This window comes from Meriones unguiculatus, chromosome 8, assembly GCF_030254825.1.
Source record: "Meriones unguiculatus strain TT.TT164.6M chromosome 8, Bangor_MerUng_6.1, whole genome shotgun sequence".
Classification (NCBI taxonomy): Eukaryota; Metazoa; Chordata; class Mammalia; order Rodentia; family Muridae; genus Meriones; species Meriones unguiculatus.
Window position 1 is genome coordinate 48,148,514 of NC_083356.1, and position 72,089 is coordinate 48,220,602.

Below are 72,089 nucleotides of genomic sequence, written 5' to 3' on the forward strand. Positions count from 1 at the left end.
TGATCACATTTCATCCACACACAAGAAGCAGAGAGAGTGCCAGGAAATGGGATGAAGCTAACCCCACCCTTAAGGCCCATCCTTCCTAACTCTATGATTCCTAACTCTAACACTTCCTTCAGCAAGGTTGTACTTTTTAAAAGTTCCAAACCTCCTCAAACAGTACCATAAAATGGAGACCAAGAGTACAAATACATGTACCTATGTGAGACATTCCTCCTTTTTATTATTACTTTATTTATTTGCATCTTGATATGAGCTTCCTCTCCTGTCCCTTCCTCCAATTGCCTCCCTTTCTCCTTAGAGAAGTGAAGGCCTCCTACGGATATCAACCCACATTGACTTATCAAATTGCAATAGAACTAGGAACATCTTTTCTTCCTGAGGCTAGATAAGAAGGCCAGTTATGGGAAATGGATCCAAAGGCCAGCGACAGAGTCAGAGATAGCTCCTGCTTCAATTGTTAGGGAGCTCACATGGTGACCAAGCTGCACGTCTGTTACATATGTGTAGGGAACATGCATCTGTCCCATGCATGTTCATTGGTTGGAGGTTCAGTCTCTATGAGCCCCTATGGGCCACCGTTAGTAGATTCTGTAGGTTTTCTTGTGGTGTCCTTGACACTTTTGGCTCCTTCAATTCTTCCTCTCCTTCTTCTACAAGATTCTCCTGGGGTGGGAGGTGAGAAGGCTGGGAGAGAAAAGGGAAACCAAATGGGGTGGTCATCTCTGAGACAATCTGGAGATCTGTGACTGTAGGCTCCTGGGAGGATATGGGGGTGACTGTAGCTGAGACTCCTAGCAGTGGGGGACATGGAGATGAAAGTGGTCGCCTCCTAGCCAGGCAGGACTTCCAATGGAGGGAGGACACCAACCCATCCACAAAACCCTGGACACAAAATTTACCCTGCCTACGAGATACAGATAAAGATATAGCAGAAAGTGACGGAATGGCCAACCAATGACTGGCCCAACTTGAGATCCACAGACTGGGAGAGTACCAAGTCCTGATTAATGATACTCTGCTTTGCTTGCACACAGGAGCCTACTTCTGACACCACCAGCAGCGATCGAAAGGGATGCTGAGACCCACAGGCAAACATTAGGCAGAGCTTGGGGAGTGTTGTAGAAGAGTGGGAGGAAGGAAAGAGCAACCTGGAGGGAACAGGAACTCCATAAGAAGATCAACAGAGTCAAGTAACCTAAGCACACGAGGGCTTACAGAGACTGAAGCACCAACCAAAAAGCAGGTATGGACTGTACCTATGCTCCCTACACATGTGTAGCTGGTGGGCAGTTTGGTCTTCATATGGGATTCCTAGCAAGTGGAGCACGGGCTGTGTAAGACATGGGCTCTGTTGCCTGCTTTCAGATCCCTTTTCTCTAACTGGGCTGCCTTGTCTGGCCTCACTAGAAGAGTATGCTCTTAGTCCTAACATGACTTGATCTGCTAGGGTGGGTTGGTGCAATGTGTGGGGACTGTTTTTCTGAGAAGAGGAGGGAGAAAGGGGGAAGAGGGTGGGAGAGTGGGACCAGAAGGTGAGGAGGGAGGGGTCTTTGAATGAGATATAAAGTGAATAAATAAATTAATTAAAAAGAAATAAGATTCCCCAAGCTCTACCTAATGCTTGGCTGTGGGTCTCTGCATCTGTTCTGCTGGGTAAAGCCTCTCAGATGACAGTTATGCTAATCTCCTGTCTGTCAGTATAGCAGAATATTATTAGTAGTGTCAGGGGTAGGCTCTCTCTAATAGCATGGGACTCATGTCGACTGGGTTGAAAGTTTTGTGGATGGGTTGGTGTCCCCCTCCCTCCACTGGAAGTCCCACCTGGCTACATGAGGTGGCCACTTCAGACTCTGTATACCTTCCCTACCCCCACTGCTAGCCCACCCAGTTCCCTCCCTCCATCTGCCTCAGATGAAGTTGACTTATTTTGATTTAAAATGTACTATTCCTTGAGAGATCATCCAAAAGACTTACACAAAGAATACTTCATATGTGAATTCATTGATGTGTATTTCCCCTTTTAAAATGACCCTTCTTACCAATATGTTTTCAATAAAATATAACTCATTAAGTGGTCAGTGTTCACATGTGATCCCATGGTGGGCTGTTACCTTACAGGATGATAAGAATTTTAAATGATGTTTTTCATTATTTGAATATTTCTGTAGGCTGTAGTTTTTGTAAGCATTACTAAATGAAATGTATTTCATTCTTCAAACAGGAAGTTTAGCTATTCAAATAATAGAGTATGAAGATCATTAGAACTATTCTAAGAATATTCAGAATTTTGAAATTTCTGAAAATTCCAGAGAATATTTATTGTCCTTGAATATCAAAAAGTAACATGCCAAGAACTTGAACGCAAGGAGAAACATGCTATTTTTCACTGTGTTGCTACAATTCTAAAATGCATCATTGTTGCTGAATATATGTGCCTTTTATTTTAAAATAAAGAAGAAGGCACCTGCATAATAGACTGATGACACAAATTGTCAGGTCCGGCTAGCACCTTGGAGGCAGGATGTTATCTGTTCGGCTGGTAGAATGACCTGAGATCCCAGCGAGCTGTCTGGAGGGCTGACAATCCCCTGCTCTGACTGTAGAAGTTGAAAGATGCTGAAACTGGATGTCTGTGTGCACTGTGTGCGTATGCCCACATGATTGCTACAGTGAAGACAGATTTGTTATCTTCTTAGGTCTGGCTTAGGTTGGACTGCTCAGAGTCCATTAGTCAATCAAGTGTGGAGGAGTGAAGCATATTCTACATGTTGTGAAAGCTTACACAAACTGATGTCATTCTTGCCATGGCATCAGTTTAGTCCTGGGTGAGCCATGAAAAAAGTGCTCAGGTAATTCATGCCCATCAAGGAAATATTTCACAGAATCAATCCAGTGAAATAGGTTGCCATATTTTTTAAATTATTTTTTAACTAGCAAATAATGAAGGTACATTTGGCTACAGCATTTAAGACTGACTTTACTTTGGACCTGCTGCCACTGGCCAATCAGAGCTTGCTAGTTCCCTCGATTGATTTTCCTACCAACAAACTTTCATTCAAATTAACCTGTGCAGATTTCCTTGTATTATACTGTCTCCCTGCACTGTCAATTCTGGTCTCTCTATCAGAAGCTACCTACTTCATGCATGCACATTTTGAATTGCAATTCTTTTTCATTTTCTCAAGCAAGATTTTCTATATTGGACAGGTGTCTATGTGTCTTTGTGTTTTTCATAGCCCCAGCAATCACACCGATGGCTCACTTGGGAAGTGTGGACTGGGGGTCTGTACCACCATTACTGGGCTATGTAAAATAAATGCCTGCCTCTGCTAGAACTAGTGCTTCAAAATGGCCCCTAAGCACTCTATAAACTCACAGCTTATTCTGTGGTAGATAGTCTATGTTAAAAATATGCTTCATTGCATCAATAGATACCTTCAACCTTCAGAAACTAATATAAAAATCTTCCTGAATATACTCTGAAGAGATACTTTCGAAGTTCATAAGTGAGAGGAAGGCTTTGCTACTTGGGATTATTTCATAACATTTCTCTCCTTCTGAACTAATCATTCAGAGAGCAAAGACCCCTCTAGCTGACTCCTCCTTCTCCCCATGGCTGACTGATTTCCTCAGCCACAAGCTGTCAAATGTATTTTTTTTTGTTTGTCATCTCTGAGGCTAATCTTGATTGAGTTGATCAATCAATTTTCTACCGTGCTGACTGTCTGATGTCCCACTAAAGGCGCATAATTAAATTCTCTGTGAAGTGTAAACTGCCCCATGGTGTTGAAATTCGCAGTCTAGTTCTCAAGGTCCTTAAGTCTGTCAAGGTCTGGATTTTCGGAAAGCTTCAAAAGTCAATAATAAACAAATCTACTTTCAAATGTTGGGAGGTTGCTAGGATGCAGACAATATGCTAAACATCTTGATGTTTTAGGCACAGTATTTTTACCAGTAACTGAGAATATAAGGCTATCAACTCATTTCTAGAGATAGGGAAATTCATATATTCAGATAATTCAGATTATTTACCCAAAATGAAAAAGATTAAAATTTAAATAAAATGCACTTTAAAATTGTAAACTTTTCAGATCATTGAGTGTGTGGGAATATATAAATAAAGAAACAAAGGCAGACTTGTAGAAAGCAAGGAACATAAAACACAGTAATGGAAACATTTACAATGTCACAAGAGTACAAGTAAGTGCAAGTTAATCAGTAACTGGTATTTAGCCCTATATATTCTTCTTTGAGGGAGGCAAACAATTTTTAAATAGACTTGAAAAAATACATATGAAGCTGATATGTTTCTAGTAGTGTCAAAGGACCTAGTGAAACAAACAAACAAACAAACAAACAAAACCCACAATACTAGTGATAAAGAACATTGTAACAATTAACGTACCAGCTCAGCACAAACGAATGCCAGTGTTGAACTGGGGGGAGACTTAACAAAATAACTGAAAACACACTGAACAAAATTTGAGAAAATAACAAGAAGGGGTATACCATTAATCCAGAATGATAATAAAAGAATTTTTAACAGACATTTTTATAATATGCAGATGAAGCAATCAAAAACTAGTGAGAATATAAAATTAAAACAAAAATAAGTAAGATGAATGTTTTATAATAGCAAAATAAAACATCATTAAATTTACTACAATAATAAATTAGATATATCTTAAACAAAGTTTTCCTTAAAAGTATAGGAAATACATATAAACAGCATTTGCCACAACAGTAAAATATACTGGATATAGATGGAGCTGGTTTCCGCCTTCCACCTTCCCGATGGTGAGTGCTCTCTGTCACGAACAACTCCACATTTGGCTAAGGCTGAGGATCTGGCTTGCTTCCATGTATGTGGACCTATCTGCATTGCCCACGTGGCACGCCTGGGTTAGCTACCCAGAGGCTATTTAAGCTGTGGGCTGGCTTTCCCCGGGGTCCGAGGATTGTTCAATGTTCCTGAATAAACTGCATTAAAAAAAAAAAATTCTAAAACTGAATGTAATAAAAATCATTGGACATTTGCTCAACCATGTTCATAACAACTTTATTTGTGATAGCCAGAAGCTGGAAACAGCCCAGATGCCCCTCAGTTGAGGAATGAATACAGAAATTGTGGTATATCTACACAATGGAATATTACTCGGCAATAAAAAACAAGGAAATCATGAAATTTGCAGGCAAATGGTGGGAACTGGAAAAGATCATCCTAAATGAGGTATTGTAGAAGCAGAAAGACACACAGGGTATATACTCACTTGTAAGTAGATATTAGATATATAATATAGAATAAACACACTAAAATCTGAAACTAATCAAGGAGGACTCTGGCTAAGTTGCTCAGACCCCATTCAGACAGGCAAAGACAATGGGCATCAGAAGAGGGAGAAAAGAGGGAACAGGACAGGAGTCTGCCACAGAGAGCCTCTGAAAGACTCTACCCTGCAGGGTATCAAAGCAGATGCTGAGACTTATGGCCAACTTTTGGTAGAGTGCAGAGAATCTTATGAAAGAAGGAGGAGACAGTAAGACCTGGAGAGGACAGGAGTTCCACAAGGAGAGCAACAGAACCAAAAATCTGAGCACAGGAGTCTTTTCTGAGACTGATACTCCAACCAAGGACCATGCATGGAGATAACCTAGAACCCCTACACAGATGTAGCCCATGGCAGATCAGTGTCCAAGTGGGTTCCATAGTAATGGGAACAGGGACTGTCTCTGACATGAACTGATTGGCCTGCTCTTCTCTCTTTAAGAGAACAGCAACTTACATATACTGAAAAAGATGCGACTAATTTCATTTGAGACATTGAAAAGAGTCATCTGTTTTAATGTACCTTAAAAGCAGTAATTTTTTAGAGAAAGAGGGAATGGAGAGACAGAGAGTAAACTGGATGGTATAGATTGTGAAGAAGCGCCTAAAGCTCCAGTATGGATGATGGAAGGGCTCATAGCTCTCACTCCTCGGAGCTGTTGGCAGTTAATGGCTAGTGAAGGAGGAGAGTCATGTTTTGAGGGTCTGGTCACTGACAGGCTTCCAATGCTACAGGGGATGCTCTCACACAATGAGCATATGTGTAGTCCTAACTGGCCAAAAAAAAAAAAAAGTTTAGAGAAAGAAATGTTGGAGAGTCTGGAGAAAGTTCGATGAGAAAGAAATGGGGGAATGAATATGATCAAATTCTCAAAGAATAAATAAAACACATTGTTTAAAGAGAAAAGGAGACAGTCACATGACCACAGAGATGGCGATCTACTAATGTGGACACAAACCAAAGAATGTCTGCAGCTTCCGGAGGGTGGAAGCTGTGAGAGGGAGACTCCGCAAGTCTCCGGAAGGTGGAAGCTGTGAGAGGGAGACTCCGCAAGTCTCCGGAAGGTGGAAGCTGTGAGAGGGAGACTCCGCAAGTCTTCTGAGAGCCTGCGGCTGCCGCCCTGATTACCTACAGAGCTACAAGGGACTAAAACTCTGGGCCTTTGTTTTAAGCCAACAATTTTTAAGGGATTTGCTACAGAAAAACAGAAAACTAATGCTTCTCCAACCCCAGTCAAAAAGTCTAGTAAAACTTGATTGCTAAATAAAATATAGCTACGATGAAAAAGAAAACTTTTTAACAAAAAAAAAGTCAACTTCAAAACATTACAAAGATCCAAAGAGGAGGTTTATACATATGAATTAGGTGAAATATGTGAGTATCTGTATGCAAAATGTTCATCCAGTTGCAAACTTAATTGATTTTACTTCTTTCCTCTTCTTTAGTGTGTGTTAGGAAGCTTTGTAGAGTTTTATACATATATACATACATACATATATATGCATGTATGTGTGTGTTTGTGGATATGTGTGTATATACATATGTATATATATATGTAATATATATATGTATCTTCATAAGCATGCATATGGAAATTTATAAAGTACTCCAAGAGAGAGCAGAGAAAATAGTTTTATAAGTTCTACAATATATTTCTACATATAATAGTTTTTATAACTTCTACAATAATGTCTAAAATAGGTCACTCTTTCAGATAGTTTAAATTGTCAACTTGACACACTCTAGAGATGTTGAAGGTAAAGGCTCAATTGAGGAGTTGTCTAGATCAGATTTGGCATGTGGGCATGTCTGTAGGGGATTTTCTTGATTGCTGACTGATGTGGAGGTCTGCCCATTGCGGGAGGTACAATCCCTAAGCAGATGGTATGGACTATAATAAGAAAGCTATACAAGTTACATACATATAAAATTAATTTAAAAATCATCACACTAAAGTATATGACAGAAACTTCAGAACACAAAGAGCATCCTAATTAACTTCCTGGACGAGCTAAAAGCTTAGTCAAATGATTTTATCCAAAGAAGACTGGTAGCCATAGGCAACAACGAAGTGCCTTCAAAAATGTGAAGAGGAGTTATTTTCAGAAATCTTACTTGATGCAAAGCCAAAAATTAAGCATCAGAATAGAACAAAGATAATTTTAGATGTTCAAGATGTCAATAAATATATTCCTCATCCAGCATTGGTCTCATAATTCCTGGAGACTGTGCTTTATGGGAGCTACAAAAGAGATCTGAGAAAGAAACCAAACATACAACAGCCAGAGTAAACCACAGGGAAAGTGCAGGAGAGGAACAAAGGATTTCCCTGGGAAAATAGTTAGGTAAAATCTAGCATTACCATTGTACAGAGACGGTAACTGGTCCAAAAATGAGAAAGATGCCGAGGGATCTATCACAGTGAACAGCTTACGTAGGCGGGATTGGTTGGACACTGGCTACAATACAAATTCTACAGTGCCAATTCTATGGCCCTATTTCAAAAACTGAGGCTGAGGCAGGACTGGTAACCTATGTTGATGAATCTAGCAAGGGATTTGGAGTCTCTAAACTTTGAGAGGCACAGGGCTATTGAAACTGGGCTATTTGATGCTATTACAGTTTGACTGTGAATTATTCCCCCCATATGTTTCATCACCTGTCCCGGGCCAGTGATGCTGCTTTGGAAGGCTGTAGAAGCTTTAGAAGATGGAGTTTTGCCGAAGGAAGTGAGTCACTAGGAATAAGCCTTGAGGTTTGGTAGCTCAGCGTCACCTTTTGTCCATTCTGTCTTCTCACTGAGGATGCAAGATGACGATCCACCTGTTGCCACTGTTACGGATGGCATAGCCTTCAAACGCCATTCAAAATAAACCCTCCCTCCTTTCTTAAGTAGCTTCTTGTCAGGTATTTGGCTATATTATTCAAAAAGTAACTCATGCAGATGTGTAATTTGTAGGTGGATGGAAACAGGGTAGTATTTAATATCTGGTATGAGCAATTAGACAAAAAGAAGAAGAAAAAGTCAAGATAAACAACGTGCAAACGTTTTGTTAAGTTGTGTTTTTTTTTTTTTTTTTTTTTCACAGCCTACTGGTTCATAGGCAGGGAACCAGTTGATTCCCAACCAAGTGGTTGGGAAAACCAAAGGAGGACTTTGCAGCCAGTCCAGAAAATACCTGACAAAACGGAGTCATATGAAAGGGGAGGAGGTCCTCCCCTATCAGTGGACTTGGAAAGGGGCAGGGAGGAGATGAGGGAGGGAATGAGGGATACAGCTGGGATACAGAATTAACAAAATGTAACTAATGAGAAAAATAAAATTACAAAAATGGAAAAATTGTAAATAAAAAGATCAATGACTGTCAAAAAAAAATAAAATGTTACAGTGAAAAAAAATAAACCTACTGGTTCAAGCATGTAGTGCTTGAGCAGTCTCTGAACCACAGAATCTACAGCCAATTGATTACTGAGCTATCACGGGTCACATCCGAGCAGAGGTTCTAGGTTTTATCCTCTTGTGGTTTTTGGGTTGAGTGTCCATCTCAGAAAAGACCCTGTGCCCAGATATGTTTGGTCCTTGTGGAGTTCCTATCCTTTCCACATCAAACTCCCCTTCTTTCATATGATTCCCTGCACTCTGCCGAAGGTTTGGTTATGAGTCTTAGTATCTACTTTGGAACACTGCTAGGTAGAGTCTTTCCGATGCTTACTGCGATAGACTCCTGTCATACGTTCAATGCATATCCCATTTGTCTTTCTAAATGAGGATAGATCATCATACCCCGTGTCTGCTTTCTTGATTATCTTCTTTAGGTGTATAGATTTCATTATGTTTATCATATCTTTTAGATCTATATAAGCGAGTATATTCCATGTTTGTCTTTCTCCTTCTGGGATACTTCACTCAGAATGATCTTTTCTAGATCCCACCATTTGCCTGCAAATTTCATGATTTCCTCCTTTTTGATTGCTGAGTAGTATTCCATTGTGTAAAAATACCACAATTTCTGTACCCATTCCTCTGTTGATGGACATCTGGGTTGTTTCCAGGTTCTGGCTATTACAAATAAAGCTGCTACAAACATGGTTGGGCAAATGTCCTTATTGTGTACTTGAGCAAATTTTGGGTATATGCCTAGCAGTGGTATAGCTGGGTCTTGATAGCTCAGTAATCAATTGGTTTCCCATAATAAGGGGAACAAAGACTATTTCTAACAGGAACTCAATGACTGGCTCTTTGACCTCACCATCTCCCAAGGGAGGAGCAGTACTGTTAGGCCACAGAGGAGGACTTTGCAGCCAGTCCAGAAAATACCTGACAAAACGGAGTCATATGAAAGGGGAGGAGGTCCTCCCCTATCAGTGGACTTGGAAAGGGGCAGGGAGGAGATGAGGGAGGGAATGAGGGATACAGCTGGGATACAGAATTAACAAAATGTAACTAATGAGAAAAATAAAATTAAAAAAATGGAAAAATTGTAAATAAAAAGATCAATGACTGTCAAAAAAAATAAAATGTTACAGTGGAAAAAAAAATAAATCTATTGTAAAAAAAAAAAAAAAAAAAAAAAAACTACAGCCAAAACCGTGAGAATGATGGTGGTGTTACACAGCCCTTTACATTTGACTACCCTTCACCCTTCTTACTTCTGCTGAAAACAAATTTTTGTTTTATCAACAAACATCTGTGAAACAAGTCTTCACGGAATCTAATGCTTCATTTCATAGGTGCTGAGATGCTACATGAGAAGAGTATAAAGAGTAACGAGACTGTTAGTGACAAGGGGACACTCTCCATGAAATTGATCTTTCCTTTCAGCAATCTATCTTAGACCGTTAAATGTGTCTCATAAATCTTCCAATATTTTTGAGGGCTTCAAAGAATAAGAAATGTATGAACAAATGATTTATTTGTTGTAGAGACTAGCCTAGGTGTCACAGTGAGTCAATGAATAAAATTGACACTTAAAATTTTTTTTTCATGCAACAACATCCTGACTGGAGCAAAAGCTTCCTGGACCCTCATTCTCCATCCTGTTTCCATCTAGGACTTCAGCATCAGATTAGTTTTCCTGAAGAACCTACTTTTAGCTGTTGTTAAGTGTCTTCTTTTTATCTGAAGTCAACACTGGGATGAGGAAAAATGGTCATATACTCCAATTGGTAGGGGCTTTAAAGAAAACTCCCTGGAAAAGCTTTTACAAAATTACTTTTCTGTCTATTTCACTTATTTGAAAAATCTGGCAGAAAGATTCAGGTAAAAAATGATGGGCTTGTAAACTAATATAGAAGCACAAAAGAGAAATATTGTCTCTTAAAGACACTTTGGCCTTCGATAAATTAAGCAAGCAGACATTGCAAGAATATTCAGTCCATGGTACTTGGTTTGGGGTTCTTCTAGATGCAAATATACTTCCTCTATTGAAGAAAGTAGTCCCAGCTAGGTAAGATTCCAGGGTGTAAAGTATAGTCACTTGGGTAGTTGTTTCCCCCAAATTGAAGTATTCCCTTCCAGAAAGAGAAGGGAACGTCATAAAACTCAGAAAGCTAACAAAAGTTAGGAAGATCTGGAAGCTTTGAAAGTACCCATGAGGCTCCTCTCAAAGGTTATGTTAGCAGTAAAAGTTTGCTGGAGAAGAGGAAACTTCTGCAAGTGGCACAGGGAGCTCAGATGCGTAGCTTTCAGGAGTCACCACCCATGGTGCCAAAAGGCTTTCCAGGGGTGCAGCTGTCTTTGATTTACTCATACTACTGTAACTAAACCCAGCAAACTCAGTGGTGTCCCAAGCTAGACTGAGTAGAACCATTTCATTGGTCTGTCACTAGTGTCCTGTAAGAGGTAAATAGTCATCTGTCTACATCTCCCCAAGAACAGCCAGGGAACACCACTCCCCTGATCAAGCAACCACATGCTGGTCTCTTCAAGAGATAAGAGTGTGAATCTGAGAAGTGGAGTATTGGATGTTCATCATCTCAGCTGATTAGTGGCTGCCTCAGCTTCCCTGTGGCACATCTATGCACTAATGGCAACGTAATTCTGGAGAGAAGCCTGGGTGGTCCGCATTTCCAATAACTTGGGTCCCTTCAGGTCCACAATCCTACCCAGAGAATTCCCATCCAATCAACTCTGGTCCCTCTGCCAGCATCTTCTTGTTATGATGGATGTTTTGTCTGTTTGTTTTCCTCTTAGCTAAGCAAGGGGAAAGGGTTTGCTCTTATTCCAAATGTTTTTTGCTAGAACATTTTTCTGTTTCTTAAGTTTCTTTTCTTTTCAATTTGTTGAGTCATATAAGGCAAAAAAATGATTGTTTTCTCTTTGCTTTCTGTGTTCACCTTTTTCTTTTGGAGCAGAAACAAACAATTATCATTGGCTAGCATAGATTCGTAAGTGAAAAAAATGGAAGAAACTGGAGGAAAACAATTTCCACAACAAAATGGATAGGATTAAGCCAGACAATATGAAATTGTTATATTTCACCCTCTGCCTACAAAATAACAGTTTCGGCTTGTCCGACTAATACTTGAAGAATAATTTCGTGCTACATGAAAGTATTTCAGGATATTTCATTATATCTAAAACAACAGTAACAATATTTTTAATGTATTACCCAACATGGTATAATGAATTAAGAGTCTTGTAGTTTAAAGATAAAGTTTATCACAGAGTGCTTTCTAGAAGAACTGAGAGGTGTTAATCTCAAGTTTATGGGGCACAGGGATTGCTTTATTGGGAATGAGTTGCTTGAAAGGAAGATGAGGTATTATCACTAGATAGGGTAGCAGTAGGCTCAGGGTTCTCACATTGGCTTTGCCCTGGGTTTGTGTTTCTGTATAAAGCTTTGCCTTTCAACAAACAACACTGAATAGTGGCAGGAACATGAAGCTGAGAATCACAATGCCTGACTCAACTCCAACCCTCATGTGACTAACCCTGAAGACACAGTGACTTACTTGGTCTCTAATTCTGTGACTATTGAATGAGAGCAGAGAATAGTTCCCCCAATCCACTTCACATGACAGTTGTCAGAACAGAATAAGAGCCATGTAAAGCAAGTGGTTTGCAATGTAAGTACTTTATTTCTTAACCGTGCTGGAAGTCTCACATCAGCACTGTTTGGATTCATTACTAATGTAAAACTCAGAAAAGATGAAACAAGTTAAACTCATCTTCAGAAACCCAGAAAATGTGAATCACATTTCAATTTCGACAAAAGGATTCTTTACAAAATTTCAAATTACAACCTCATATTTGGTTTTGATAAATTCTTTCCTAGGGGAGAAAACATACCAACTTACTTACAACATTGATTTTCTTTCTGGTTTTCTTCTTCCTATTCATCTTTCTCCAAATCCTTCTCTAACTTCCTTCTTTGGTCTTGTCCTCCAACTCAACTCAATGTGCATTATCTGAAGGCAGAGTTTAACATAATTCCCTGTGCAATACTTTACATGGAGCTATCTATTATTAACTATTCTGTAGCTTTGTCTTCTGACTAGCAAGTGTGCTGAATATTTATTTATTCAAAATATTAAAATGTACCTTTTATTCAAAATTATACATAAGCATAAATACATATATGGATGTATGTGTTACCCCAGTGTTTGTGCTTGCACGTGTATGTACATGTGTGTGTGTGTGTGTGTGTGTGTGTGTGTGTGTGCTGGCCATGGACACAGGTCCCCCTTTGCTAGAGAAGTGCTCTACCACTGAGCTAGAGCCTTCGCCTTGTAAATGTATTTAATTAGAAAAACAAAGAAAACAGCCCATCTTTAGCCCATATTTCCATCTCTTCTTCTCACCAACGCCACAAAGTACATTTTGTCTAATATCTTCCCGGTGGAATTTGGAGAGCGAGCCCTGTATCAACCTATTTCTGTAAACCTTACCTTCTACATCCTCAGTTTGGGCTTCAGCTCTTGGCACAGGGTTGGCTGCCTTGGTCTCTGTGCTACCCTGCACAGCTGTGCCTTGGTCCTTTTGGACTTTCCTGCTGCTGTGAGAGTATCTCACAAAACCCCTCACACAGGCTTTCCCATGTTATTTCTTTTCCCATCTAACTTAACTTCTCATATTAACAGCAGCAACCATCTCTGGGATGCTGAAGGCCCATCTGTGAGGGGCTAATTGATTTCCCTCCATCACTCCATATTTATTTTCTTTTTTTTTTTTTCCTCGCCTCCAGAAGCATGCCCTGAACCAAAGGCCGTGGCAGCCGCTCACGCTGGCAAAATCCTGCTTTTATTATTTCTTCCCTGGCAACAATTATTTATCCAGCTTGTCAAGCTGTGGAGGACATCACAGCGACCATCTGTTTCCCTCTGTCTGAATCCTTTAATGCAGTTAGACTCCACTTTCTGGAGCAGTTCTCAGATGCCGCTCGCATTTTTCTCCATTTCCCTTTGCCGGCTTTGGCAGCTCTTCTTCACCAAGGCTGGCATTTTCGCTTCACACTTGCTCATTTGATTAGCATCCTCCTCTTTGAATTAACTGTCTAGCTTCCATGGAGTGGTCTCTGGGTCGGCGGTCCCTTAATCCTCGGTAACTTGAAAGGGTGCTTTTCATCTCATCTCTGCTGACACCATCCCTCTTCGGTTACAAGTTCTGTTGGTTCAACCACTTAGACGGCTCTCAACTCCCTTCCTATTCTCTTAAAGTGCCCTCTGTTCGAGCTTTCATCTTTTCTTTCCTGGAGAGAGAGAGAGAGAGAGAAAAAAAAAACCTGTTTCCTGTGGGCAAGTCTGAGCCTTTACAAGCCACAAATGCCAAGTGATTTTAGTCAAACGCTTGGCATCACTTTAGTCTCTCAGGAATTTTCCGCTAGGCCCAGGATAAGCCTGCTCATCCTCTTTGGCCATGACATACATGCTCTTTTAAAATGTCCCCTCTGACTGATGCACCAATGAGGGACTATCTGACCTCTGCTCAGATGTAGCCGATTGGCAGCTCAGTCTCCATGTGGGTTCCCGAGTAAGGAGAGCAGAGGCAGCCTCTGTCACGAACTTGATTGCCTGCTCTTTGATCACCTGCCCCTGGCGATGCAGCCTTGCCAGGCCACAGAGAAAGAGGATCCAGGCAGTCCTGATGAGACTTGATAAGCTATGGGCAGATGGCAATAGTGAACTCCCCCTTTCAGTGGACTAGGGGAAGGGGATAGAGGTGAAGAGGGAGGAAGGATGTTATTGAGAGAAGCTGAGGGAGGAGGCTTCAATACAGATATATAATGAATAAATTGTTAAAAAGAAAAAAAAATAAAAAATTCAAAAAAATAGAACGTCCGCTCTGCTTTTCTTTCTACTTGCATGCTGTGTTATATACCAATAATTATTCTCTTCGCGGGAACAGCCCTTTGGTGATCCTGAATTTGGTGGACGGTTGTGGGACTTTTAGCCACTGAAGACGTCTGACAATGTGGAGAAGTTCCTGTGGCCGTCGCAGCGGAGGTTCGAGGTAGGGAGATGCTACCAGCACACATTTGGTAATGGTGCATGGTTCCAAACACCCTACGACGCATGGAAGAGCTGCATTTATCAAAACCACTGAACTCACAGTGCTCCTCGTGGCGGCTGCCGGACACTGTCCCAACAGACCCACTCTCTCAATTCACGATCCCTCCTCATGTGCCTACACGCAGCAACACATAGCCACCCGATACACCTTGCTCTCCTACCATTTTCCTGTTAACGTCTAAAAGGTGCAGGGCTTTTGAATGGGCACACCCCAGGGCCTTAAGGTGTTGGGTGCTCAGTAGTCACAAAAGGCCAACCTGAAATAGTTTTGCTGCCTGGTGTCAAAGGAAATTAAAAATGCAGTTTCTCGTGGGAACATGCAAAGCAGCACAGGCTTTATTAAGAATTATAATACAAGAGTGAAAAGTTGAGTAAAAGCGATTAGTAATAAAAATCAGGGTAACTTTTGAGAGGAGGAGGCATTTGCAAGAGAAGAAAAAGTTATCACCCCCCCACCCCCCCAGCCAGGGAAACATGGAAGAAACTGGACAAAATCTGATGCAATCATCATTAATAGTGGTTGGGTTTTTGTTGTTTTGCAATCACAAGCTAGAAGTACAACTGCTCTTTACACATTACCTCCTGTCCCAAACAGGGGAATGATCACATGCCATTTATCTGCTACCTACCCACTTAGATGTGTTTAAAGGTCCCACTATACATCTCTGCCCTGAACGGTGTTAGATGACTGTCTACTGGCTATTAGCCACTGGCTGCTGCTGTTACTTCCAACCTTGCAGGTTAAGTGCTGTAATTATACTCAGCCCGTACTGTTCTTACACTTACATGATCAGCCCAGAGATTTGCCATAGGGTGGAGTTATCTCTGTTGCTGCCATCAAGACATAGCCGTAGTCTTTCTTGGTTAACTCATACTTATCTCCAGGTCTAGGGGATGGTCTAAAGTGATCTATCTACTAGGTAGAAGTTTCTTGTTAAAAGCCATCCTTACTGACAATTTAGTCTATTACAATTAGTTTTACTAGCACAGGAATCTATTAAAAGACAATGGTACTCTTCCTATGCATGCCTCAGGAGCTTGACGAGGAATAGAGAGCTGCCAGCCAGCTGTAATTTGCTCAGAACCACCATCCCTCTTTTAATATGTCTAGCAGGGTTATCGATACACAACTATAAGCTCTCATAGTCAATGTGTCTATATGTTGATATGTTAGCCTTTAATCTTCCTTTTAAATCCAGCCACCTCTTTTACTGTAACATTTTGAGAAATTTACAGTTTTCCCTATGGGCCAGATTCCTTCATCAAAATTATCCTTGATTCAGCCCAAAGATTTCTTTTTAAAATTTTTTCTTTATTATTATTATTTATTACAACTTACTCACTTTATATCCTAGCTGTAGCACCCTCCCTCATCTCCTCCTGGTTCCACCCTCCCTCTCCCTCCCCCCCATGCCCCTCCCTAGTCCACTGATAGGGGAGGTCCTCCTCCCCTTCTCTCTGACCCTAGCCTATCAGGTCTCATCAAGACTGTCTGGATCCTCTTTCTATGTGACCTAGTTTGACCACCTCACTAGGGGGAGATGATCAAAGAGCTGGCCACTGAGTTCATGTCAGAGACAACCCCTGTTCCTCTTACTAGGGAATCTACGTACAGACTCAGATGTATCCCATAGGCAGACCAAAGATTTCTTATCCTTACTTTGTCAATTATCCCAACTTCCATGATATTACTCATCCAAAACTTTGATCAAAGTAGATTTATAGGGTACTGGTATCATGTTTTCTTCTAAATTGAAATGTTGAGCAAAGTTAATGTGGGCATGGTTCTTACAAAATCAACATTCTTAAGAGGGAGTCATACAGTTGTCATATAATTATGGAGATGAATGCTGTCTCCATATTCTCTGCAAGCTGCTTTTATACATCAGAGTATATTATTGCATTTCTGAGATATCATTGACAAACCTTGGTTTTGATCATGGACCACCTCCCTTGAGGTGGTCTCCATATTTTCTGCAAGCTGCTTTTATACATCAGAGTATATTATTGCATTTCTGAGATATCATTGACAAACCTTGGTTTTGATCATGGACCACCTCACTTTGCTAGAGTCCAAGTTGTTTAACACTGTATACCAAGTCATTTCTAGAGGACTTCCTTCCTCTATCATAATTTTCCAACTTCTACCCTGTGTGGCTGCTGTGCTCTAGGACTCATGACATTTTAGAGGATGATTTCCTTTACCTCTTCACTTTTGCACTGACATTTTCATATGTATAAAACCTCCTCTTCACAGGTTGTCAGAAGACAGAGCTGACGTTGCTACTTGCGGGCACCCTTAACAGATAACGCATATCTCATTTCAGCACTCAGTGGAGATGAGAAAAGCTGTTTCTGCAATCTGACAGCTCCCAAGTTGTGTACTGTTAATAAGATTCAGCTGCTTTATCTAAACAATGCATAAGATGATGGTCTCTATTTCATAAGGTTTTGAAAACATTAAACAAAATAATATATAAAAAATACCCTGTACAGTCTTAAAGATTCAATAAATGTTGGTGGTTATTATTACTCTCTCTAGCCATGTTGTAGTTAATATGCACAACTGTATAGCTCTCCCCTGAATCAAGCACTTCCTTCTTGAGCATACAAGTTCAGTTTTATTAATCACTGCAGCCTAGAATCAACAAATTACTTAACAGTAGATTGCCATGATGTTTGAGTCTACAGTGGAAACTCACATACATTTTTTTTTGTATAGCAAATAAATAGCTAAATTTAACAGCTAAAATTAACCAAGCACTTACTAAGCCCACCCTCTGTGACATATTTCAAAAATTTTTTTAATTAATACTTAACGTGACTGAAGGGGGCTGGAACTGATGGTATCTATTATCTTCAGTCCTCATCTTACACATGAGAAAATATAGCACAGAGACACAGAACTCAGCCCACATTACAGAGGAAAGTGGCAGATTCCCAACTAAATACACAACATCTGATTTACATACTGAGATTGTGTGACAATGCTTTGTAATAATTATCAACTTTGCAGGATCTAAGCCTACTTTAAAGACAAGGCTTGAATGATTCTCTGCTTATACTAATTAAGGTAGAAGGACCTGTATTAAATGTGGGCAACACCATTCCATGGGCTTGGGTCCCAGACTACACAACAAGAAGGAAGGTAGCTGAGAACAGACACTAGCCCCTCTCTGCTCTATGACTGTTGATGTAATGTAATAAGATGTCTCCTCAAGCTTCTGCAGTCACACCTTCCCCACCTCATGATGACTGTACCCTGAGATTAAACAAACCCGTTCTTTATAAGTTACAATTAGAAAGAATTTCGTAGCACAAGAAGAAAAACAACAAACACAAATGTTTACTGGAAGATGAGATCAAATAAACATTCATTTCAAAAACTCAAAGATCATACTGTCTGAAAGGTATACAATGTTGCACAGTGGCGTTGAATAGTTGTTTGGTGGTTATACAATATTGCACAGTGGTATTGCATACTTACACTATAGGATAAACACTCCATGTTGTACAGTGTTACTGTAAAGTGATATTATATAACAGATATGGAGCACTTTGGTTTAGTAGGAGTAGATACTGAAAAATGTCCACTTATTTTCCTGAGACGCCAAGATCCATCCCAGGCTTCTTCAAGCTAATCCTAGAAAGAGTCAATAGGCTGTAATTGGATAGGTATAAGTGGGAATATGTCTCCTGCATCAAAGAAATAAGGCAATTATTCATTTGCATTGCTGTTTTCCAAGATATTATATAATAAACCATATAGAAAATATGCAAGTAAAAGGAATAAAGACTGGGAAAGACAAATACTTCACATTAGGAAAACTGAGATAAGTTGGTTAATTTGAAGATGAATCGGGGAAAGTGTAGCTGGGACCATAGTGACATTACTCCTACAATCAATCATTATCTCATGGGGATGGGGATGGGGATGGGAAACCTCCGTGAAGCATAGATGAGGAGCAGTTTTAACCACTCCTCAGTAGTGGATGTTTCTGAAAAAGGCATTTATGGCACATCACTTGACTTTGAAGAGGACCTATAGAGTTTTTAAACTGCCTGGGTTGCAAAGCACTTATATAATTTTTTTTTTAAATTTTATATAAAGAAGAATCACTCTTGGAACTAAGTAGGGAAACCCAATGAGTGTCGTAATTTGCCCTTACAGAATGCTCCAGGTAACCCTTTGAAAGGTCTCTGGAATATAACACTTGCAGTAGAGAGAGAAGTGTTAAAACTTCAAGGTTTTCTCATGAATTAATGATGCTGCCACCTCATTCCAACATACGGCCCTGCGTTCAGTCTGTGGCCTTAGGTTCTACCTGACACTGGTCTAATGAGACCCTGTAGGCTTGCCTGGTTACTGAGTACTTTAGCATGGGGAAAAAGGAAGGCTCTCCTAGATCCTGCAATCTGAAAGGTACAAAACAATCTCAATAAGACATGTTCCTGCTTAACAGGCTGAAAGCTTCAGATAACTCCCGTTTGTTCGTTGCTCTTCAGATGAGGAGTGTGTAAGTCACAGGGACCTGGCAGGTCCAAACTCAGTGGAAACTGTGAATTCAGGAGACAGCATCAGCAGAAGGACGACGGGAAGGCAGGGAGTGAGGAAAGAAAACAACTGGGCTGTGAATTTGAGAAAAACATGGCCCTAATGCCCTCAAGTTAATTGATTTGTAGGAAAGAGAGTGGATCAAAGATCAGGCTAAAGGAAATCACTTGGAGCCTAGCATAGCTACCCTCTGAGAGGCTCTACCCAGCAGTGGATCTAAATAGAAGCTGAGACTCACAGCCAAACAATGGGTGGAGCAAAACTTTAGGGAGCGTGGTAGAGACATGGGTAGAAGACAAGGTAGGACAAGAGCTCCACAAGAAGTCCAACTTTCCCAGATTCTGAGGGGTAGCGGTGGGGGGATAAGAGGAGGAGGGAGGGAAGCAGAGAAGGGACCAAGGAGGAGAGGAAGGAGTAGGCTACGATGATTGGGATGTAAAGTGAATAACTAAATTTTAAAAAAATGCTTTAAAAAATCACCCAAAAGGAAAAGTCAGTGAAGTATCCCTGAAAGCAAGCTGATTGAATAAATTCTCTGTAACCATATATCATTTTGTGTTTGTCATGGGTGATGGGCAGTTCCCCAAAGATAAGTAGAGACACTCTTTACAACAAGAAAGAAGACATGACATGCTGAGCCAACTAAAAATAACAGAGGGAAATGAAGACAGTTAATGTGTTGAATCACATACTATTTAACATAAGGAGTTCAACAAAAAGAAAGAAAAACCAAGCTTGATCTTATTTGAACATTTTATACACACACACATACAAAATTGTAGCCAATGACTACCAAGTTAAGCAATATATATGTATATATGTATGTGTTTGATATATTATATATATATATATCAAATATATAATATATACCATATTATATATGATAGTAATATAATGTAAGCTATGTAGCATAGTATGATATATGTAATATATGATATCCATTATATATCATAGTGTATAATACATATAATATGTGTGACACACACACACACACATATATATATATATATATATATACATACATATATATGTTAAAATGTTCTTAACTTGGTACTCATTGCTACAATTTCGTATGCCAGGCTCTGTCACACACAGCATTTTCTTTGATATGATGAATGATGAATAATGAAGGGATGAATGAGTTCTGAAACTGTGAGAGATGCATTCACTAATTTAACTGAACCAAGAGTTCTTTCTATATATTCTATAATTAATAGATGTAATATATAATAATGTAATATTTATTACATAATTAGTACTGTTGGCAAATCACCAGGAGTTATCTTACACTTGTACTATGCGTTACAAATGCCATATAATTATGTGACACAGTGTATCTATAATGGATAATTATATGACATGACTATGCATAGTTACACATATATATCACACAGAGTTGTATTAACAAAACATCAGTAATGGAAATTTCTTGTTAACAGAATTCTCTAATTGGTAGAATTTTTGGTAAGGAAGACTAGAGTTTTACTGTTGGCCAGTAAAAGATACATTGTAAAAAAATCATCTTAAGTGTTTAGGTCAGCGAGGAAAGTGAATTTCACTTCGTGGTTCACTTATGGCCTGAGAACACAGCCCACTCCGAACCTACAGACCTGCTCTCCCTGGAAGTAGAGTGCTCTGGTTCTCAGCCCAGATATGATTGCTTATCATTTCAACTTGCTTTGGCTTCAGAGCTCATCTCGACAAATGCTTTCTCTGGAATCCATTTCTCTCTTTGTAAGTCTGGGTGGAATGAATCAGCAATCAAAAAGACAGCCAGGGTGTGATTAGGCAGAGCGCATTGGGTAAACAGTGCTTTGGTTCCCTCCATGTTGACAAAATTCACAGTATTGCAAATTACAAATTTCACTGTGGGTTATTCTTGAGAGATGAAAATTCAATTCTGTGCACCATGACTTAACTGCCCTCCTGCCCAGACTTAGAGTATGCAAATGGATTTGCTTCATTCCTCTTGAGGATCTTGTAGAGCTCTTGACTGGGGATCACATGCTAATACTTATGCTCTCAGTGGCACCTGGCTCCCATATCCATTCCAGCAGTGCCGTGTTGTGGTCATAAGACCCTGATGTGAGCTGCTGCTGCCGCCACCACAGACATCCTTATGGCACTTCAGTCCCCAAATTAAACCCCCAGAATGAGATGGGGACCTAGGGAACTTACTCAGTACAGTTGGATGGAGCAAAGCCAAGCATATAATCAAGAAGGCTTATTTGTCAAGAAGAAGTCAGGAGCTTGGGAGAGGAAAGAGAAACACACAGGAATTGGCTTGAAAGGGAATAAAAGGATGTAAAATGAATAAAATATATAAATGAGAAAAAATAAAAAAAAGAAAGCTGCAAGGGTGGGGAATAAAAGAAAGTTTAAAAGGAAAAGCAGATGGAGGATGAGGAATGCACTCCCTGAAAGGTACCAGAGAGGAGGGTAAGATTTAGATGAAGAGAGACAGATGGGGTGTTAGCTCTGGACAGGACACTAGATGAACTGTGCCAGGAGACAAGACAGCTTGAAGCTACTGAATTCAGTGCATGCGCCCATTTTCTGGTGGGGTAGGAGACCATGCCTTGACTGCCATCTAGACCAGGCTGGTATGCTAGAACTAGGAATCTGCAGGTGCAGAAACTGTGAGACAGCAGAAAAAGGAGAAGAAGAAAAAGAAAAAGAAGAGGAAGAGGATCTTCACAGAAATGGCAGATTGTTCTTGTTTCACTGAAGAAAAGCAGGAAGAGCAGAGAGCAGAGAGTCTCTAGTCTTAAGTGGCCATTAATAATCAGACCAGCAATGGCTATATTTACTCGAGATCACTATTTTTCAGTCATGATGCTTAGAGTTTTACACAGACAGCCTAGTTTAATCCATAGACTCTGTATGCAGCAGGTCCTACTGGTTCCCCTCTTTCTCCCAAGATCCTGGGAGATATTCAGCATAAAGCTGCATTGGTAACTGGAGAGACTTAAGAAGTCAAGAAGAGAAAGTGGGGACAAGTACCCAAACCATCTCTTAGCTTCAACCTCACAGATCAGGGTTTATCTGAAGACCCTTAGGTCTCACAAGAGAACGTGCCAGCTAGAGCTCTGTTACAGCAGTAACTAGGCAGGTCCCAAGATTCTTTCCTGCTTTTAAGCCAGTACAACATATAAAACTACCGTCACTAGCCGGTAAGTGGCACTTAGTTTCTAAGTGGCCGGGGAAATATTTCTCTTGTTAAAAAAACCATTATACCACGAGGAAGAGAGTAAGAAACCAATAAACACCAGAATACAGTGATTATTACCAATTTCCACACTATATTATGTCGGCTGACAAAGAGAAAAACATAGCTTTGTTCCAGAAATATGCAGATGACTCTGAGAGGAACGAGGGTGTCTGTGGCTGTGTACAAGCTATCTTGTTACACCCACACACTGCAACTTTGGTCATATTCACTCTTTCCTAAGTACTGTAAGCAATACAGCAAAAGAAGCCTTTGTACTCCCAGAAGTTAAATGGAGCAATGGTATCCATAAGAAAGCACTGGCCATTCCTTTCTGGGATGGCTGGAAATACTTTGTAACATAAATTGTGTAAAATCTGTGAGGAGAACAAAACGGAGAGGGGGCGAGACCAAATAATTCCAGAACACTCTGAACTTAGCTTCTACAGTGTCTGCATGCCCTATATCCCACACACTTCCATAGAAAAACTTAGATATTTGTAGATGGGACATTCCAAACCATAGCAAAATATTTAAATCTCTTAAACCTGACATCCTGCAGTCTGCACAGGGACTGCTCATGAATTCCTTTCCAGAACTCTTTTCATTTGGTCTCTGGGAAGCCTTGCATGCCATGTCAGCGCCCAGCCATTTCCTTCATTAGCCTCTCCTGGTGGCAGTGGCCTTGCTACTAACCTGCAGCTGCTTCCCGCACTGGGGAAATCCAGCTAGATCCGAGCTCACTGCTCAGTGCTGGCTGGGAATGAGCAGGGCACTTTGAAACCCACTGAATATAATTTTGAACCTTATTGTAGGAGAAAGGACAGAAAATAAAATAGAAACTCATAAGAACAAGATTTGGAATCTTGGGAGAATTAATAAATGAGAGATGAAAAGGGTTAAGACAGAGTGACAGAATAGCTCATTAATGAGTGATCCACTAGAAAATTCTAAGAGACAAAGCACAGAGACTAGATATTACTGCTAGACTATCGTAAACATAAGATAAAGGAAAAAGAGCTAACCCAATTGCTGACTGCTTATTTGCTTTTCATTTATCTTGAAACAGATTAAATGGACTAACTAAGATATTATCTAATATAAAATGTCAACTGTTAATAATATTCCTAACATCAAATAAAAAAATGAAAATTAGGAAAGAATAATGACATTTGCCAAATTTAAAAAAAAATAGCTCTGAAGTTTGTTATCTCAGGGAGAGATTTATAAGAAACTACTGAAAGAATCTTAAAGAACAGAAAGTGCTCTTCACAGTAAAATTAGGGGCCACACTTCCTCCTCCTCCCTCCCATTTCTGCTAAATGGAAATCAGACACGTGTCAAGGGGACTCTGTCAGTTCGTCTGCATATTAACTGCTACACTAAGATTTGCTGCAAAAAAAGAAAGTCCATTTAAACATTTGCCTCTGGAGAGGGAAGGAGCAGGAATGAGTTATCAGCCGAAGAACACTTTGGGAGGAGCCTTTTCTAGTGTTCGTTATCACCATTTAAAACCCACTGAAGTTATTTTGTCCCGGTATCTCCGCTCCACCCAGCTCAGTTCTGCCTTTCAAGAAACTTTATTTCTTCCCACACCTGCACCTACAAGCAGAGCTCTCATTTTTTTTTCTTTTTCTTTCTCTTTTTTTATTCCCCCCTCTTGTGAAAACATCCGAGGTGCTCCATGAAGGAATTCTGTGCTCAGTAGAATAAAAAATCAGGGAGTACTCCCTTTCTTAGAAGTCAGAACATGAGGGGTCTTGGAAGGTGCCAATGGCACTCATTAAGTGACAATGTCCGGGTTTCTGGTGAATCTATCTCAAAGGTAGTCTTGGGACAGGATCTACATGGTAGCAATCACATGACCACACAGACAGTATTCCTGCTGTGCTCTCTATATCTCTCGAAGGAAAGTACAGCTTAACCTTATCTTGTTGTTTCAGCATTGCTACACATCCTTCCTATGAATCTTTTTCTTAGTCTGATTGGTGTGTGTGTTGTGCATGCGTACTTGTGTGTGGGCGGTGATGTGCACATGTCTGTGTGCCTTGTGGAGGGCAGAGGTTGATGTCTGGCATCTTTTTAAGTGACTTTCAACTTTCAGGCAGGATATCCTTCTGAGCTCCAAACTGGCTAATTAGTCTGCTCTAGCTAGCTAGCCAACTTGCTCTGGAGACCTGTTGGCTCTGCTTCATGAGCACTAGAGTACAGGCAGGTTACCTTACCTACCTGGCTCTGATGTACATTCTAGGAAAGTGACTAATCCATGAAGCTGTTTCCCAGGTGCAACAGATGAATTTACATGGCTTGGTGGAAACCCCTACACTTAGAACAAACCACATGGGCACGTCTTGCTGCCTAAACTCCTAACACAAACCCTTATTAAAACTGTATTTTTGAAGGCAGCCCTTAACCAACCTCTCCAATTACTTATAGTTAATTGAAGATAAATCATGTTACCACATTAACGACAGGAAGTGACAAGTAGCCAAAATACGGCCATGAGATAGAAGCTTTTTTGGATGGGAAATTCAATAAAATCGAGCAGCTATGTACTTGCAGCAGAGAGGAAATGTGGCGAGAGCACTGAACTGGCAGCCAGAGATTCAGTCTTTGAGTCCTTTGTTTTTCGAAAACTGCATGAGCTGGCATCAGTCATCTACAATTTGACCATTGCTTTCGCATGTGTGTGAGTCTATGTTGTATATGTGTGTTTGCTTGTGAATGAACATATAGGAAAAATACATTCTCCTGCAGTCTGGAGAAAAAGGGCAAAACAATAACAAAACATGAGCATGTACACCAGGAAGAATGTGCTCACCGTGGAAGGGACTTGTACAACCTAGAGGATGAGGAGCCCAAAATCCATGAACGTTGTGGTCAACTGGTGCCTTGACCACAATGTTTATTAGAAGCCATTGTAGTTGGGATGAGAAGATGCTTGGAAGGTTGTTGCCTTTTTCCCCAATTAGAGACTCATCATCTGATAGAAACATATCAAACCAACTAGTGTTCTAACACTATTGCAGCAAACTGTGTAGACTGAAGTTGAGATTGTATGCATTACAACCACAGCACAAATTATTTAGTTAAATTTGCCCATTTGCTGAAGGTTTCAGAATGCATACACTCAATAGCATGGATAAAGCAGGCCTTATATTTTGCAAGTGAAAATTTCAGACTGTAAAAACTTAAAGCATGTACTTTCTTTTGTAGACCCACTTCTTGCAAATCACTCCAAATGTACTAGATGAAGAAAACAACCCTCAGGTGTTTTTTATGAATCACTATGTACACAGTAGGATAGGTATAAGTAGGATAGGTATGACTGACTCTGACTCATGGTCTGTCTTGGACTTGCAGTTAGATGTTTGGGCCTGTAGGCTCCCCTAAACAGGAAAGTTAGTGCTGTCTCTTGGTTAGGAGCCCTCTTTCTGTTCTTTGTAGAACTGTTGCTTGCATAGCTTGCAGCTCCTCACCATGAGAAAGCTGCCTACCAGACTGCCAAAGAGAAAGAGAACTTACCCATAAATGTCCTAATGACGTCTTTGACCCACCATAAGACTATCGTTAGGTCTTTTTCTGTTGTACTGTATTGATGCAGGAAGTTACAGTGTCATTCCAGATGAAAATTGAGACTTGTCAACATGGCATGATCAAAACATATGTGAGATAGAAGATACACTGATAGAACTATTTTAGAAAAGACTGTCTTACACAAACCTCATATAAACATGTAATTATTAGAGCAAAATATTCATGTCTATTTTCATCAAGAATGAGCATTTCAAAGATTTATCTGAAAGGAATGTAAAGGCCTGAGGTCAAATCCAACCTCTATACCTTATTCTGAGAGTCACTATAAGTTAATATCTGAAGGTTGATGTCAACTTATCTTATTACAATAGAACACCATAATCTTAATAAAGCTTAAATAAATAATGTGAAGTAATAAGCCCACTTATTGGCACATTGTAAGTGCTCAGTTGGTGGTAAGAACATTTTGGAGATGAATAAAGAGTGCTATTGTATAATTACTCATTAAAGCATTTCCCAAGGTAACCAGAAAGAGAAAAATTATTAAAAATAATTTTTATTGAAAATCCAATATTTTCTTCATTATAACAAGTCCCTGAATATAATGCCCACACACTGAGTAAATGACCAACATTTTGTGTGGGTGTTCACATATGGTTTGCCTTACAATCTGATTACAGAAAGAGATCCTTCTAAGAAGACTTCAAAGGTCAAGCAGAAAGTCAAAACTGTCCAGTTCCTAGATGCTAACATTTGTTATATGACAGATGTGATCCACATTATTGATGATGCAAGCAATGAACCCATGAATTACTTTTTAATTATTCAAATTTATAAGCTATGCAATATTTGTAATTAATAAGAGCCTGGAGTTGGAAACACACTTTTGTCTTTCCCTCTTGTTAACAAGCTTCACCTAGACAATATAGCTCAGTTTTGGACAGGGGAATATGCTCACACTTATGAATTGTTACACAAAGAACTAATTGTGTTTCCCCCTTTTTAATGTTAAAGGGTGATGAAGGGGTTTTGTTTATCTAAAACTCTTTGAGCTGGGAGGTTGAAATTCTGGGTGAGTAGGAACTGTTTAATGTGCTGAGCATACATATAAGGTTTCCATAATTCATCAGCTCCATTTTTGCACCTTCCTATGCATTTACTGAGACTGCATACATTATACAGTGATGGATGGAAGGCTGATTAAATAAAAATTGTTACTCTTGCCCAGAATACATATATTTGCACATTAACTTAAGGGATTGTAAATGGTGCCCTTAAATGTGACTGCATCTTTATACCAAAATTGAACACTAGGATTAACCAGAGTTATAACCAGAATTTGGTAGGCAAAAAGTTTTCTCTCCTTGGCTTTATAAAAGATGCTGTTTTTGCTCACCAACACTAAGAGAGTGAACCAAAGCCCTAAGCACTGTCACTGAACCTTGCGTGGTTCTTGAGTTCTTCACAATATACAAGATGGTGTGCTAGGCAAGGGCTCTCTCTGCTTTGGATGATGCTGGAGAAACTGACCTTTTCTGCCACTTCAGCGAAATCACTTCCACACATTTAAAGGTCTCCAGAAGCACTAATGAACTATACTAAGCTTAGTGTAACTCAGTGTTTCTAAGCTGAAGTTAAACATGGAGATTTTTTTATTCTTCAGAAAATACATGTAGACATCTCATGGTCCCTCTTAGAACCTCTCACTTATTACAGTGGCTGTACAGATACTACTGCATTTAGCCAAGCTTCGATTTTTATTTGATTTGTCAGCAAGCTGTTTCAACCTGTTCATTCATAGCTTACAGTCGTGATTAATTAGTGTGTGTCCACGTGTGTGTGTTTGTGAGTGTGGGTGTGAAAACCTTAGGAAGCAAGGTTTTGACTTGATCTTGATGTAATACAATTTCCAAAACCAACCAAACTTTACTGCTTAGAGATCAGAGTACAACAAGGTATCCATCACAGTGCAAATCTGATAGAGTCTTTGTAGTGATGATTAGAGAGAGAGGTGATGACACAGGACCCAAATCAAGCCCCATCTGCTTCCTTGCGCAGATGCCAGGTTGCTGGCTGACTGAGGTCCCATTCTAGATCTGAGTATACATCCCATCAAGTGTCAAGCCTCTGTGAAAGCAGTGGGTGAGCAGCTCCCTAGCTGAGCACATCTAGAATGTGGTCTTCAGTGATGCTGCACTTCTCTGGAGTAGCCTCTGAAATGATTTTAAGCGAGTGCATCCTCTTCCACATTCCTTTACCTGGTGTTTTTATTCTCCTATTTGTTGCCTGTTGTCAGCTTCCAACAAGAAGGGAAGCAGCACATGAGCTACAAAGAGCAACTTTCCAAACTTTTTCCAATGCCCGACACACTCATGACTCATTTCTACTTAGCATTCAGCTCCTGTTTGCACTGACGAACGTAATCCTCAATCGACATTTGGCCAAATCACTCATTTGCAATCAAAGACCAGATATATTCTTATGTACAAACATCATAATGATTCATGCATCTTGGAAATGCATGAATCATGAAATTCATGCATTCTCATTATGATTGATATTCTCATAAGCCTTGGACTCACAGTTTTAACGAAAACTTTCCAGAACAAACCCCCATCCTCAGTGTTGCTTTATGTAAGCACCGCTACCCAGTGTCGAACTCACTGCTGTAACCCTGCATCACTGCCTGACATCATTCCTCTTCCCCAAATAGTCTTCAACTGTTAACATCTTTTCTTACCTGCATTGTGATGGAGGTAAAGAAAAGTGTTCAGGACGCAGAACCCATCCAAAATGACTGTCTTTTCATTCTTTCAGATTCAGGACCATTGTGTATTTATCTGGAATTATCTGACAAAACAGTCAATGGTGGTTGCTGAACTTGAAATAGAACCTACCAGATAACACTTTCTGTGGCTTTCTTTACCAGTAGATGCTTATTACTCTTTTAAAATGTAACGCACCCATGTTAAGTCACATTACTTGAAATTTTCATTCACTTTCCAAAGGCATAAAATTTATTACTGCCCTTAAAAAATTAGAATGTCTCATTGCAAAACTTTGGCAGAATTTTAAGCAATGCAATGATAAGGGATACTTCTCTGAAAGCATTGACAAATGGTAAGTAGTAAATTGAATAACGGTAAATAGTTAGGGAAGAAAAATTATTCTCATACATTTCATGAGATTTTGATACAGCCAAGGTCCATTCTGAATTAGAATTAGAATCAGAAAGCAAGACAGACACGGTCCTTGCCTTCATGAACAAATGCATTGAATATCTTTTGCTCTTGAGAAACTATGAACCCAACCTTGAATGGAGAGGACAAAGAAATATGAGTGGCCATTCAGAATTCTGGACATAAAATATATGCCTCACCTATTTTATGCAGACATGCTAGTACGTGGTTGCATAAAACGGGCCCTTTTTATTGTTCTTTTATGGGTCAGCCATAGACTATGCAATACAAGTGGGACATAAAAGAAAAATGGAAAAGACGAGATCTGACTAAATAAATTCCTTGAAAGCTTTTGTTAAAAAAAATACTCTGTTGTGAGAATAAATTCCCCTTGCCCTGTTTTTCACTACTCTTCTTTTCTAGGTCACCAGAAATGGGAATGTATTAGGAGACTGGCTCATGCTTTAAAAATTCTTTGCGGTACCTCTGAGTTAACACTATACCTTCACATGGTAAGAAGGGCATTAAGCAGCACTGGGAGCCCCAAATGCCATTTTGCATTTGTGTAAACTAGTAGCTGTGACCGTAATAAGAAACTAAAGCCAAACAAATGAGGCAGTTTTTATTGATAGTTTTCAGATTGTCATCACGGGCATTGTTAACATTTAATAAGTGTGAGATGATCCTCATGATAAAGGAACGGAGAATGTTCTACAAATAAATAAAATAAGGGGGCTGAGGCAACGTGATATTTACTGTAAAAGTTAAACTGGTGTATATAGAAAACAACAGGCCACAAATGTGTTAGAGCCCTGATATGATATAAAATAGCTTCTTCTTTCTTAGAAATTTCTAAGCCAAGGGGAATGATAGATGAATGATTGGGAAGTATAATCAGAACATCCTATGATAAAAATGAGGTATTGATTCTGTGAGATTTTAATTTAGATTAGTTCACTTAGAAAAAGTGATGAATTGAAATGTACTCAGCACAGCTCACATTTGAAATGACTTATCAGAATTCCAAAAGGAAACCTTGGGCAAGCAATAATTTTAGCTGTAGCGCTCACCCAACTTGCCCACACTAAATTACAGCATCTTTGCAAATAATTTGGACAAGAACGAGACAAGTAGTATATCCCCAAGTGACAAATGGAAACCTGTATCGATGCCAGAAGGAAAGATGGAGAAAGAACTGGAAGGAAGTGTCTGGCGGTAATAAATTAGGAGGACAGCAGCTGAACTATTAGAGAAGTGACTCGGTATAAACCATGCCAAATATTTGTCTGGCGCTTATAAAAATGGCGATTTCAGAGGGTCACATGAAAGGAACTACCTGACAGCAAATTTAGAATACATAATTTTGAAGTTCGTATCTTGATTTTTTTTTAAGATTTTAATGTGTTAATCTTCAATTTTGGTGTGAAGTATTTTGTTTTTCATCCTTAGCTTCCTTAGTTTTTTTGTGTATGCAATTACAGAGAGCAGTGCATATAAATCAGCTAACAGAACACTTGGCCCTCGCTAGGATGAGGATAATAATTATAATTAATTCAGTGTTTGAGATCTTAATAGAAGTTAGAGACTTATTATATTTATTGGGGAGCTTAGAAACTAAAGTAATATGTAATTGTGTTTCACTTTTGCATTTTATTTTAAAATCTCTGCGCTAAAGACATGATCATAGAACCTGAAAAAAAAATCAGCATTTTATTTGTATACCACTAACTGAAGACCTAAAAATCTACATAATTCATATAATTCATTGTATATCTGTATATTTGAGTTTTGTTACCTCTGCCAATTCATATTATCTCTATTATAAGTGTTTTGGCCTCTCTCTCTCTCTCCCTCTCTCTCTCTTTCTCTCTCTCAACAACTATTCTCAATTTAATTAGCTTTTCTTCCTGATTCATTTTGGTGAGCTGACCTTTTTTAAATTCCTTTTTTCCAGATGACCATTATTGTTGTTTTTTGATTTTCTAGTGGAAAAGTTGATAGGTAGGATCCATCTTGAGAACTGCTCACTGCCTTCAGCAGAGCATGACTTACTCTCTGTTCTAGCTCTTCATAATAGCTCAGCCTTCTAATCTTTGCCTTAAAGAATTTCTCTTTCGTAGGTTCAATACCTTAGGAGTGAACTTTTTTGTTAAAAGTTTAGTCTCTGTAGCATTCTAGGATGCTTCAGAGGCCATTAAGCTTAATGAATTAACAATTTTTTTTCTTTCCTGAACTGTATATAAGGTACCTACTGAAAGATAACTTCTACAGGTCCTCCTGATTTATTACAAAGAAATTTTCTTTTTCAACAAAAGCTTTCAGAGTGAACTTTCATGCTAGTCTAAGAGGAGCAAACTTTGGTCTCAAGTGCTACATAATACATCACATGCCACTTCTGTATTCTTGGACTATTATATAACCAAGCTATCAGCTACATCAAAGCTTGTCTCTCCACATAAAGACACACTGACAATAGGCAAATCCCTTTTCTCTCCAATTGGTTTTCCCCTCATAGGATTCCATTGAACAAGGATCATTTTTTTTCTCTTTGAAATGGTATTTTAAATTTCACATATATTTATAAAAAAAAAAGCAGTCAAAGAAGAATAGGTAATTTTTTTGTCATAAAGGTGTTTTTTTTTTTTCTTTCTTTCTTCCATAGAGCCTGTAAAAGACAAACCCCATGGAACCATCAGAGATCCTTTTCAGAAGCAGGTCTTCAAAGCATTCCTTCAGCCCAGTGGTCCCATTTCATAATGCAGGGATTCCTAGAGTCCACTCACACCTCATCCATCCTATCTGAGTCTTCACAAAGAACTCCGGATGTAGAGTAGAGAGAGACGAAACAGAAGAGGAGGGGCACCTGACCCACTGGTCAGAGATGTGCCTCATGGGTCTGAGGTAGCACTATGGGGTCATTTTCCTGCTGTGTTCTGCCTCAAGGTTACTGTAGCTTGCAGGCCCCAGAGAGCTCACTGACCTTCATCAGACCTCTGTTCTGATCCCATCTCTAATATCTTTGAACATGTATGGCCTAGAAGAAATTCTCCCGCTTAATAAATTCTGCCTATCACTCAAAGAATGACCATCCGAGATCAGCTTGAGCACATTTCTAACATCTCTATGCTTCTGACACTCATTTACAAGTTGTCTCACATTAAAGTCATATTTAGATTTTTAAGTGAAATTACTAAAGTGCCCTAGGAAAAGCAAAAGAGGTAGGAAAATAAAATGAGAATTTTAACTATAATAGGAGGATCTGGAAGCTCTTTCTGAGACTGTGACATGAAAGCAAGAACAGGTAAGGAAGCAGGTGAAGGTGAGTTATAAAGGTACCTGGAGCTTCTAATTCTGTACAAGAATTGTGGAATGGAGAATGCTTGAGCCTCAGGGAAAGAAAGGAACATAGAACAGTAGGAGAAAGTGAAAGATTGGGAGAATAATCAGAGTTGAGACCAAAGAGCCAGGCATGGCACAAATCTTATTATGCCTGTCATCCCTTGTTCGGTCAGCCTTTATCTCGAGTGAAATGCAGGGCTATTTTAAGGTTCTGAGAAGAATGATATGATCACAGAGTTTAGAAGGGTAACCCTGACTTGTTCAAGAGGAGAGAAAGCAGAGGAAGCTAGTACAGAAGCAGGGAGATGGTGACCACGCTCTAATACTTACTCAAAGAAGAGATGACACCTAGTGTCTGGAGATGATGCGAAAGAACTCTGTGCACACTGTGAATGCAGAATTAACCAGACTCACTGAAAAATAAGATGGTCAGTGTGAAGAAAATAGAAGTGTCAGGGATGACTTTGATATGAGCCCCTGGACATAAGAAGAGGCTAATGAGTCAAAGAAATCTGTAGACTCTGCAGTTTAGAGGACAGGGTTTGCTTTTTGCATGCTGTTTGAGAGTGTAAGTGTTACAGCTTTGAGGGGAAAGGCTTCCCCAGTGGAATACAACTCTAATGGAGAAGGTTTCCCCACTGCAAATGCTACAGTTCTAAAGGGAAAGATACCATGTCATTCAGGCACCAAGGAATACCACAAAGTTACACTGCACAACAAACCACACACAAGAGATTTATTGGGAAGGAAAAAGCCAGGGGTGTGGTTGTCTCTGTTCTGATGAGAAACAGCAGAGAACTGAGTAGAAGACAGGGTTTAAATTCCATTTCTTGGGGAGGGCAAAACTTTCCAGTGTGGAGATTTCCAGGATAGGGATTTGTGGAATTTCAAGTCCTAAGCTTGAGCTTCTTACTCTGTAGGGCAGAACTTGTCTGCCTGTGTCTGACAGGACTAGGTTTAATCTTTATGGCTCTTAAAGTGTCCTGTGGGCAGAGCCTGGAAGTTGGAGGTCCTCAGGGGTGTGGCCTAACCACTTGTGCACAATGAGGGGCTTACAGAGAAGTCAACTAGATATACTACGAAAATACTGACTGGCCACTTAGATGATGGGAGTATTAATTACTATAGCAAGAGAGTCAAAGAGCTAATTAATCAAGCTCCTGCCAGCCTTTCTAATCATATGTCCATCCCCCAAAGCTTAAGCACTCCAATTCTCTTGTTGTTTCTATCCCAGGAAGGGATTTTTTCCTTATTCATGTGTTTCTTTCATTTTAACATTTCTTTTTTTAATTTTTATTAATTACACTTTATTCACTTTGTATCTCCCCTGTAGCTCCCTCTCTCCTCTTCTCCCAATTCCTCCTTCCCTCCCCCTTTTCCACACATGCCCCTCCCCAAGTCCACTGGTAGGGGAGGTCTTCCTTTCCTTCCTTCTGATCTTAGTCTATTAGGTCTCATCAGGAGTGGCTGCATTGTCTTCCTCTGTGACCTAGTAAGGCTGCTCCCCCCTCAGGGGGAGGTGATCAAAGAGCAGGCCAATCAGTTTATGTCAGAAACAGTCCCTGCTCCCATCACCATGGAACTCACCTGGACACAGAACTGCCATGGGCTACATCTGTGCAGGGGTCCTAGGCCTTCTCCATGCACAGTCCTTGGTTGGAGGATCAGTCCCAGAAAAGACTCCTGGGTTCAGATATTTTGGTTCTGTTGCTCTCCTTGTGGAGCTCCTGTCCTTCTCCAGGTCCTCCTATTTCCCACTTCTTTCATAAGATTCCCTGCACTCTGCCCAAAGGTTGTCCATAAGTCTCAGCATCTGCCCTGATACCCTGCAGGGTAGAGCCTTTCAGAGGCCTTCTGTGGCAGGCTCCTGACTGGTCCCTGTCCTCTCCCTCTTCTGATATATAATATAGGATAAACATTCTAACATTTCTTACTAAACCTTACTTACATCAATTCCATATAGTTTCATTTTTCTTTTATAAGTCCAAACCACAAAGAGATAGATGCTATTTATTTAGGATAAATTACACCCTCCTCCAGGCAGCTTCTTCATAACAAATTTTGGTTGAGGTAATAGATGCTGTTCTTTGAGCTCTTGAGTTACTTTCTTTTTGTTGTAACCAAAAAACTAACAAAACACACAAAAAAAGGGCTTGTATTGGACCACAGGTAAGTATATGGTCTAAAATCATGTAGAAGCCATAGTGGTGGGGCAGTAAAGCAGCTGGTCACAATTCATCTCTAATAAAGAAAGACGTAAAGTGAGGGAGATGAGGAGGGAGGAATGTCTGTACTCAGATAGCCATTCCTTTTTATTTAGTTCAGAACCCCAGCCTATGAAATGGTACCACCCACATTCACGAGGAGTCTTTCCCTCTGGTTCGACTTTCCTTCAAACATCCGCACGGGCACATTCAAGCTTTGGTTCCATAGTGATTTTTCAATACAGTCAAGTTGACAATGAAGAATAACCATCACTTTCTTTAGGAAATATTCTGAAATTTTAAGGTCAACCTTTATAAAATTTATTATTAATTAATAACTAGTTACTTATTTATCATTATCCTCAGTGATGTCTATGTCTTGCTAAGAGGGTATAGCTCTGTAACACTTCAATAGCTAAGCTTAAGGTGATCACAGAAAAATGGGGCCGAAAGAGCCAGAGATTAGAGAGGACAATAATCAAAGTGACGTCTGGACAAGACAGCACCTTGCACTTATGAACTTGGAACAGCATGGGTGCCTTTACAGATCAAGCCAGGTACCATTCTAGAAAGGACAGGAAAGGTGCCCATACGTCCCCATCCTTGGCTACAATATGTTGGCAATTGATCCCTGTTGGGGAAAGAGGTCAGTTATGAGAGGTGTGTCCTTTGACAGAATACCCACAACCCTGTGGGTGAGGCTACTCCCAGAGCCATACAGGAGTCTCTAACTGGACTCTGGGCTTTAAAGTAAAAATGGAAGAGGATGTGAAATTGGTAAAGTCAACTGGAGGAATCTGGAAGAAGCTGGAAGGGGAAGGAGTAAAGGTGTCATCAAAATGCATTCTATACATGCATGAAATTTTTAAAAATATATTGTCTTGCTTTGAAAATATGTACTAAGTTTTGGTTAAAAGAATGTGTTAAATTTAAGGAACAAAATAAGAAACTACTTCTTGAAAAGTTTTTGTTTTTAATGGAGTATTTGTCATGGAATGTGTTTGAACAGAGGCAGATCTTGAAGAGAGGCAGCTCTTGTTGCTGAACCAGAGCTGTTTAGCAACAGTATCTGGCACATCACCCGAACGTGGGGGTATATTATTAAATATCTGAAAAAAAAGATGCATCAAATGAGCTCCATAAATGAGGCACGAAGGCATGTCATGTCTCTACAGTCTAAGCAACTGTGCAGAATTAGCGATTGGATTGAAATTAGGAACTTAAATTTCACCCGCTTGGATAAAAAGTAACTGTGAAGAATTACTTCACACAAGTCATATTGTCACAACCTTCTGGGAAGAACTTATTCTTAAACATGTCTTAGAAGTGTCAGGCTCCAAAGGCACCTGTCAACATTGGTTTGCCAATATCATGTAGTTCAGAAGCAACTGTTTTTGAAAACAGCAGCTGCCAAATGGTGCTGGGTATTCTGGGCTTCTTTTCCACTGGCTTCCATAGCATCCTATCACATGTTTCTCATAGGGCAATAGTCTCCTCATCACTTGTGAGCTGTCTGTATCTTCTTTCTGTTATGATTTTGTGAAAGAGATTGTAGCCATAGAATGTTCCAGGAATCAGTAATTACCTGGATCAGTGGATCAATTCCAAAAATAATAACTTAACAACACATCACTTGGTTTAGTCATGATACTCGGAAATATTTAAATCTCTCTCTCTTTTAATTCTTCTGTTTTTAAAAGTCTTTTTCTGAGATTATAATATAATTACATCATTTCTCACATTCCCTTTTCCCCTCCAAACACTCCCATATTCCCCTCCTTGCTCCTTTTCAAATTCATCACCTCTTTTCACTCATTGTTGCTACGTATATTCCTAAACACAAAGTACACCATGCTTAGTCTGATTAATCCAGGTGGTCGGGGAGTTTGCTGTGAGTTTGTATGTCCTGGGAGTGCCAAAAGTTACACCCATGAAGTCTCACTCACTTGACTCCCTAAACATGAACTGGACAAGGACAACAACCATAGACATGCTCATATGGATGGGAAAAGACTATGAGGCCTTACCCCTGTAATAAAGAACTGCAGCCAACTAAGGAATGAGAAGAGTGGGAAAAATAGTCTTCATCAGGGAAGAGCACACCGATTGGTTACTCAGTACCACATGGTCAGCCCTGAAAACACAAATGCAAGTGCCTTAAAGGGACGGGAGGAGGGAGGGAACCACAGGGGGGGATACAAAGTGAATAAAGTGTAATTAACAAATAATTTTTAGAAAAGTTCGTTCCCTCAATTTAAAGGCTTGGACCACCTACTCTTCACATGGCAGCAGAGCTTCTAACTGAATAAGAATGACTGAAATTCAGATTTGACACTGCCAATTTCAGTACTGAAAAAAAAGTTTACAATGTCCCTATAGGGTTTCTGGGACTTCTGAGCAGACTACACTCTCTCCTCCCTCCCTGCCTCTGCCTTCCTTTTCTAAATGCAGCGGTCCTTTGAAGGCTCCATTACAAGCCCAGTAAGGGAGGCTTGGTGCATTCAGCCAGATTTCTTGCCAGTTTCCAGAAACCTACCCGGGTGGAGCCTGTCTTGTGTTCCTCTGCTCCTCTGCCAGTATCCTTTATGTTCATAGCCAATAATGTGTGAAGTGTTTGAAGTTACAAAATTCAGATTGGGTGTCAGAGCAGTAGACTAACTGAGTGAAAACACACACACACACACACACACACACACACACAATTAGAATTCTACTGAAAAGAGAAATCAATTGTGAAACAATCGTAAGCCCACTTAGCATGCAGGTGATGTCGAGTACGCAATATAAATTAAGCAAGGCCATTTCTAAGCTGCCCCAGCCCTTTCTAGATGATTGCAGAAGGTAAGTGGGCATAGCCTAATTATGCTTGTGAAATAAGCTCACACACACACACACGCGCGCACACACACACACACACACACACACACTGGTCATTAGATAAGAAATCACAAATTCTGATTGCTAAATACCACTGAATAAAATTAAAATCATATATCAAAATTTTTATTTATTTTCTAAGCATATTTGTTTATCAGAGCTTTAAAAAAAGTTCAAATATGTATTTTAAACACATGTTTGCACATAAATACACCAGCAAGCATGCTAAAACCATTAAGGCCTAACATGAAATTAAAAAAAAAAAGCAAATTAAATTCCAGTTCTTGCCTTAGGATAAATTAGTGCCAACCTCTATGTTTAAAAACTTGTATTTTCAAATTGAATGCAGTTTTTTTAAAATGTGTTTTGTACCTGAACAATAAGATAAATAGAAGAGAACATTAGGCAGTTCTAAAAATACTATAAAATGGAAAAATATGTGTTCATTATTAAGTCCTAATGCTGAAGATATATGATTGTAAAGCTCATGCATTTTTCTCCATAAATTCAAAGCACCATTAGTTTGTGACAAATGTCAGTGACTTTTATGAAGCAGCAGACCACAGTTCAAAGAAATGATGTTTAAATTAAATTAAGTGTGAAATGCAGTAATATGTTTCCTAGTTAAGATGGTCTATGCAAGCATTTTCAGAAGTTTGGGGGACGTGTGTGCTCCATGCCTTGTCTATGTATTGCTTCACATTTAGGTTTTATAACTCTGCATGGGGGGGGTACATCTTTGACAGATTTATTTGTGGAAGTCTGGGTAGGTCTGGATTTTAGATTTCTGGATGTGTCTCAAGAAATACACCCAATGTTTTAGCTTTACTGACCCATAATTCTTTTTCATTATTCTTGATTTGAGGGTTTTCCTGAAAATGAAGTTGCTGTAAAGTCAAACTTCATATCTTCACGGTTGCCAGCTTTAGGCATTATCCACCCCCTCACCAAATTCCAGGTCAAAATATAAGCTTTTTGTCAGAGACACATTTAATAAAAATATATAAGCTTCTTTATCTTCATCTCACGATGATGTATGAATCTTTCCTGATCTACCTTTTATCCCAGATGCAGCATTTTGAGGTTCAACACTAACTCATTGCTTTGTGAAGACTGAAGAGGCTGATTTATACTTCCTGCTGTGACACATATTGTAAGTTTTGTCCTCTTGAAAGTACAGGTACAGTGCAGCCCAAGTGCAGTGGTCAGGCTTTCAACTTCCTTTTACCAGCTCCTGGGGACTTTTTGCAATGTCTTATGAGCTAGCTAGTGTGTTTTAAACCCCTGTTGCCCTCTGCCTGTCTGAATGTTTTACTACAAGGTTTTCTGGGTAGTTTACTCATCCACATTTCCAGGAATAGATTTAATCAAGATCTTAACAAAAACAGTGATATGAACTCAAAACAAAAGGAGACAAAAGCAAACAGAAGCCCTAAAGCTCCAGTTAATTTTTGTCATCATTGTGTAATTCTTAAGATATGTTACTTTCATATTTATTATTTTACAAAAGCAAAGCTAGTTCTGCATAATTGCTTTATTTTCATAATCAGCAAATTTGTTTGATGCATTATAATTAAACAGAACATACAGTGGCGTAGAATAAATTAAGAATAAATGTAATTGTGTATAACATATGTTTAATTTACATATGTTCTGTTTATAGAGAATATAGTACCCAAAGCAACCTTAGTAGATCATTCTTGGAATGATTTGCAAAAATTTGAGAAAATGACTCTTTTCCCCATCTTCCAGTTCTATCAACTGAGAGATGAGTGTTGAAACAACAACAACAACAATTTGGGGTATATTTATCTCTTTTAGTTTTGTTAGTTTTCACTCTGAGCGCCTTGAATCATCATTGTATAGTGTGTAACTAATATTGCTAAACCGTATCTCCCAGTTGAGGCCTTAACCATCACATAACTTTTTCTCTCATTATGTTTTTAGCTGAAGTCTGTATGTACAATATTAACGTTGTTGCTCTTGGTTTTTCTTAAATATTGTGTCTGCATAGTTTGACAATTTTGTTTTCTAAAAGCACTTAATGTAATAATTTAACATATTTAGGAGGCATATGGGAGATTTCTATATACATACAAACATAAATATATATAATCTTTCTATATTACATATAGCAAGATGAACTAAATGAAACTGCCAAGTATGTGGAGTCAGAGTTCCAGTGGCAATCTCTTGGCATCAAATGAAGCTTCCAGTACCAGAATTGGGTTACACCTAATTGATTTGTTGGCCAAAGGACCCCACATCAATCTCCAAAAAACTCAGGCTGTTGCCAAGACTATAGGTTCTTCTTCACAAACTGACAGCAAGGACCCATTGCTGAAGACAACACCTATACAACTCATTGAACATGGAAAAAGAAAGCTGGCACCTACATACCAACCCCTATAGTCTAGTGTGTTTGGTACTGGAATGTATTCTTCATGTTATCAAAAGAAAAACAAAAACCCCAAGTCAGCCACAGGCTTTGTGATCTACAATGGTGCCCTGTCTTCAAGAAATGCCAGGGCAATGGAGTCACAAAGCTTATGGGAGTAACCAGCCAATATCTGATTTGACATCAGGTCCACTCCATGAAAGGGAACCCATGCTTGGGTGACCAAGAACCAAAGATGAGATAGCTCAGGGACCACATACTACTGTGCAAAAAAAAAAAAAAAAAAGTAACAATAAAATGACTTCTAATTATACGCTGCTATACTCAGATCAGTGCCATGCTCAGCCATTATCAGATGGGAACAAATACATAGACCTACAGTCAGACATCATGCAGAGTGAGAAACCTTAGAACACTGAGCCTTAAACAGGATGCCTCCACCAAATCCCTCCATTCAGAGCTCAGGTAGCCCAACAGAAAATGAGGTGGAAAGAGTGTAAGAACCAGAGGGGATGGAGGAAACCCAGAAAAGAAGGCCCTCTAAATCAATATGATCAAAGCTTATATGAGTTCACAGAGACCAAGGCAGCATGTAAGGGCCTGCAAAGGGCTTCATCAGGTCCTCTGTGCATGTATGATGTTTTTCAGTTCAGTGTTTTTAAGGGATTCTTGAGTGTGCCAACAAGTGAGTGGGATTGGGTCTTTAGTAGTTTTATTTATTTTTTATTCCTCTCTCCTATATTACATCTTGACTACAGTCTCCTCTCCTTCTCCACCCCCACCCAGCTTCCCTGCTTCACACATCTCTCCTCTTCCCCAGATCCATCTTCCCCTCTATCTCCCCTCAGAAAAGAGAAGGCCTCCAAGGGATATCAACCAAACATGGTTGGAAGAAGGTCAGGCATATACCATCACGTCAAGGCTTGAAGACACAACCCTGGAAGTGGAAAAGGATTCTACAAGTAGGCAAGAGAGTCATGGACAGCTCTCATTCTGTTATGATTTCCACAAGAACGCCAAACTGTTCAGCCATAACATATACACGGAGGACCTAGGTCAGACCCCTGATCTCTGCACATTTCTGTGAGTCCGGGTCAGTTGATTCTGTGGGCCGAGTTCTCTGCAATCCACTCTCCCCCTCCTCCACAGGGCTCTTCAAGCTCCACCTAATGGTTGGCTATAGCACTCTGAATCTAGTCTCTAGTTCTTATGATGTCTCTTGGCTCCTTTTGATTCTATTTGTCCTATTCAAATGTAATGTGATAGTTTTGTTTTATCCATTTTTATTTCTAACAAAACTATATCTTGAATCATGCAATCTTCTCCTTAAAATGTCAAACTGCAAACATTTAAACCTACGTTTCCTGTTATAACTACTCATGCCTGCCATTGAGTCGTCAACATAACATCCATCTATACAAAGTTGAGTGAGCATGGCTGTTCTAATAAATTCTTTTTACAAAACCTAGTAGCAGAATCCTGCACTATAGTTTTCTGAACCATAAATTATGAATGAGAAAAATGGTATTCTGCATGGGCTTCAAGGCTGGATTAATGTGTAGACCAACCACCTTAAATTTGGGGTCCTGAAGCACAGAGAATGAAAGAAATGACAACACGTTCCTGCCTCCGAAACTTTTCAGATTCTCTGTGGCAAGGTATTTCTTTGTCTCATTTCAGCAGGTTCTTAGAGGATCATTAACACAAGATTTCCTTTCTTCCCCCAGTTCCTCTCAGTTGGCTGACAGTTTGAGGCTGTAATGACTTTCCTGATTTACTGTCTCAACCACAGCAGCCATGGCTAGGATGTTGTTTGGGAACCTAGAACAGAAGTTCATTGACTTTTTCTTAAAGGGAAAGATAATGTTTTAGGCATTTGAGGCCCAGATGAAAAAGCAAGGAGACGCTATAAATACTTACATAACCATTTAAAAACATAGAAGCATTTAAGAAAAAAAGCAGTGTTTTTTTGGTCTGAGATAATAGATAAACACCATTTTTATGGAATTTGGCTTTGGCAGTTCTTATGTAGTTTCTATACTCCCCATGAAATAGACCTGATAAGGAGATTAAAACTTCCTTTCCTTGGTAGAATTTTTCTGTCTAGCTAAAATGAGGACAGTCATGATAAATTCCGTTTCTGTGTGATGCCCAGGACTGACAGCATCTCCAACTGGGCACATGGAAAATGAAATGAGAAGCAAATATAAGGATGGTGGCCTCAGGACCTGAGTCAGATGCTGCTGCACTAGCTGGCCATTGAGATAGTGAAGCCAGGTAAAACTCTGGCCAGGACCACAGACCATAGCATCACTGGTAGAGTGAGGGGACAGGCCCCTGGCTCAAGTTTACTAGGCTGCATAAAGCCATTTGGGAATCTAGTCCAAACAGCAGCAAAAGAAGGTATCTTGGCCTTGGAGACACTCAAAAAACTAGACTTATTATGGTTTAGGAGGGTAATTAGTGTGATGTTTCTATTAATAAACAGGCTATGGAGCTACTTTCTCTTCCTGTAAGTTCTGCTACAAACAAGCAAGCCCAGCATGCTTGATTGTGACTCATACATACATGCCTTTCCTGTGATGGCAATCATGAGCACTTTCTTCCAGCAGAGTGCAGACACGATGTAAATGACATCAGCATGTCAAGTGTAAACTTTGACGCCAGAGGAGAGAAGCACAAGATTTGCAGAATCTACTGAGTGCAGCTGCACCCCCTGTCTCTGCATATATAGGCTTTGTCCTTCACAGCTTGTGCTCGAGCACATGACCCAAAACCGCATCTTATGGATAGCCTGGATAGCTCATTCCTGAGTTCTCTTGGCAAATTGTGCATGTCTTCAACATGCATATGTGTGTGTGGATGTGTGTTCATGTGAGCATGTGTGCACACAGAAGGTGGAGTATAAACTCAGGTACCATTTCTCAGCGGTGATCCTCCTTAAGTTTTTGAGGAGGAGGAAGACTGGGTGGCGGGCTATGATTTCTTCCTGACCTGGAAGTTGCACAGCAGGCTATGCTGGCTAACCAGAGAGTCCCATTGATAACCTGTCTGTGTCTCCCTGCTCTGAGATTACCAACACTCACCACCACACCCAGATTTTTGAGTTTTGAATCATTTCCTTGTGTTTTTGAGGTAACCACCTCACTAAGTTTTTCTCCGGTCCCTCTTGAGTTCTACCTTAGCTAAGCAAAAAGCCCACAGACTGCCTTGTTACAGTTAAACTTGGCTCCACTGGCTTATTGGTAACAGTGCCCTGTTTACAAACCAAGAAAGTGCTAATCCAGAAGCAAGATGAGCCGATCAGGCAGTACGTTCTCCGAGCTCCATAAACTCCCGTCTCCTAACCAGGGTAATTAGTACCAAATGGACAAAATTCACGGTGCTGTCAGCGGATTTCCTACTCTGGCTCCCTCAGAATAAAGGTTTTGTAAATCTTAAGCAGCATCCTCCCTATCATGTTACGAGAGTGCTACACCAGCTTCACGTGGTTTACAGGGAAGACACGTTCAACCCTTTTATTGCCAGTGGCATCTGTCAGCCTCCTATACGGCACACGCTTCCACTGCTGGACCTTATTACCTTCCCTTGCCACTGCTGAAAGCTTGCACTCCTCTATTACAGGCTTCACGGGAGCTGCTAGGCTCTGCCATGAAGTCCGGAGTGGCAGCCTGATGCTTGGGTGTGAAATAACATGTCAGCATCCAGCCTTGCTCTGCAATGAGATTTGGCACTTCTAGGAGCTCAGGTTCTCCGAAGCCAGCACCATCTGCTGAGAGTGGCTAAATATATAGATGAAAAGTGCCTTTATTGCTCCCGTGCCCTATCTGTTTGATTGCACATTGTGTTGTTTTGATTTACAGCCCACTCTCAAATTCCTGGTTTGATAGTATCTATTATCTGTGGCTGTCACTCGAAAAGCCTGAACTTTATTTTCTCTACTGCTGTTATGTACCCATGGTGGGTGAGAAATGGCCCTCTCTGTGCTTTCATTCTCACAGATGATTCATAAAGAGGTTGACAGGGAAGTCCCTCAAAAGCACGTATGTAGTGTGTACAACAAATAATAATAAAAAGAAAAACCAACAAGAAGGCCTGGAAAAAGTAATGAATACACCATGAGCACTGAAATAAAGGCAATGAAGAAAAGTGCTGAAAATTTATGTTGTAAATGAAAGAAAAGAAGTAGTTAAGGAACTCAGAATGAGATGCCAAACTTCCTAGATGCCCACCCTATACTCATTTAAAACTAAGTTCTAAACATGTTAGTGTTTTAGAAATAATTTTTTTTTTTATGTTTAAGGTAGTGATTCTAGTTCCTACAGCACATATTTGTTTTAGAGGTAAATCAGACACTGTTTGGTACTTTGCACTTGGAAAGAGTAGGATTCATCTTTGTCCCTGTGGTAAACAAATAACGTGTTCAAACTGAGTTATGGGAGAATGTATAACAGTTGAACTCTTTACAAAAGCAGAGGTAAAACAGAGGGAGATTGAATCAAAATGCCAAGGCAATTAAAGTATATAAAAAAAAGTTCTCTGATTCACTGTCGCAGCAGCTTCTTCAGTCCCAGGTGAAGTGGACTCATTGTTTTGGATCCCTGGTAAGACTGGCACATTAGGCAGAAATGTGTCACAGAAGAAAATATTCACACTGTGACCTAGGAAGTCAAAGGGGAGGCGGGAAACAAGGTGCACAATCCCTGGAGGATTCTTGACTATGTAACCCATACCAGTCAGTACATACTTCTAGGCCTACAGTAATTTCCGGTATTACCCTCTGGGTAATATTGAGAATTTTACAGAGGGAATTTTGTGGATATTTACCCATAATCAAGCCATAACACAATCATAAAACATGACTACTAGAAGCAGTAAACCTTTGTCATTCCTAACCTTGAATGATGATGAGAAGTGGTCCCCAGCACTGACATAGGTGTAAAAATTGATTTACTGGGAGCTGCCTACAGTAGAAAAATCCAATTAACCCATGCTTCCCAGCAGAAGACAGGCAATTCCCCCCCCCCAATACACAACAAACTCAGGCTGTACTGTTCACTAATCTGCTTGTGTCCCATTCCCACCCCTCTTCTACCCAGACAAAAATGATTGAGCTAGGGTAGCTACTGGTGTAGCAGCCTAGAGGGAGAGAGATAGTGAACCAGAATGGATAACAGACTTGATGGTACCCAGATACTTATGTCTCTACTTATTTCCACCAGAAGGTTTTACATGATAGAAAGGATCCTTTCTAAATAACATGGTCTACACTGTTCACTTTATTACAGGCTTTAAATCTGGTCAAGTCCTTTCCATTCTCCATAATTAACAATTGCCCTTGAAAAGCTCTTTGAGGTTTTTCTCTATGCTAAGAACTTTCTTTCTGGTTTATGACATTCAGCTCACACCCATCTTCTAAATAAACACCTCATGTCCCCTCCAGAACCCACACTGTCATCACTCTACCCATTTTCCTAGAGTTGTTCACATTCTTACTGCTCATTATCTCTCAGAATGTATATCAAATATCTTCTCTAAAGAAAACTCATGACAGCTAATTCAGTTTTATTATCAGAATTAATTAATTCACTTATATCCTGGTCTTAGCCCCATTCCTCTTCACTTCCCAGTCCCACCCTCCGTCACTCTCCCTCATCCCCCTCCCCTATAAAAACTGCATGGCACGGGCGTAGAAATAGACTGGTTGATCAATGGAATTACAGTGAAGACCCAGAAATAAACCCACACACCTATGGACACTTGTTTCTTGACAAAGGAACTAAAACCATACAATGGAAAAAAGGCAGCATCTTCAACAAATGGTGCTGGTCTAATTGGATGTCTACACGTAGAAAAATACAAATAGATCCATACTTATCACCCTGTAAAAAACTCAAGTCCAAGTGTATCAAAGACTTCAACATAACACCAGATACACCACCAATTCTATTAGAGGAAAAAGCAGGGAAGAACCTCAAACTCATTGGCACAGGAGACAACTTCCTGGACAGAACACCAACAGCTCAGGCTCTAAGATCAACAATTAATAAACGGGACTTCTTGAAACTGAAAAGCTTCTATAAGGCCAAGGACACTCTCAACAGAACAAAATGACATTCTACAGATTGAGAAAAGATCTTCACCAATCCTACAATTGTCAAAGGGCTAATATAAAAAATACATAAAGAACTTGAGAAATTAAACACCAACAGTTAATTCTAAAGAATCCTGGAAGATTCTATCTATTAACATCTGTCTGTATCTAGTGTTCTCTTTTAAAATAACAAAAGTGCAGGTAAGCACTGGACACTGTCATGATCTGAATGTGAAATGTCCTCTATAGGCTCATACATTTGCATATTTGTTCTCCATTTGTAAGAGCTGTTTTTACGAGGCCATAGATCCGTTAGGAGCTGTGCCTTAACTAGAGGAATTGGCTCCTAAGGAAAGAGCAGTTCTTAAGGTTTTATACCCAGTTCTACTGTCTTCTCTCTGCTTCCTGATCACCTGGATGTGATGAAGCAACCTTGGGCTCTTGTTACCACAGCTGAGACCCTGTCGCAATGCCATGCTTACTCACTGATTGACTGTATCTTCCAATTCTGAACCAAAATAAAGCCATCCTTCATGAAGTTACTTCCTGTCAGGCATTTGGTGCCTGCAATTAAAAGGTACATTACTACCTAATTGCAAGGCTGTGTTTTGTATCCTCTTGAAGGTGTGGAGGACCTTCAAGTTAAGGTGACTTAACTCAGTTTAATGAGATGTAAATGTCTAATAGAATAGCAGGAAGTTTCCCAAAGGCATGAAGTATTTCTATGCTTTCTAAACGTCTGGGGCATGAATGTGATGGATAAAACTTCAGACTCCTCTTAACCATCCTGGGAAGAAGGGTGGAATCTGGAGGACTCACTAAAGATGGAAAATCTGGGAGGAGGCACCCTCACTAGTGACAAGTCCTGAAATTCAAAACTGAAAATTTACTTAATAAGTCTAATTTTTTCCCGAGTTTATATTCAGCCCTTCCAACTATCTCTTTGCCACTCTCATCCTTTCCTTGCTCCTCTTTGCAATACAGTGCTTCATTCTCCTTTCTCTGGACTTCCTGCTACCTGAAACGACCATACTTCTCTACGTGTTTAGTTGCAGATTACTTGTCTCCCTCACTAAAAGATAGGAACCTTGTCTCACTCATAATTTTATCTTTATTCTAAAACAACAACTGGCCAGTAATGATGCATCTAAGAACTGCTCTGAGTAAGTGAATCATTTTACTTTACTGTGGATGAGAATGTTTGCCTAACAGCATATTTTCTTAATTTTTTTTTTATTCTTTACTAAAATGGTTAGAAAGAACACAGCCACACTGGCTCTGCAGAAGCAATAAAACCATATCTAAATTGGAATGACTTTTTATTTAGTCATTGCGAGACCAGCGCACAGAAGGGAATGCGAATCCATGTGCATCCGTGTGGGTCCTGCCGCTGCATCAACACAGCCTGAAACTAAATTCTTTTATTAAGTTGTTCATGTACCTTTTTAAAGAATCAATTTAAAACTTTTCTCATTTCTACCTCTAAGAGGAGGACTCTACTAATGAAAACCTACAGGAATTGCCTGAGGGTCAATATACGTGCATATAGGATGAATCCTATGGGGCTCTTTTACGATAATTAACGCTGAGGGGATTCTTTTACCAAATAAAACATTTTGTAAGTATTGATATGTACACCATGAGCTTGTCTAAACGCAGTATTTCAAAACATTATTGGATAATTAGATTCTGACTGGGCCTTCCTAGTCTTTGTGTGGCTGGGAGGGCAGAATGAGCAGCTGTGTACCTTCTCATAAGTGAGCAATGATTTGGTCCTGTAGAACGCACAGGAGGACCTGACCTCAGAAGGGTTTGCTCCCATCAACAACAACAAACCACAGTGACAGAGATGACAGGGATTGTGAAATCAGCTGCATGTGCTATCTGAAGTATTAGAAAAGCTGGAAAACCCCACAGTTTATTCAGCATATACCAAACCCACTTCTAAAACAATGTCATTAATTTTCTATATCATCCAGGCTGAGGGAGTGTAAGAAATCTCACCAAAGTCACATGGAAAACCACTGTCAGAGCTTGGTTTTGAAGTCAGGGGTTCTCGGCTTTGGACCCATGTTATTGTCACCTTGTTGATCAATGCTCCTAAAAATGACGCTGTATTTTGTGACATACTGTCCTATGTGACACTTATCGTAGAAACTATATTCTAGAGAACAGAGCAGATGGCAATGTCTTCAGTTTTAATATTAGAACACAAAGACACCAGCAAATTAAAAAAAAAAACAGTTGACTTGTTTGTTCTGTGATGTTTTAAAGCTGCAGCAAATTAGAACTCAGTGCACTATTCTATAACAGCATTATTTGGCTGGTCAATAGATTTTGGGATCAAATCCCACATAAACACCACTGGCTGCTGGTTTAGATTTAACACTGTGAGTTTTGGTTTCACCATCTGTGTATTGGGGTTTAGAGCAATGATTTTTCATTGGGGTACCTTTAATATTCAGCTGCAGACAATCTTTTTGGTGAGACACTGTTCTGACTTAGTATTCTGGGCCTTTACTCTTTAGATGTCAGGGGCATACCCATTCTCACCTGTCACACTTGGCTGTGAAAACCGAAATTATTTCTAGACATTACCAAGTGTTATCAGGCAGGTAATATGGCCTCCAGCTGAGAAATGCTATTCATCTCATATTACTTTTGCTAGTGTTAGAGACAGTACATGCAAAGTAATGGATGCACAGTAGATTTTCCTGGAATGTGAAAGACTATTAATTACACTTGATCTTAGTTTGTTCTTGAACCAATGTTCTTTCTGAGGCAATAAAAACATCATTTTCACAGATTGTTGGAGGAAACAAATGAAGTAATATATATGAAAATGACTGATCATTGCTCAGAACTCATTTGCCTTTTGGAGCAGATCATATTCTGATGTACAGTAAATGAATTCAAACAGTCCATTTTTTTATAGTGCTCAAGTTGTCATTTCATAGTGCACTTGAAATAAAAAGGTCCGGGATATATCTAGGTTTATACATACACAGCTCCAACCTGGTTCTCTGATTCACGTTTTTAAATGTACATAAATAAATAACTAAAAATTTCATACATTGTACTTTTTTCTCTTTTTTCATATTTTATTTTTGTTTTTTATCTCCTACAATTTATTCATTTTGTATCCCATACAATGTACTTTTATCACAGTCGTCTCAACTCCTCCCCCTAATTCTTCCAGATTCCCTCCCACATCCCTACTCACTCTCAACTGTGTATCATCTTAAAAAAACAATAACCCATTCAAGCCAATTTGAACTGTCCATTGCTCCCGGGAATGGTGCTGTCCACTAGGATAAGGTCAATTACCAGGGCCACAACCTTAAAGAAAGCCAAGTCTTCTCTCCCACAATCTATCAACTGTTAGAGCTCTTCAGTCAGGAGTGGGGTCTGGGATCTCATAAACCACCCCCCAGTTCATGCTAGTATGTTGATTGGCTTAACCTTATGTAATTGTGAAGATAATCACAGCTGCTGTGAGTTCATGAGTGCAGTGGCCTTGTCCTATCTAGAAAATGCTTTACTCCAATTCCTCCTAACTTCTGGGCCTTGTAATCCCCACCCCACTTATTCCATGATGATCCCTGAGATTTTGTGGAGGGTGATATAGATTTCCCATTGTGGCTGAGTTTATTCTTTGACACCCATTTTCCATGCCTTGGCCAGTTGTAAGTTTCTATGTTAACCACTGTCCACTGGACAAATAAACTTCTCTGATAAGGTCAGAAGTCAGCATTAATCTATAGGTATAGAGATATGAATTTAGAAGGCAATCTGATACTGTGCCCATTTAGCATAGTAATAATAATAATAATAATAATAATAATAATTAATAATAAGTCTATCTCTTTGGCCTGTGAGCTCCCCAACTTTGGGTTCTTGGCCAGATTAAATACAGTAAGAAATTGGTTACACCCAATACATTAGTGCTACCATAGTACCCATCAACATATCTTGCCCTCACAGTCATCATTGTAGCTCACAGATGGGTAAGTCTATTGATGACTTTCCCCTCCCCACCTCTAGAAGCTGTGTAGAACCTGCTGGTAGTATGAAAGCTAGGCAGCATAGGGGAATCTTCCTGGTCAGTACCAACTTGATTTCTTCCTGTTCGTTGATCAAAGTGGGTGAAGTCTTCTGCAAATATCAAGTTCTGGTGGATAACCAAGAATAGTGACAGTAACCCATCTATTGTGGAAGTGTCCAGGACACTTCCAGCTAAAAAGCTCAGGGGAGATAGCTTTTTTAAAATTTTTTTATTTATTAAAATTTATTCACTTTGTATCCCAGCTGTAGCTCCCTTCCCTCATCCCCTCCCAATCCCACGCTCCCTACCTTTTCTCCTCCCATGCCTCTTTCCCAGTCCACTGATAGGGGAGGTCCTCCTCCCCTTCCATCTGACCCTAGCCTATCAGGTCTCATCAGGACTGTCTTCATTGTCTTCAAGAGAAGATATCTTACAATTAGCATTGGGTTTTTTATTTGCAACCTGTTGTTCGGAAGAGCATTATTTCCTATCTAGATCAACTCTTATAAAATTCTTTAGCATGAAAAATATATATAATGTTACATTATACACATATACACACAGGGGACAATGCTCCTGTTTTGTATATACATATATATATATATATATATATATATACATATGTGTGTACATATATTAGCTTGATACCTTGAGGACAATAGTTTTCTTGTTAACATATATACATAGCTTACAGAGTTACAGGTTTCCATATGGCTTGTCCCACTGCGTTTAGTGTTAATATTCCTAGAGTTAACATCCCTCCTCTCCTTCTCTCTGCTTCATATTATAGCTACAAAATGGACTCTGAATTGAGCACTGCTAATTATAATTGCAGTAATTTCTAATGTTTTTTTTTATTTATTATCATGCTGAATCCCATGAAGGTCACACTCTTCATAATTTTTGAAATTTACTTCTTATCATATCTTCCTGGGAGACCTTCCTTCATGAAGAACTTGAACCACATATATGTCTTTGGTCATTATTGGATTTCTGCCAAGGACAGTTGCAAAAGATTGATCTAGCCTAGCTATTTCTGGTCTTCCTTCTGTGCTAGTAATCCGGGAAAATAAAGAAACGCAATTAGCATCCTAGGAGAGGGTATGAGAGCAGAATACAGACATAGTAGCATCTTAGGCCAGCAGAGGTGCATAAGACTATATTCAAGAGCATGAAAAGGTTCTGGGTAAGTTAATTTTCTCAAATATAATTGTTTAAATATAATATGTTAGCTTGATACCTTGAGGACAATAGTTTTCTTGTTAACAGCACAGAGAAAGCAAGATCGTCCATAGATTACAGGGCACCGCTCCTCATAGAGTTTCTATGTATGTATTTTTTTCCATAATAAGAGACCTGATAGACTAGGATCAGAGGGAAGGGGAGGAGGACCTCCCTTTTCAGTGGCCTGGGAAAGAGACACGGGTGGGGAAGAGGGAGGGTGGGATTGGGAAGGGAGGAGGGAAGGAGGTACAGGGGAGATACAAAGTGAATAAACTGTAATTAATAAAAATAAAAATAATTATGTAAAAAAGAAACAGTTGATAGCAGCATGCCCCACCTGCACCGCCACAGTCTCCACGACTGACAAAGCAAACCCTGACTGAGGATCTGCATTCTGAATTATCTCTGTATCTGGACAATTTCTTTAAAAGAAATTTAATCGGACGACAACAAAAGCTTCTCTTGCACATTCTCTGTCTTATTCTCTACAAGTGTCTGCCCACGATTTGTCTTTTGATAGTTAGCTTCTTCATTTCTACTAGTTCTTTGTCTGTCGTGCAGTTTATTTGCCTTAAGTTCTTAGACTATGCTCACCCTGAACGTGAAACTCGGAAGCCAACATTATCTTCTGCTAAAATCGATCCTCAAAGTTGGCCGATTCCTTCACCTAGTCAGAGGAGGTGGGTCATCCTTTGTCCTTTCCCACTGCCTTCTTGCCGCCTGCAGATATCTACATTCCCATCTAATCTATTGTTACCCTCTCCTGACATCTGTACAAATGAGAACAAGAGATTGTTCCTCTGTGCCGCTGGTTCTCAAACTGCGACCCCAGAAGCATCAGGTTTAACTCCACTTGGGAACATATTAGAAACAAGAACGTTTCACTCAGCTTATTAGGACTGAATAAGAAGCCAATACTCTTATGTTGTAACAAGCCCACATGTGATGCTGATTCTGACAAAGAGGAGAGACCCTGTTTTGAGGAATAATGCCAACACAGCCATTAGAAGAGGAAGGGTATATCAGTCCCTACCAGCACCCCTCAACTAGGCCTCCTCTCCTCTGCAGACATGCATCTTGCTGGCTATGGTTCAGTCATCACATCAATACCCAGTTATATTCATATTTTAAGAGATCAAAGTGAGGAAAAGTAAGGATCACAATAAAAACTTAGATTTAGCTCATACAGGTTGTATATTTACATTCTAGAAAACTTATTTTGATTCAGTCCTCAGTATTAATGCTCAATGTCAAAATTTTAAGTAAATGTCCTTTATGTGAGCAGCAAGACAATCATTCAACAGAGTTTCTTAATTCGCATGTATCTTTCATATTACATTTATTTACATATTTGGGGGGCAGGAATCATGCATGTCACAGGCACATGTGGGAGTCAGAGGATAGTTTGCAGGCATTTGCTTTCTTTCTACCATGTGGGGTGCCAGGCTTCTAACAGAGGCCAGCAGGCCTGGCAGTAAATGCCCCAGCTCACAAGCCCTTAATAGACATTTGAAGATGCTGATCCTCATCATTAAGTGAGAGGAAGAATGATATACTCAAACTGTAAATAAAAGACAAGTGTTATCATTGCTTTAAGAGGATATAAATTGAGTGCCTAAAACTTTAAAAAAAATCAACTCATAAATATTTTTTTAAATCAACTTAATTTATTATTGTAACATTTTAGCAATGTTCATTATGACAATAATAATAAGCCATCAGATTTCTCATGCATCAGAAACTAATAGGAAACAAAATATATATGTTGATGAACAATGACATGAGAGCTTCACCTTAAAGAATTGGTTAGGGGCTAGAGAGAAGCCACTACTCAGTGGCTAAGAGTAGTGGCTGCTTTTCCAGAGACGCCTGGGTCAGTTTCCAGTACCCATGTGGAAACTCATAACCAAATGTAACTGCATCTGATATCTTCTGACATCTGCAGGTACTTGGCAATCAGACTTGCATGTGGTACATAGATATGCACAGACAGGCAGACACACACACACACACACACACACACACACACACTGAATCACATAAAAAAGATGTTTAGATGTTAAAACAGGTGTTCAATATCCAAGTAGAGTCTTATATATAACAGGGAGAGCAGGGAGAGGAGAGGAGGGGAGAGGGAGAGGGAGAGGGAGAGGGAGAGGGAGAGGGAGAGGGAGAGGGAGAGGGAGAGGGAGAGGGAGAGGGAGAGGGAGAGGGAGAGGGAGAGGGAGAGGGAGAGGGAGAGGGAGAGGGAGAGGGAGAGGGAGAGGGAGAGGGAGAGGGAGAGGGAGAGGGAGAGGGAGAGGGAGAGGGAGAGGGAGAGGGAGAGGGAGAGGGAGAGGGAGAGGGAGAGGGAGAGGGAGAGGGAGAGGGAGAGGGAGAGGGAGAGGGAGAGGGAGAGGGAGAGGGAGAGGGAGAGGGAGAGGGAGAGGGAGAGGGAGAGGGAGAGGGAGAGGGAGAGGGAGAGGGAGAGGGAGAGGGAGAGGGAGAGGGAGAGGGAGAGGGAGAGGGAGAGGGAGAGGGAGAGGGAGAGGGAGAGGGAGAGGGAGAGGGAGAGGGAGAAGGAAAGTTGCCATATTTCCTCTTATGAAACATTTTGCCAAATGCTGATTCAGAGAATATGGTGTTTAGATTCTGTGACAAAAAATGATAAAGTGCTTTGGAATACATATAACAAAAATGGTTTACCATCTATTTGAAAGAAATATAAAAAATCAGATTGAGGCACTAAAAAGAAGAATTGGCTAGATGGGAGATGCATGTTGTTTTTGAATGGGGAAACTCAGTATTTTAATCATACCTTTTCTCCCTGGATTAGTCCAATTTTATCCACTTCAATTTTTTAATATATTGATATGGTTTATGCATAAAAGATAATGAAAGCCTGCCTTAAAATGCCTGCAGTATGTTTCTGTCTTTAACATGTGGACAAAGCCATACCCATCCACCAGAAAATACATACACAGGCCCAGTCTCTACTTCATACTTCCATGTAAATGTCCAATGACACTTTAGAACCACACCTCCAGGCAGGATCCAGATTTCTCCCTCCTACTCTGCTACATGTCTTCTCTGCCTCTGCCAGTGGCAACTGCAACGTTGCGTAGATTTAGACTTTTTAAAACCTGTAGTTTAATATATATATACATACATACATACAGATAGATAGATAGATAGATAGATAGATGGATGGATGGATAGATAGATAGATAGATAGATAGATAGATAGATAGATAGATAGATAGATAGATATTTCTCATGCCCCACATCCTTTCAGGAAATCCTTCTGCCTTTACTTCCAAAATAGATCCAGACTCCCCACCTTTCACAACCTGAAGCATAATCGGTTTGCTTCTACACTCCCGCTCAGCAATCTCCCACTGCTCTCTGCTTTCTGTGGTTAATTCTATTCTTTAAACATCAACCAGTTCGTTCTATTTGAAACCTAATTGGATTGTGCCATTTTGTTGAGCAAACCTTTTTCCTAGCTTCTCATCTAATGCAAAGTAAAAGACAACATTATCACAGAACTAAATGACCAACGCCACCTGACACCATTCTCTCTCTGATTTGCCTCCTAATGCGAGTCCCTCTTACTTTGTTCATTAGCCTGCTCTGGTCTCTGTTCTTTTTCTCAGAAAAAAAAAAGCTGTAATCCTATATTAATAGCTTTGCACTTGTTTGTTATACATACAATGCTGATCTGGGCCAGTGTGTCTCAACACTCCTAATGCTGCCATCCTTCAACACAGTTCCTCAGGCTGTGGTGACTCCAACCATATAATTATTTTTATTGTTATACTTCATAACTGTAATTTTGCTACTGTTATGAATCATAATGTAAACATGTGGAGATAAGGGTTTGCCAACAGGGCCATGACCAACAACTTGAGAATCACCGATCTAAGCCCTTATCTCCTTGACATCACCTCAGTGATGGCTTACCTCCAGACCTCTTCATATCTTTGCCTGACCTTACTTTTCTTTTGCTTTCACCCAGTCAGGAGGTTACTTCTAAGGGTCATATCACATTTTGTTTTTCTTCCTACTGTATCTCTGGTCTTAGAATGATGACCATGCAATAAAATCTGCAGTAAATAATTTGTTGACTGAATACCAAACTTGAGAGAAAATTCTGGAAAGAAGACAGAATTAAGTTCCAGATAATAAAAAATGCTTACAAAGCTGTGAGATACGAAACATTTTTGTACTGGCGAGAATATTACTTCCAGTGTAATTGAAGAGAATAAAGAAAGAGAATCAAGTGGGGAGAAAAGTTTTAAAATTATATATATATATATGCTGGGGGTAATCCAGGCCAAAAAGCATGGTTGACAGACAAACCAATAAACAAACAACAACAATAATAACAATAACAAAAGTGAACCAGGAGTGCTGTAAAACTTCCAGAGTGGGAACCGAACATTCATAATTCTCAAAACGAATGGAAAAATACCAAGTATACAACAGGGAGAGATTTTGAGTTGCCAAGGGGAACAGTCCGTCAGCTAATGAGATTTGATCCATTTTTTTAAATTCTCAGCTTTATTGATGTATACCTAACAAGCAAGAAATATATATATATATAATTTATACTGTGGAATATGTATATTCCACAGGACAATATGATGACTTGATTGGCATAAGCACAAAATGATTACCACAGCTGAGGTAGCAAGCATGTCTGGAACTTCACACGGCCAGAAACTGGAGAAGAGGCAGGATGCTTACAGTTAACTACATAATGTAATGTTCCCAACTACAGTCTCTGTGCTTCATATGAGACCTTATACCTGATACCTAGATATTTGTCAAGATGTTTTTAATTGTCAATAGTCTGACAAAAAATCCAATTAAACAACATTTAAGTAAAAACTTTTATTTTTACATTGTAGAAGAATACATGGACCGTTACAGACAGTGATTGCTTCCCATTCTGCCCCTGTTAACTTCTGATGGCTATTTTGAAATGCTAGCTGCTTTTTTTGGGGACAAGAATATCCAAGGAGATAGACTGAGATTCCCTATGGAGAAAATTTGTCGATAACTTAAAAACAGTACCATAATTTCAGACAAGAAGCCTTTTCTTTTCTGGAACCACAGTGCCCATCTTGCAGCAATTAAGACAGAGACTTTATGATGAAGAAAGTATACAAAAGAACAAGGAGGAGCCTGGACCAGACCAAGAATGAGCCTCTATAATCTTCATCAGCTGATTGGAAAATTGTCACATGAGAAGTGTTGATCCTTCCTTTTCTGAACCACTGTTGAATTTTCTTTTATTTGACACAGTAGTCCAACTTCTAACTGATACTGTTACAGAGATCAACAGAAACCAGGCTAATCTGGGATTCACAGAATATAAAAGAGCCAGAGTTCTAATGATTGTCAGCACATAAGAAACAACTCATTACACTTAATGGCACACTTATGGCTTTTTAATAAATGTCCATCAATACTAACAAAATTGCAGTATTCATGTATTTTACAGCAGATTGGAGATAATTCTTAGGTAGAGATTTTTCATATTACTATAAATACGTTTTTTTTTTCCTCCAAATGCTTCATTCTCCTCTCTAAAGGAAAATCTCAGAAAATTGCCCAGGATGCATATTGGGTCAACACTGGTGTATCATGCAACATTAGGTACCAGTGATTAAATTGACACCATCTGGACAGAAACTGTTGACTTTGCCTGATGTCAAAAGAGCAAAGGCAGCAGAAGCCGAATACAGTGATAGAAATTTTTAAGGCTCCAACCAAAAAGGATGCTGAGGGTGACAAAGATTAATCCCAACAATTGGTAGATAGTGTAAGGGTCTGGAAAATGCTAAAGAACTGGAAGGACGAATGAAACAGAGATTTCAATGTGCAACCTCAGGCACCTCATCCCTATGGAGAATAGGAGAGCTGCATTTTTTCCTGATCCTACAGCACAGAGAGCACCAGGAGAGGGTCTATAAAATGAGGTTAAGCGAAAACTTGCATCTCCTTACCTGTGATGTGAGCTATCAGGACTATTTGGCAAAAAGATGGATAAAACAGACAGTTGATAGACTAGTATTATATACATACACATATGTGTAATAGTAATTATATGTACATATACATACACACACACACACACACATATATATATATATATATATATATATATATATATATACATACATGGAAATTCAGCCTTTGGGTGTTGTATTTATAAAAGAGTATCAGTGGTTTTTTTTTTTCTGTCACTGATCTGACAAGTATAATTTTCAATTATAAAATTTATAGACTAACCTTACAAAGGCTATGATATGTATATATGGATGCATGTGTCACACAAATATAAATAGGTATATTTGTGCATGCATGTGTATTTGTTGCACTTATGTCACACCCCTAATGTTGTAAATTCATCACTGTAAATTGTTAAAGATCGTGACAGATACTGCTAAATATAATGGTCAACTAAAATTCTACTGAAGTAGAAGTTACATGCAAGACTGAATAAAAATTATTGTGGTGTTTGGTCCCAAGTCCAAAGAAGGCAAAAAAGCCATATAGGTTGGTAGGAACATGCAACCTTCTTGGAATTCAAGACTTGAGACACTATGGAACTCAAGACTTTGTCATCCAGAAAACTAAGAATAAAAAGGATTCTTCTCCTGAAAAATAAAATTGGACAAACTATGGTATATATTCTTTTTTTTTTTTTTTTTGTAGCAACTTTATTTTTTTTTTTCAATGCAGTTTATTCAGGAACCTTGAACAATCCTCGGATCCTGGGGAAAGCCAGCGCACAGCTTAAATAGCCTCTGGGTAGCCAACCCAGGCGTGCCACGTGGGCAATGCAGATAGGTCCACATACATGGAAGCAAGCCAGATCCTCAGCCTTAGCCAAATGTGGAATTGTTCGTGACAGAGAGCGCTCACCATCGGGAAGGTGGAAGGCGGAAACCAGCTCCATCTTTAAGGCATAGCATTCCGCAGCTCTCTACAGTTCCCCCTTTTTGTTTTAGACGCATCAGGCAAGAGTAAAGGTCTGATCTCTGATATTAGAAATAAATTGGGACTTTGTACCGATGTTCCTTTAGGTGTCATCCACCCAAAGAGCATCAGATCCATCTGATACCTTTTTCTCAGAGGCGGGACCTGGGGCATCATGGGAGCGTTAGCAGGCCTTCTGGTGTTGGTCTCCTTGGTTTGCCTGTGGTATATATGCAAGATTAGAGTCTCACAACAGTGTGATGCAGCCATGATCATTCAGGCCTTTACAGCCATTGAAGCAGGACATTCTCCCCAAGTATGGTTGGATACCATAAAAAGCTAAAATGTTACGCTCAGGATGCGAGGCTAAGCACTGCACTCAGGGTCAGCCGCTTTGGACCCAGAGAAGAGCATGTCTGGTATATATTCTTGATTAAAAAAAAAATCCTCTCCATGCATGGTCCTCTGTTGGTGCATCAGTCTCTGCAGGACCTCCTGGGCTCAGGTCTTTTGGTTTTGTTGGTATCCTTGTGGGACTCCTATCCCCTCCATGTCCCTCTATTCCCACTCCTTTCTTCCTCCATAAGAATCCTTGTGCTCTGCCCAAAGACTGGCCATGAGTCTCAGCATCTGCTTCTATCCCCTGTTGGGTGACTCATTTCAGAGGACCCTCTAAGCATGGAGAGAACCTAGACCCCCTGCTCAGATGTGGCTGATTGGCAGCTCAGTCTCCATGTGGATTTCTTGTGAGGGAAGCAGTTGTCTGCTCTTTGATTGCTCTCTCCTGATGATGCAGCCTTGCCAGGCCACTGAGGAAGTAGATCCAGGCAGTCCTGATAAAACATAAAATAAGTTATGGGCAGATGGCAATAGTGGAGAATTCCCTGGTTCAGTGGACTAGGGGAAGGGGTTTGGGGAAAGAGGGAAGGAGGGTGGGACTATGGGGAGTTGAGGGAGGAGAACTCAATCGGGATATATAATGAATAAATTGTGATAAAAAATAAAAAGAAAAAAAGACTTTGTCATCACAATGATGCCTCATTGAGGGAATTAGAACTTGAAATGATCAACCCTAAATGAAGAACATGCGTGTGAAATTCTTCCCTGAAATTCCAGGTAAGATACATTCACTATTGACTCATCTGGCAGTGAATCAAAAACTCTGTTCACTTTCTCTTCATCGATGGAGAAAATCCTCCATCAGGTAGGCATGGCAGCAAGGTAAACTACCATCTGCCGAGAAGCCCCCGACATGTGTGTGCTGTTGTCCGCCTCCCCAAACAGCTTGGGGTGAAATTTTTGAGTGCTAAGAGTAATTTTGAAGATTAATCCTGCAAAGGAACCTTGGAATTTTTATATAATAAATTACACATAGCTTGTATACACTATGTAATAGTTATGTTGAACATGCAAAAAGAACCTATGCACTTTTATATAATAAATTACATACAGCTTGTATACATTATGGAAGTTATTATGAACATGCAGCATACATTAAAAAAAAAAAAGAAAACTAACCTATGGCCATCTTCTAACTCACTAGCTAGCAAAGCTGAACTTTTGGAGACTTCCAAAGCAAACTAATTTGCAAAACAGAGAGGAAGGACTTTTATGTGATCTTCAAGTATAACTTTCAATTTACAGGTCTTTTATCTGTCCTTACTTTTCATCTTCCTTTCTTGCCATCAACATCATTTGAATCTCAGCAGTTGTATCAGCATGAGGGATTCTAAATTGCTCAAAAACTCCCGAATAAAGAACAAGCTACTTAGGTATTTTCAGTAATTGCAAATGTAAGACATGGATTGTTGACATTCAATCATCTCTGTATACCCTGACATTAAAATAACAGCAATAACAGTCATAGAAATAGACATACAACAATAGTAATAATGTAACATTTATTAACAGTGGATGGAATAGTTACTATGTTAATCGCTATGTATACATTGCCTCACTAAAGTTTTGACAGCCTTTTAGCTACACTTTTAAAAGCTGAAGAAACTGTTCAGAGTTACCAATACCACAAATTTTTGGCAGAGGCATAATTGAACCCAGATGTCTTCTACTCCAAAGTTTGTGTCCTTGGTTCCCTCTCTACACTGTTCCTAGAGAGACTAAACTCATGCTAAGTTAGATATTACATAAAAGGCAGGCCAAAAAAAAAAAAAAAAAAAAAAAAAAAAAAGGCAGGCGAAAGCCCCTGGACCAGGATTACAGGTGGCTTTGCATGAAGGCGCAGGAAAAACACACACCCAACCTAAAGCTGCATGAGACATCTGAGACGGCACCCTGACAGGAGGATACACTGATGGGTGTTCTAACAAGTCTGTTAGACTGACTCTGAGCAGAAAACACTCTGACAGCAGCAGGGCAAAGGAGCAAACTAAAGTGACAGATGCCATCCAGTAGAAGGCAAAGGAGCTTATCTGTAGTGTAGCAAGGACAGGTCAGGTGCTGCATTAATAACCCTGGACATTATCAACACTCAGATAATTGTACGGAACAGTGGCCTTATGTGTCAGCTCCTACATGGGTTCATCTGTTTATATACACATTTACACCAGCCAGTATTTGTGATTCATCAGGCCAGGCAGTTTTGCAGAATACACAACAGCCATCCTTTTTTTAATTAAATTTTTATTTTTTTACTATTAATTACAGTTTATTTACTTTGTATCCCAGCTGTAGCCCTGTCCCTCATTCCCTCCCAACCCCACCCTTCCTCCCTCATCTCCTCCCTGCCCCTCTCTAAGTCCACTGAAGGTCCTCCTCCCTTTCCATCTGACCTTAGCTTATCAGGTCTCTTCGGGACTGGCTGCCATGTCCTCCTCTGTGGCCTCGCAAAATAGCCATCCTTTTAATAGTTTAAACTTATTTATATAGATTTTGTGTTAAAATTGGTATGTTTAAGCCATGGGCTTCTGTCTTTGAGGACTATTAAAGCTATTTTAAAGATGACTATTTAAAGCAAATAACACCTGCTAATAACACCTTCTGATAGCCTGCAAAGACATGTAGTATCAGCCCCATATTGATAAATTGGAAAGTACACTTTTATTATGTACCACTATTTTCCATTAATAGCAAGATAGGTTTATATTCATTCATTCATTCATCTACTTATTTTAATGTTTCTCCCCCCCCAGGTGTACATAGTTACAGTTTTCCTTCTGTTTAAATATTATTTTTCTTTTTAATTTTTACAATTTATTCATTGTGTATCCCGATTGTAGCCCCCTCCCTCAACTCCTCTCCTACCCTCCCTCCCTCTTCCCCCTTTCTCTTTCCTGTAGTCCACTGGAAACTGGAGTTCTTCTCCACTACCATCTGCTCCCAGTTTATCAATTCTCATCAGGACTTCCTGAATCCTCTTCCTCTGTGGCCTGGCAAAGCCACATAACCAGGAGCAAATGATCAAAGAGCAAGCAATTGAGTTCATGACAGAGGCAGTCCTGGCTCCCCTTACTAGGGCACTCCACATGGAGACTGAGCTGCCAGTCAGCTACATCTGAGCAGGGAGTCTAGGTATTCTCCATGCATGGTCCTTGGGCTGGTGCATCAGTCTATGCAGGACCTCCGGGCTCAGATGTTTCAGTTTTGTTGGTCTCCTGTCCCCTCTGGGTCCTTCTATCCCCAACCCCTTCTCCCATAAGACTCCCTGAGCTCTGCCCAAAGTTTGGCTGTGAGGCTCAGCATCTGCTTAAATCACCTGTTTCTATAATCGGCTCTCATCCTGTTCCCTCTCTTTCACTTCTTCTGGTGCCTATCCTGTTGGCCATTCTGAATGAGATTTATGCATCCTCCTTCAGGTCCTCCTTAGGGTCCTCCTTGTTAGCATCTTTAGGTCTATGGATTTTAATATGGTTATCCTATATTATACTGCTACTATCTGCTTATAAATGAGCATTACCATGCTGTCTTTCTGGTTCCAAGTTACCTCACTCAAGATGATCTTTTCTAGTTCCATCCATTTGCCTGCAGATTTCATGATTTCCTTGTTTTTAATAGCTGAGTAGTGTTCTATTGGGTACATGTGCCACAATTTCTGTATCCATTCCTCCATTGAGGGACATTAGGCTGTTTCCACATTCCAGCTATTACAAATAAATCTGCTATGAACGTAGTTGAGCAAATGTCCTTGTTGAATGGTAGAACAACTTTTGGATATATGTCCAGGAGTGGTATAGCTGTATCTTGAGGTAGTGCTATTCCCAATTTTCTGAGAAAGCAACAGATTGATTTCCAAAGTGATTGTACAAGTTTGCACTCCCACCAGCAACAGAGGAGGGTTCCCCTTTTTCCACATCCTCTCTAGCATGTGTTGTCACTTGAGTTTTTAATCTTAGCCATTCTGATGGGTATAAGATAGAATCTAAGAGTTGTTTTGATTTACATTTCCCTGATGACTAAGGATGCTGAGCGTTTCTTCAAGTGTTTTCCACCATTCGACAGTCCTCTGTTGAGAATTCTCAGCTTAGCTCTGTATCCCATTTTTTAATTGGATTACTTGGTTTGTTGGTGTCTAATTGCTTGAGTTCTTTGTATATTCTGGAGATTAGCCCTCTGTCAGATATAGGGTTGGTGAATATCTTTTCCCATTCTGTAGGCGGTAATTTTGTTATGTTGACAGTGTCCTTTGCTTCACAGAAGCTTTTCAGTTTCATGAGGTCCCATTTATTAATTGTTTCCTCAGCATTATTAAGTATCATCATTACAGGTCAGACTTTTTAAGAAGCATAAATAGACATTTAATTATAATGTTATTAAAGCCTCACAGAAGTTTAGGATATTATGGGAGCACAATACAGGAGACTGAAGCCAGACATGACTGTAGGTCACTTAACTCAAGACTTAACCTGGAATTCTGTACTTGTTCTCTAAGGAGGAAAGTAAAACAATTACAAGCATAAAAAAAATAGATTATGCAAATTTCACAATGGGGGAAAGTTGGGAGACTCTGATGAATGTGAATGTCACCAGGGTGAAATCAGAAGGAAGAGAAAGTCCTCAAATGAGGCAGGAAAGAGGAATAATGCAGGAGTGCATTGCCAGCTCTGCTCCTAATTTAAGACCGTTTTAGGGTACCGAGGAGTCACTGAAAAGATTAGAAAGCGGGGGCGTAATGTACTACTAATAAAAAGCCAGGGGCACTCAGCAGCCCCGTTTACATGTTAATGGCACCATCCTAGCAGCAGGAAGATCTGATCACCCCTTTTGTACAGAGGAAAACATTCAGCCTTAGAAAAACTCAGTAGCTGATAACAGACAGCCTGCAAAATACAGAGCTTGGATTCATGCCCAGGCAGTCTGGCCCTAGTACTCAGATGAACTGATTGCCTGAACTGGCCCCTAATGAGCACCCCTGTGTTTCAGAGAAGAGTAGCCTGGGAATGTTTCATTCATATTTCTTCAGCTGGCTGTCAGCGAGAACTAACAGGGCTACAAGAAATCACTGGGCATCTAACTGTCATTGCTCCACAACAACAGGCAGAGAGGCTTTTTGACAAATGTGAATACCATCACCAGAAGTACTTTCAGCACCCATGGACATTCTGCACTTAAGAGGCTCTACAAAAATGGGAGGCAGTCCATATTTCAGCATGTTCCATTAAGCTGTTGTATACCTTCCTCACATTTCCTCCCTTATGGTGAGCCTAGAATTAATAGAACCTTTACTTAGTGAAAGTTTTCTCCCCTCACTTACCCAGACATCCTGTCCTCTCTTCCTGATCCCACAATCAAATAATTTTAACATGAGATGTGCAAGGTCAAACCCACATCTTGGCCCCTCGGGTGCTTTTGAATCGTTTAGCAATTGCAGCCAACCTTTAACAATGGGTGGAAACATACTGAGATTTGCTTTCCTTGGACCACCCACACCTCTCTAGCAGTGGAATGGTGATAAGCACCCTCATACAAAAGAAGCCACAAAATTGTAAAACATGGCTGCACCCGATTTCAGATTGTAAGAAACAAGGGGAAAACATAAAAAACTTTGTAAGCTTTGTAAGGCTGTGTGTGTTTCTGTGTTTGTGTGTGTGTGTGTGTGTGTGTGTGTGTACGTGCAACTACCAAAAAACTTAAGAAGCCGACTAGAAAGAAGAAAGGACATAATACTTATACATGTTCCTGGAACAAGTTTGATTGTTTTAGCCAGAGCTCTGCCCTTCCTCTAATCAGGTCAGCTTGGCTGTCTCACACCTAGCCACAAGACTTCTCCAGTGTTCTGAAACTTTTTGAGGTTTAATCCTATTATTAATTTTAACCACTGTATTTGTTTTAGTCATAAAATCCAGCATAGTTTAATTTTATAAAAATTTAATCACCTCAAGTAAGACCTAAAATACTTTAATACTCACTTCCAATTTGCTCTCAGCAATTTTCCTTCCTCAGCTGTAAGAAATACTAAGGGAGTTTCCCTCTCCACAGAATTACCTATTCTTGACCTTCAGTTTAAGAGGAACCATGTTCTGACTTCTTTGTAACTAGACCCTTTCACTTGAGGTCATTTTTTTCAAGCCTCAACTGTATTATAGCATGTGCCAGCTTTTTCTTCTTTTTATTGATGAATAATATTCCAGGGTTTGATGCATTCATTCATTAGCTCCTGAACATTTAGATTGTGGTATGATTTTAACATGAAGTATCTCATATGGGCTTATGCACTGAAGCTTTGTCCTGGTGGTGCTGTTTTCAGAGACAGTAGAAATTTTTAGAGGTAGGAACTAGATGAAGAAAGGAAGTCACAGAGGGTTCATTTTTGTACTCTAGAGTTAATTTCTGGCTTTTCCTGAATATGATTTCTTAATGCCATGGGTGAACAATTTTCCTTTGCCATACCTTCCTCCTACTTTGTCACAGATGCATGGCAATAGAGCTAGCCAGTCTTGATCTGACACCATGAATCAAATGTATTTTTTTTCCTGTATTAGCTTGAGTTACTGCTGTGGTAAAAAAACAAAAACAAAAACAAAAAAAAAACAGCATGACCATGGCAACTACTATAAAGGAAGACATTTAATTGAAGCTGTCTTTCAGGTTCAATTACCATCCATTATCATCATGGTAGGAAGCATGGAGGTACTCAGGCGTTCATGGTGCTGGAGAAGGAGCCAAAAGTTCTACATCTGTTGAGAGACCGAAGAATTAAAAATTAGTTTTTTGGGTTATTGGATTAAAGTTTAAAGCACAAGCCTGAGTAAAGCCAGACAGGTGGAGACATGTCCAGCCACCTACAGTGAGGAACCAGCCTTGCTGCATTCTTTCCTGCTCACAGAAACAGTTGCTAGGAAACCAGCTCAGTTATCCCCCCTCTCCCCTAGGACAGCCAAACAAAGAAAGCCAGACCATTAATGGTTTTGGCACCTTTCCACAACCAATCAGTTCATAATGCAACATCCCCCTTTGTGTTTCAACCAATAGACACTTGTCAGGCTGGAATTCCCCTATTTGGGCATGCTGGGAGGGACTGGGACCTTTAAATCACCCTCCTACCCCGGTCTCAGGGCTCTACACTCTGTGAGGGTGGGAGCCCAAGCTTGAGCTTGTAGTAAAAAGATCCTCATGTGTTTTACAATGGACTCAACTCCTGAAGGTTTTTGGGGGGTCTCATGAATCAGGCACAACACTGTATCCACAGGCAGCAGGAAAAGAGAATGAAACTGGGTCTAGCTTGAGCATTTGAAACCTAAAAGCCCTCCTCTAGTGACATCTTCCTCTAACAGGCCACACCAACTCCAACAAGGGCTAGCTTCCCAATGACACCCCTTAAGTATTCAAATATGAGTCTTTGGGAGCCATATGCAAACTACTGCACTCTCTTACATTATTTCTCTCAGATATTGATCACATCAATAAAGGGTGTATGTAATAAGTTTATGAATGTTATTGGAGGGAGAATATGTTTGTTTGTTTGTTTATTTATTTATTTATTTATTTGCATCCTGATTGCAGCCCCCTACTCTCCTCCCAGTCTCACCTCACACACACCTACCACCTATTCTCCAATTTCCTTCTGGAGTGTAGCCAGAAGGAAGTTGATCAAGCTCCATAGAATGGATCCACACTCATGTGTATATGGGTAGCACAAACTGGACTCAGTGCGGTAGTTTTAAAAAGAAAGAAAGAAAAATGACAGAAAGTTTGGAAAGAGTTCAGAGTAAGGGTAGGGGAAGAGTTGGAGGTGAATATGATCAAAATACATATTACACATGTGTAGAATACTCAAAGAATTAACAGAATATTATAAATAATAAAAATGTTTCTGCTAAACCTGATAAGCTAGGGTCAGATGGAAGGGGAGGAGGTCCTCCCTATCTGTGGACTTGGAAAGGGGCATGGGAGAAGATGCGGGAGGGAGGATGGGATTAGGAGGGAATGAGGGAGCTGGCTATAGCTGGGATACAGAGTTAATAAACTGTAACAAATATTTAAACAATTTTAAAAAGTGAAAAAATTGTTTCTGCTAGTACATTTCTAGTTTGGGTCATTTGGATCATGTTCTATGAACATTCTATTAACACTTATGCTCACATTTTTGCATGTGAGAGGTTTCATTTTTATTTTTGAGAAATACATGTACATGTAGGAGTCAAACTAATAAGTCATGGAAAGCAGCAACTTTAACATTTATAGGAATTGCCAAATTGTTTGCCAAAGTGACCACATCATCTTGCATTCCAAAGGTAATATGACATGTTTTGTTTACATGCCTTTACATGTAAACATCAACCCTTAGCTTTGTATTTTCAATTACAATCATCCTAATGTATTTGGCTAGATAACTCATAGTTTTGATTTCCATCTCACTAATGAGATAGCTTGATAGTTTTCATGTTACTTTGTTACAAGCTGGAGTCATTTTGGAAGAGAAAACCTCAACTGAGAAAATGTCCCCACTAGAGTTTCATGTGAAAATCTATGTGGCATTTTCTTGATTGATGACTTATGTGGAAGGGACCAGCTCCGTTGGGCAGTGCCACCACCCATGGATTGGTGGTAGTGGATGCTATAAGAATGCAAGCTGATATTAAGGGAATTAGGGGCTGTCTCTGACATGAACTCAGTGTCAGGCTCTTTGATCACCTCCCGTGGGAGGTGCAGCCTTGCCAGGCTACAGAGGAAGATGATGCAACCAGCCTTGATGAGACCTAATAGGCTAGGGTCGGATAGAAGGGGAGGAGGTTTTCTGCCATCAGTGGGGGAGAGGATGGGTGGGACTGGGAGGAGATGAGGGGGTGGGCTACAGCTATAAAGTGAATAAATTGTAATAAATAATAAATAGATAGGTTGATAGATAGATAGGATAGATAGATAGATGATAGATAGATAGATAGATGATAGATAGATAGATAGATAGATAGATAGATAGATAGATAGATAGACAGATAGATGATAGAATGCAGGCTGAGCAAGCCTCAAGGAGCAAGCCAGAACCAACACTACTCCATGCCCTCTGTGTCAATTCCTCCCTCCAGGTTCCTGCCCTAACTTCCTTAGACTGTGTACAGTGATGTAGAATCATAAGCTAAATAAATCTTTTCCTCCCCAAGTTGCTCATGGTTGTGATGTTTTGCCACAGCAATAGAAACCATAACTAATAAAACTAATGATGTTAAATATTTTTATATGCTTATAACTATTTGTCTATCTTCAGAGAAGTATCTATTCAAATTATTATGGGCTGTGTATGTTTTTATTATTGATTTTTAGGAACACTTTATATATTCTGAACAAAATTTCCTTATCAGATATAGGGCTCACAAATCTTTTCACTTCTTTCTTGTTTGTTTGTTTTGTTTTGTTTTTGTTCTTTCTAAATACTTTATTTAATTTTTATTTTATGTGCATTAGTGTGAAGGTGTCAGATCCTTTGGAATTGGTATTACAGACAACTGTGAGCTCCCATGTAGGTGCTGGGAATTGAACCTGGGTCCTTTGGAAGAGCAGACAGTGCTCTTAACCATTGAGCCATCTCTCCAGCCCCTAAAGCTTTCTTTTCTTTCTTTCTTTCTTTTTTTTTAAATTATTTTTTTACTATGTATACAGTGTCTGGCTACATGTGTACATGTGTGCCTGCACACCAGAAGAAGGCACCAGATCTCACTGTAGATGGTTGTGAGCCACCATGTGGTTGCTGGGAATTGAACTCAGGCCCTCTAAAAGAGTAGCCAGTGCTCTTACCCTATGAGCCATCTCTCCAGCCCCATCTTTTCACTTCTATGGGTACAATGCATAGTAAAATACTTACTAAAAGGTAAAACTGAGAATTCTTGATTACTTCCAATCCCAGAAAGAAAGCATTCTGTCTTCCACCTTTACCCCAGTGGTAACTTGGTTTTACACATGTGACCTTCATGAGTTTAAGGAACTTACATAGATTTATAGTTTGTTGAATATTTTTATTCATGAAAAGATGTATATTTTGTAGAACCATTTATCAATATCATTTATCTGTGATATTGAGATGGTTTCCAACTTGATTAATGTAAAAGTTTTGAATTAGTATTTTTTTATTTATTTTTGGACTCTATATTCTTGTTCTACTGGCTCTCTCCATATGATTCTCAATCCTTCCCATTTCTATCTAATGTCAAAAGCCTTATGTATATAATAGAATCAATGGACTATATATCATCCCCAGTGTGATTGAAAATGGAGTATTGAGGGCTTTATCTTCTCCACTTCATTTCTTTTGCTTCATAATCTAAAAACAATTTTTTATGAGGTTGACTTTGTCAAACAAAGGCATTCAGATTCTAGGTCAGTAATGAACTGCCCAAGATTTGAATTTCTTATTTTAAAGTAGAATATGCTGAGGCATATTCAAAACCAGAAAAGTTTATTTTTAAGATGGTTGATGGTTACAGAACATAGCATGTAGAGGTTGCATCTTCATTTCTATAGCTAATGAACCTTGATAATATTGCATTATTCAACAGCTGGGAGGTTTTCTTCTAAAGCTATGTGGCCATCATCATTATCATTATATGAATACTATGTGAGTAATATAATTGAATTTCTCAAATGAAGCACAGTTCAGTATTTCTTGGGGGCAGATAGGTTAGAAGACATATGGGGAAACAAAAAACCATATTACTTCATTTCCAATGTGTTCTCTCTAGCCGCCGTGTCATCACCTTGCAATTTAGCACTACTAAGGACTTTTACTCCTGTGGTACCAAGTAAGGGAGTTGGAAGTTCCTGTCTCCCTCCAAATCACCTCCCATCCTTTTCATGTAGCCATAGGCGAGACAGGCTAAGGAGGAATATAAAATAGTTTTAGAGCCTGTCTTATAGAATAATACTCACCTAGCCTTGAGTTTTACTTTTATTATGTATTAGCTTCAGGTAAGTCACACTCTCTGTTTTCCATCTTTCATATGAAAGTCATTATATATATATCATGTTTTACTGAGAGCTGAATAAGAAATATATTTGTCAGGTCGGTACCTGACACCTTGCTAGTCTGTCTATTGGTATTATTACTTTTATATTACTAATATTTTGCTATTAAGACTGTCATTTATGATAAAGAAAGTCTGGACTCCACTCTTCCCCACCAGCAGCTAGCTCAGTATCTTCTGTCCTTTAGCCAAGACTTTTGAAGGTATATGCCAAGCTCAAGCTGTTGCTGTCACTTAGATTATTCCGTTTTTCCTGAAGAGTAAGATGGCACAGCACAATGGGAACACAGAAGGAGGCAGTACAGCCTACACTACCCTCAGTGGAGTAGAGATCCTGGGGCTGTCTGGATACGGCTGGGAACTACACATCCAAAAAGACCCTGTGCACCATCCCAGTCACGGCTCTCAGGGGCTCGGGGGCCTGTGACTAGACCAAGTAATTTGGAATTTAATCATCTTATATTAAATCACACAAGTCTTTCTGTCTAAGATGTTCATTTCTCCTAAAGAGTCATGTGAGGTCTGGAAGCCCACGTCAATCAGACCATTGTTTTCTTCTGCCTCATCTCACATATGTCAGCTGGATTGATGTACTAAAAAATAAGAGACATTTCTTTCTAAATAAAGAAAACTAATTTGCATAAACACCCCCTGCCAAACTCTCACATTAAGAGGTTTCAACACACTTTGAAGCTTATGGCTTAGCGATCCCATTAATACTACTCTTGGAAACCATGCCAGATTACTTCTTTTGCAAAGAGAGAGAGAGAGTTGGCAGGATTTTTCAAGCCAACTTCACCTTCTAGAAGTGCTCAGTCCTTTACTTCCTACCTTCTTAAAATTGGTCCAAAGGTCAAAGATGTGCAAAATTATGGATGAAACATTAGTGTAGAGGCTATCACCCCCCCCCCACACACACACACAGGTTAATTACTATTACATTCTGAGTCCAGAAACTCATCCTGTAATTGCTTTTTTTTAAATTTTACTGCATGGCTCAGCCCAGGTAAGTGGCATTTAGAGAAGTCTAACTGTGTCCATGCTCCTAAAGTAAGATAAGCAATATCATCCTATCAAGATACTGTACTACAAACTGGACTTATTTAAGTTGGGTAAAAATTCAGACCTGACTCCATGCTTCACTATGGAATTAACTTGACTTTGCAGACACAGTGCTGGTTACAACTGCCAGGGCCTCTTCTCAGCTTCCATGAATTTGTACTTTTCCCCTTACTTAGTTTGAAATTTCTTTCCAAATATTGAGATCAAATAGAATCACAGGAAGTTCTCAGAAAATAATTCTCCACAGTCAAATAAATGACTAGAAAATACTCGGAATAGGTTGAATATTCAAGTTCTTCTTATCTTGGCTTTTATGCATGCTAGTCTTTCTTCTTCTCTAGTATCCTGAGGCCATGCTCCATTTTCACCAGTCTGTTTTTATGGCTGGACATTTCCTGATGTTCAGACTCAACCCAAATGTCACTTTTTTTTAAAGGATCTCCGTGACCTAATATATGCAGCTGTCTTCCTCTGTCATATTCCTAATCATTATCATATTGCTCGCCTCCATTTTCTTCTTCTTGTCACTGCCCCAAAATTACCTCATTTAGGTCTCCATTTGTTTGTTTATTGTCAATGTCTGTATTGATTACACTTTTATTCGTGTGATAAAATATCATGACCAAGGTGACTTTTAAAAAAGTTTATTTGGACTTAAGATTCCAGAGGGATAAGAGTCCAAAATGGCAAAGTAGAGGCATGGCAGCTGTGGCTGGAAGCTGAGAGTTTAACTTTTGTGTTTAATACTCAGTCATTCAATTTCATACCCACTCCAACAAGACAATATGTCTTAAGCCTCCCCTAACAGTATTTAAATGTATTCAAATGTCTAAGAGTATGGGGGGTATCTCATTCAAACCACCATAGTGCCCTTCACTAGACTGTAAATTATCAGCAATTTGCCTGGATGCTCAAACTTACCACAGGCATTTATTAAAAAATGGTAGTCATTAAATGTTCCCCAAAGAAACATGAAAAAGCAAAGGCAGCACGAAGGTGAGTAAAGGTCTGTCTTATACTGGCAGTTGAATTTCTCTTGGACTTTTTCAGGTGGGGGAGGGAATGAACATATACAATGCCATATCCATTCCTTTTTAACATCTTCCATGATACAAGGGGTTTTGAGTCAGTTTCATCACATTGTCCT